Raw genomic sequence first — 72,089 nt, 5'->3', positions numbered from 1 at the left:
TCAAAATCCATGAGAAGTAATAGTGTATTAAGCAATCTACTCCACCAGACTTTGGAGCATGCCACTCTCTAATCTCCACGAGAATAAAACATCAGTATTTATCTGTCAACACTGCTTAACCCATAGTCAGCACCCTCAGAAATGGGCCCACATGAAATAAAGTCTGGCACAAGCACAGAGGTTGTTTTCCATCCCTCACAAAATGTCATGGAGTGACTTATGGTTGTATTTTGCAGCAGAAACCACTGCTGTCCAAGCACTGAGATTTAAACAGACATATTTATGTGGTATTCCTCATCTGGCCCATCAGCTAATTAATTTCCTTGTTTTAAATTTTATTTATTTTCTGTTTCAGAAGAGTGTTTTAAAACTCTGGAGAGTACTGATGGGTTTGTCGTGGTGTTTTTATTCACTGACTCCACTGTGCTTTAAGGAATATTTTGACTAACAGTGCAGGAGAATGGAGGTTTTGAACTTCCAATCCTCTCCATGTCAGGAGATTATGCACAAAGCACAGAAATTATTTTGGACTCAAACATTGTCTCTGAGTGTAAGAGAGGCAAAGCTGAGCTCTTTGGTGTTTCTGGCACATTGGGCTGGAGCCTGCAGATCCCCACACAACTCTGACAAACCTGATTACTAAAAACTGATCAAAACTTTCCCTGTCATGTGCAGAGCAGCAATCAAATGTGAGCCTACAACAGCTTATCAGGCAAATCCTATTTCTCACCCTTATTATCAAAGCATAAACTGCTAAAACAAAGCCAACCCACTTTTTACATGTTTTTGCTTGCTCTGGGTTTTTAGGCTGTGCAGTTTCTCTATATTATCTTTATTATACAGTCATTTAGAGAGACAATTTCTGGGAGCCTGGAGTTCATCGGACAAAGGAGAACGGCTTCAAACTGAGAGAGAGGAGGTTTAGATGGGATATTAGGAAGAAGTTCCTCTCTGTGAGGGTGGGCAGGCCCTGGCACAGGTGCCCAGAGAAGCTGTGGCTGCCCCTGGATCCCTGGGAATGTCCCAGGCCAGGCTGGATGGAGCTTGGATCACCCTGGGACAGTGGGAGGTGTCCCTGCCATGGCAGGGGTGGCACTGGGTGATCTTTAAGGTCCCTCCCAACCCAAACCATTCCATAATTTTCTGAAACAAGCATGACTGGGGAGAAGAAGGGAAAGGAGCAATTTTAAACATGAGATTTAAAGAAACTACTTAGCAAAACCCAGAGCTACCTAAATGAAAGTTCAGCGTCTGCTGTTTCCACCTTAGGGCCCTTCCTCCTCCTCCATCTCCAGCCCCATCTGTGCCTCCTCTTGGATCTGTGCATTTGATGAAGGGCCCGTGTTTGCAGCAGAGCTCCAGCACCATTTGCTCTCATTAATCCCCTCAGGTGGTGATGATGAGCCAGGGCAGTGCCATGGAAGCAGGGCCCCTGCAGACAGTGTCCAACGGGTGGTGAATGTCCTGGGAGCTGCTGGAGTCACACAGGCTCGCTCTGCCCCAGCACTCATATTTTAGGAGTGGGGCTGGAGGTGTTTCAGCGAGGTTTTATTGAGACAAATGTGCACAGAAATAGTATTTAAATGACCGGTGTTCAGGAAACCTGCTGGGGGATAAAAAGAGGGATTGGCCAGGGATGAGATGCATTTGTGTACTCAGGCGAGTCAGGAAGAAGGACACAACTGCTAGAAAAAGGCAGAGATAAAGGCAAACAAACCCAAATAGTCGTTTTATCCAGGATCTTCCTTATAAACAGTCTTAGGTACATTTTTAAAGTTATTATGAGAAACACTGAGTTGTTGGACAGCAAAGACACAACACAGCTGCTCTTTTTCTTGTTACTAACCATCTACTAAAAACTACTAAAAAAACCCTGAATCTTCTTCTATTCTTTGTTTTCTGAAAGCAGGTAAAGGAAATGCTGGAAATTTCACCTCAGGAGAACATCTTCCATTCCCTAACCATGTTAGCTTTATCCCCAAACTCTTTTCTGTACACACAGATTGGTAAATCATATCCATTGCTGATGCAAGGCACAATATATCCCCCACATTGCGCTCAAAGGATCAACACTGCAGTGATTGTTTTATTAACATTAAAATCAAATTATTAATGAACAATATCAGCAGCTTCTTTATGTTAATAATGATTAATTGCACTTCTATTTTGGAAAACAGCCGACCTCCAGCAATGGATGAGAATAACATTTGGTGCTGGCGTCTCTCCTGAAAAGCTTACAAATGATTTGGTAGAGCAGCTAATTATCTGACAAAGCCAATCAGTCATTAATCTCTTTGGAGAATCCATGAGACCATCCTTTTATAGAAGTCAATCATTGTTAATTTTTTTTTTTGTTGTTGTTTTTTGCTGTTTTTCACTGGACAGGCTCTCTGATGTCACCACTCAAAATCTGGGTGTGCTAAATCAGGAGCTCTCATCTGTCTCCCTGATTAAATCCATTGGAGCTCTACCATTCCTATTAAACCCAAACATTTCTTGAGCTCTGAAGTTCTTAAAGGGAAGTGTGTGCAGAAATTCCTTCCAAAAATAATATATGTTATATGGAAATGTTTTGTCATAGGAATTCAATGCTTAGTACATAATCAAGTGGGTTTCAGCCCAAATACCGGAAATTTAGTTTGGATTCTGAGCTACACAAAGAGATTCAAAATAAGAATTATTAAACCCTTACAACAGAATTGGTCCATAAAATAGTGGAGAAAACTTCACAAAAACTGCTCCTATTCTCAGAAGAATACTTCCATATTAATTTTCCTTCCAAAATAGGTCGCTTTTTGTTATTAAATAACTATTGCTTGCTTGATTTCTTTTTTTAGAGGAAAACTACAAGGCTGACATGAAACTTGGGAGGTATTTTTGACTGGAGTGTGCTTTTAAATGAGACCTACTTCTACTCCTTCTATTTCTTTTCTATTTCTTGCACCAGTTCCTCTTGTTGAACTTTCAGATTCAGGAGGAGATTATGCCCTCATTTATTCCCTCCTGCTCTGGGCTGCTTGCAGAACCTTATTTTCCCCACTCTTCATTCCCATCACTTTTTCAAAAGGAGGTGGGATGAAAGGGGTGTATTTATGGAATCCTTTGTGATTTATTATATATTTCTTTAAACGTGTGGAATGCTGGATCAGATCCATAGGTGAGCACCTGCAGGCAAACTGAGGGGCAGGAGAAGGAAAACAAGGCTGGCAAGTGGGCAACTGCAAGGTTTTACAGCATCTCGAGGGCAGGGTTGTTTATTACCCAATAAAGATGCAAAAAAATGACCAAAACATTGAGTTGAATGCAATGAAACATAAAAAACTCACTGATTTTTTATGTGACTACATCAAAAGAGGCTTGGATGGAGGTTATCCATGCTGGGGTGCTCTCAAAGGGACCTGCAGGAGATGCTCAGCCTCCAGGCCACATGCAGATCCCAAATTTCAGCTCTTCCCATGGCCATGGGCACCGTGACCAACTGGAAACATCCCTTTGTTCCTCTCCCCACCACCTGCACCCCACAGATGATGTTCCTGCTCCATCACAAGGGTTTGGAGATGGGGAATTGATTCCCATGGGCAGCTTGTCCCTCTCCTGCACCCCCAGAGCCCAAGAACATCCCTGCAAAGATGGTACCCATGGAAACCACGGACCTGCAGAGTTTTATAGCCCACATTTCTGACAAAGTGGTGGCAAAGCTTTTCCCATATCTCTTTGAAAAGTAGCAATTATGGCATCTCCTGCACTCCAGATTGCAGTAAAACACCTGATTGTAGAAGTTTTTGGGAAATGTCTACACACAGCCGTTGCCACTCGGTGTTTTTGGCCTCATAAAACCTGCTACTGTTCACTTTGCTTTGCATAACTGCAGGCCAATTAATTTTCCTTTACATTAACCTGCCTGAGCAGGAGCACACAGTCCCCAGGGGAGTAATGAATTGCTTGCCCTCCTCATTTGCTTCCCCAAACGAGCTGTGGGCACTTCAGGTACCCAACAGAGCTGTAAATCGCCCAGGCTGTTTAGGAGAGGTGGGCTGCAGGTAGGATGCAATCCAAAATTTCTCCTAAATGCACTGGGATTGAGCCATGAGGGAGAATCCTGGCAAAGAACTTGAGAAAGGGAAGCTCAAGCACATTCCCTGCCTGTGTCAGGGGGTTGGAACGAGGTGATTTTTAAAGTCCCTTCCAACCCAAACCACTCTGTGATTTTTTTGATGTGTCCTTTAGCAGAATCCTCCAGGATTTGTATTAAGTCCAAGTGTTGTCAGGTCCCCTTTATAAATAGGGGGCATATCAAGATATGAAGAAGAAGTTATTTTCTTGTGCCTCAGCCATGCAGAGGATGATTGCAGAGCATCCATATGGCTCCTCTTCTGCACTTGGTACAACTACACCTGGCCCAAAACATTTATTGGATGTAGTATCCCAGGAATTATACGGCCCCTGAGACAGCAGAGCTGGTGTTTCTGCCAGGGTAAGTTATGTTACAGCTAAATAATGTTACAACCCAAAGTTCATTGTGCTACAGGAAGTGTGGGAAAAGGTTTAAAGGGATCTTTGCTTTCCCAAAGGATCTATGTTTCTTCACCTTCCATCCTTGCAGTCTAAAAATGTTATCTCTATTACCTCAACAATCTTTTTTTTAAAGGCTTTGCTGGTTATTTCTGTGTGCTTGTAGGTTTTGGTGGCTTTTTTCCTCTTTGTTGTCTTTTATGCGTGCATGAAAAATGAATAAAAGCTGTGCAATAAAAGATATTTCATTAATAAAAGCTTTTCAGATCTTTATTAACCACTAGTGCCATTAGTCAGGGAGAGGAGAAAATTCCTCACAGTCAGAATTCCCGAGCTGATTCTCTGAGACAGCAAAAAAGGGCAAAAAACCCTTTTGCAATAAAAAAAAAAAAGAAAAAAAGTGGAATATTCCAAGCTCCTGCCTTCACTGCTTCATGGTTGTGTTACTTACATTTGTCTGATGAAAACAAACGCTGGCTGCAAATGGAAAACAACAGGATCTGAAGCCGAAGTGCTGGTGCCTGGCCCACAGTGGAACCATTTCCACCACACAGATTGCAGTTATTGCCAGCACACCCTGCTTTCCCCTCATATTTTGTATTTTTGTGACTAACCACACTTCACACAAATTGTTCATTAAGGAACTTTTGATTAGTCATGAATGATCTGCAGTCACCAAGAGATTTGCTGAATATTAAAAACTTTTCCTGTTCCACCTTTTCATGAAGACTGACAGATTTAATAGGAACAAAGAGTCACGTCTTTTTCACAGTCATCATTTTAGGATCTAAAATCCAATGTCACACTAAGAAATATTTTAATTTCCTAATTGATTTCCCCAATTTCCTTTTTTTTTCATCCTCATTATTTACTTAAACATGATATTTGTTTCTTAAACACAGGGTGACACAAAGCCATCTCTTCACTTGTGATCCCTGCACCAAAGTCTATTTTTGGGCAATTCCTGAAGCCCTGCTGGGGCTGTGCAGCAAAACATTCTCATAAACACTTTGCAACTGCCCTGCAAATCAATTTTTCTCTTCACTCTTTTAGGGTGCAGAGGAATTCCCAAAAATATTGTGTTCTTTAAAGGAAGAGAGATCCCAAAGGCTGGATGTTCCATGAGTTAAAGAAAATGTTTTTTTATGACCTGGTTAACATGGCAAAGTTAACCACAGTTCATCAAACACAGGCATGAATGACCATGGCATTTTGGGGATAATAATTTTAAAGAAAATGAGCTCCAAGTTGTCAAATATTTGGACTTGGACTTCAACCTCTGGCACAGGATTTGGTTTTAGATAGACTGAGAGTTTTATGATTCTTTTCATGATAGTCGAAGTCTTAAGTGAAGAGTCATAGGAAAAACACTGTGAGGAAAATATCCTGCTGCTCCAAAAATGAGGATTATATTGAGGTTCCTCTGGATGAAGAGAAGAGCTTTTGACCAATTATTCTAAATACTTCAAATAAGTATTCTTAATTGTACCTGCTTCGTAGACACTGATTAAATTATAATAAGGAAAGGAACCAAATATTTAATTTCTCATGGTAGTTTTCCTCACTAGAGGACTTTAGACATCTCTGGGGGTGCTCTCTGACCCTTTGAACCCAACGGGAAGGAGAAAACCAATGTTGTGTTGTGCTTCAATGGAGTTGCTGGAGCTCAACACACACATTGGAGACTTCCCATTCCTGCAAAAACAGGAGCTGATTTCCCACTAATAAAAAAACTAATAAAATAAACTGGGATCATTTTCTAGGGTTCAGTGAAGACACTCCTTATTCATGTGCTCGAGACAAAGGAAGGCCCACGGTGCTTGCAATAAACTTTGTTTTTTGCCTGAAGATAAAGCAGCCGGTATTAGATCTGCAGCAGGAGCAGCCACAGCCTCTATCCTATTGATTTTCCATGCTGCTGCAGATTGGGAATATTGTCTGCTCCTGCCCAGCTGGAGGTGTTCGGTGAATTTCCAAGATTTAAATATTTATTGCTCTTTCAGTAATTTCTCAAAGTTTCCCTGAGTTTTTTCGACTTGTCTGATCTCCACCTATGGGGAGGAAAACTTTTAAAGCTGCCAAAAGCCAAAGTATTTTTAGAGAGGGCATCATGTATTGATTATTGCCAAATCTCCGTGGACTAAGACACTATGTTATTGTCAGCATTTTTATTGCTGCCACTGCTTTTTCTCTTTTTCCCTTTAATGGTTACAAGTGAGTCTAATATATTTTAGGCCAAACTCTTCTGCCAGCTAGAAGCCACTGAGAACTTTTCCTAAGGATCATATCCAGCTTCAAGAGGCAGGAAAATGAATATATTTTCTGTGTTTCTGTTTCTATCAGCCATTGCAGAGAAGAAGAAATGCTATTTCAGTTTGTTTTGACAAGCAAAGAGAATAATCTCGTTCTTCTCTTGATCTCGCTATCCCTTCACAGATTACAGCTATCTCATATGTAATGTAAAAATCTTATAGAAATTGAAATGCGTGAAGGGGAGACAGGAACAGATCTCTCAGGGTGCATGGGAACAGGAATTTTCCAGGGGAATTGGGCCCAGAAAACACAGGGATAATTTGTGAACTATGAAGAATCTGCCCATCTGGAAAATGTTACGGAAAGTTCAAGTCGATGAACATCTGAAAGGCAGAGCCCTCCTTGCTCTGCTCCCCTCTCTCTGCAGCTTGGGCAATATTTACCCTCTCAAAACCAGCCCTGCACAGAGCACAGGGCCAAGGGAGACATCAGGTCCTGGGTCCAGACCATTCCTGGTGCTGTGGGGAGTGGTGGAGGGAGCTGGGAGAGGGGCTCAGCCTGGAGAAAAGGGGGATCAGGGGGACATTCCCAGGGAATAAGGGGATAGGCTGGGCCAGGGGGGGCTCAGGGTGGACAGCAGCAGGAATTTCCCCATGGAAATTCTGGTCAGGCCTTGGCAGGGGCTGCCCAGGGAGGTTTGCAGTGCCCATCCTTGGAGGTGTCCAAGGAATTCCTGGAGGTGGCACTCAGAGCTCTGGGCTGGGGTCAAGGTGGGGATCAGGCACTGCATGGGCTGGGAGAGCTTTTCTACCCTTCATGATTCTGTTATTCTGTGATCTTCATGCCCAGAAAAAAATTATTTCTGCATTTGTCTTCATGAAACAGATTTTAACTCTCCTGCTTTAGTTTATTCAAAAAAAAGAAAATCATATCAGAAATGCTCTCCTTTTCTCATGCCATAATTTGGCATAGACCCTGACATTAAGCAGACCTTTTTTTTTAGATCCTGATAGCAAATTTCTGTTCCCGAACAGACCCAGATAAGCAAGGCCACTGCTGATGAGAGGCTTATCTGTGGTGTTTCTGTCAGAGAAAGTGCAGTGTAATACAGGTCAAGTAAGCCAGGGTTTGTGTGAGAAGAAGGGAAAATTAATTGCAAAGCTCAGCTTACAACATCTCCAGTAATGAACTCTGTTGTCTCTGATGCTGCAATTCAGGAGGCTGGGGCTGAACCTGCTGTGCTCCAGCTGCGTGCACAGCATTCCTCCCCGCAGGAATAAATGGGATTTTTATTCCTTCCGCTCCTCCCTGTGGGTCAGAGCAGGGGGATGGCAGTGGGGATGGTGTGACAGATCAAACAGGAGCCTCAGCACGCCCAGATTTCCTGCTGCAGCTTGGACGTGCCATTCCTGTGCCTCAGTGTCCCTCTGGGACACGCTGGGACACGGGGAGGGCACTGGGGAGTCCCTGGGAGAGGAGCAGGAATGCTGCAGCTGCTTCCAGGGGCACATGGAGGGAGCAGGAACCTCTCCAGAAATGAGCTGTAAGGAGAACTGAGCTCCACTTGAAAGGACTTGGAGGAAACTCCCGAGTGCTCGAGTTACTGCATCGGTGGTGACGGAGGGGAGAGCGGCTCCTCTGCTCCATGCCAAGGCAAATCCTTGGGAAAAGGGATGGGAATTACCCAGGTACACACATTACCAGCCCTGGAAAATATTTCTTGTCCTCTTCTCTGGTGTTTCCTGCTGCTTAAGTAAGGGGAGGCGTGGGTTGAGAGCTGGAGCTGCAAGAACTGCAGGGATTTTAAAGCCCTTTTGCTGTCCTGCTCTGGGAGCACCTTCCCAACATCTCTGCAATGGCCAAACCTGACACACTGAAAATAACCCAGATTATTGTGACCAACTTCTGGGCAAAATCTAAACTCCTCCATAGATTTTACACAGCTAGTGAACATTTACAGGGCCAATACCATGGAGTGAGTGTCCTCACTAAACTCTGCCTAATGCACAGCACAGACCAGCAGGAGAATTCTGAATTTACTCAGCAGAGTTCTCCTTTCTGCATTTGTTACACACAAACTGTACAAATAACGTTATTTTATTTTCTTTTTTTTTTTTTTTTTGCCTCTGCTTGTTATTCCCAGCAGCTTTTTTTAATGCTATTTTGCCATTTCTCACAAGTTTCTCTGTGCTGTAATTATGCCAGTCTGCTTTCCAAACATACTTTTTTTTTTGGTACTGAAATAGAAAGGTTGGGACTGCACAGAGGAAAGGGGAATAATTTTCACAGAATTATTTCGGCGACTTCAGGGACTGCACGCAATGTTTTTACATCTTTCCATAGATTTTTTCCTTCTCCCTCCACTTGCACATGTTTGGAAATCACTCAGGCAACATGACATCCTGAATATCCCAGCCTAGGAAAAGCAACTGCTGTGCCTACAGGAGTGGATATTTTACATGAGACAAGTGGTTATTGTCAACGGGGCTGGGAATAACTTGCCTGAACATTTCCAAGCTGGCTCCAGCTCTGTATATTCAACACGAGCAGTGATGGAGTAGTTACAATATTTCTCCAGCAGCACAGCTCCCTGCAGACATCAGCAGGTTTTATCAGGCTCACAGGGAATGTTCCCACTGTTTATTGCACTGGGGAAATTCTGCCTCCAACAGCTCAGGCCAGATTAGGCTTTTCAAAAGCCCTGATTCTTGAATTTTATATTCTAATGCTTTTTGACTGGTGGGGCTGAAGGGTTTTCTGGCAGATTTTTATCAGAAGCAAACAAAGAGGCAAAATATTTCCCGGAGACTGCTCGAACATCCATAATTTTATATCATTTTGGAGCTGAAATGTGCAAACAACTCGATTAGGCAACACAAGAAATGCCATATAAGATAAAACCCCCAAGAACTAAGTTCTGAGCAGACTTTGGGGCTGGTGATATTTAAAGCTATGAACTCCAGCTCCCTTAAGATAACCAAGAGAAATCCACTGCAGCTGCCTGCACCAAGGTGGAGATTGAGGGATATCTCCTTTAAAATCTCTGTTCATCAGTATGGGAGGCCAGCTCTCCTGCCTCAGCTCGGAACTCTCCCTCCAGCAAGGTTAGAGAGTAGCATTATAATTTCATTATAAGGCATAGCATGAGCCCAGCATTCCTGATATGTGCAGGACTGTTTGGAGCTGAAGGCACGAGGAGGTGCCTCCAATTAAACGATGGCAAATTGCACAGCTCGGTTAAAAAATACTGACTCAGAACTTGCTGCAGAAAAGGGCTCCAGCTGAAGCCCAGCCTTTCCCAGCAAAGCACTTATTTCTGAGGGGAGCTCTCAGTTGATTTTAAGAGGGCTCTGCTGCTTAGATGTTTGTTGAAACTAAAACCAGGAGGAGAGTTTAGTGAGGCCACCCAGTTGTCCTGGCAGAGGCATCAGCTCTCACATTGGCAGAGATGAGATTCTGCTCCCTGCCAGCACAGCACCTCTGCCTCTCTCTGAGTCCTCAGCTCCCTTGCTGGCCAGGGGACAGCTCTGTCACTGTGCCAGCCTGGGGAGGGGACATTTCTGCCACAGAAATCCTGTGGAACGTGACCCGGGCATGGCATTTCTGCCGTTCCCTCCCATTTCCCGCTCAGCCCCGTCCCAGGATAACTCTGTCATCACTTCTCGGAGCACAGCAGGGACAGAAACCAGATCTCTGACTCCATTTCCTTCCAGGCACCTGCTGGAAGCAGGATTAGAAGGATAACAAGCTAAACCTTCCCCTGCCAGGTCTGTGAGAGGAATTTGCAGGCCAAGAATTCTGCTCCACACTCGATCCAGGATTGCAGTGATCCTGCTGATGGCAATTTACTCACACACGTAAGAAAATGAAGAAATGACTAAACAAAAATGCATATTTTGAAGCTGTAGCCCAGCAGGTGATCTCCACAGGCTCCCCAGCTGGCACCCTGGGCTTGGCAGTGTCACACGTCCCTGTTTGTCAGATGGGGACAAGTCTGGGTTGTCCCACCATGGGGCTTTTACCATCCACCACTCCTGACACGAATCCTCAGGAGGAGGATGGAGCTGCTGAGGTCTCTCTGGTTTGTGTGACCCTTCTGCAGCATCCCATAATGCATTTTTGATATCACAGAATGATTTGGGTTGGAAGGGGCCTTAAAGCTGATCTCATTCCACCCCTGCCATGGGCACCTTCCACTAGACCAGGTTGCTCCAAGCCCCTTCCAGCCTGGCCTTGGACACCTCCAGGGATGGGACAGGAAGAATTTGGTGTGTCCCTGAAAGCAGAGGACTCACCCTGTCTAATAAACTGCTCCAAAATAAGTGAAACCAATTAGCAATAAAAGGCAGATCACAAGAGTGTAAAATCCAGATTATCCACCCCAGATGAGGACTGGAGGCAGCTGATGGCAAAAGATTTTGGTCTCTAAGTTCTGAGTTGGAATACTCTGGCTGAGTTGGTGGCTGCATTATAACACCATTTACAGACACTGTGTGGAGTCACAGGCACAATAAATCCAGGGAAAGAGCTCCCGAAATCGAGAGGGAAATTCGCACTTCACTGAATTCAGTGTCAGCTTCCATTAAATTCGAAGGGACAGGAGACTCTTCACGGGGTTACTGAGCATCTGTAAACACTTCCAAGCATGCCCCAAGTTACAGGTTTATTTTTCAGTTCAAAAAAAATTGGCCAGGCGAAGAAATGTTTATTTCTTATTACAGGAATAGGAGAGCAGAGAAGAATGAGCCAAGAGACTCCATAAGTGAGCAAAGATATAAAAAAAAATATAAAGATATTCCGGGTGCTATTCAGTTTAGGAACCTCATTGGATGTGGGGAACCTAATCTAATCTGAATTCTTTTATTTTTTTTAACTGCTCCTGGCAGTGCATTTTCATTCCAGGGTGGCCTCAGAGGCTCTGGACTCTTCACATTTCATGTCTGATGTGCTTCACGCTGAGGCTGTGGATTAATGGACACATGCACAGAATCTCAGGATGAATCAGGTTGGAAGGAACCTCCCCAGATCACCTGATCCAGCCCTTCTGCTCGAGCAGGAGCACCCAGAGCCAGCTGCCAAGGTCAGCTTGGGTGGGACTTAAGGAAACTGAGTCAAGTGAGTGCCCAGGGCAGTGGGGCTGCAATGAGATGATGTTTAAGGCGCTTGCCAACCCAAAAAATTCCATAATTCTATGCCTGTGTCCAAGCACCTTTTGAATAATTTCAGGAATGAAGACTCCAGAACCTCCCTGGGCAGCTGGTTTGGTCACCCTCACAGTAAATGTGTGTTTGGTCACCCTCAGAGTAAATTTGTGTTTCCAGGTTTCAGTTTCTGCCCAGGGACTCCACCAGAATGAGCCTGGCTCTGTCACCTTTGCACCCTCCCTTCTGTGATTTACAAACTGATCACACCCCAGCCTTCCCTCCTCCAGCCTGAGCAGCCCCAGCTCTGCTCTCTCCTCTCCAAAAGGCAAACTGTCATCTCCTCTCCAGGCAGGGGCAGCAGGATTATTATTTGTATTAATTAATCACAGCTTTGAAATGAGAATATAAAAACCCCTCCCTGTGATGAGGTTAAAGAGCTCTTGTTCAAATAAAGCTTCTTGCTTAAATATCACAGGGAGAGAAGAGGAGAGGAAAGATAGGTAAATATTTGTGATAAATCAGGTTTAAAGGCTGTGCCTCTCCCAGCAGAAACAGGAGAGGCAACTGCTGCAAAAGTGAGGCTGGCACCTCACTCCTTTCTAAATCTTCCTGGGGAATGTTATGGTCAACAAAGCACTGCCGTTCCTGAGCATGTGTGACTTACTCATACACTCAACTCCAGCTATAAATAAATGCTTAATTGTCCTGGAGTTTGTGTGTGCCTGAGCCCAGGCACACCCCGTGGATCCGCTGCTGAAGGGGCTGGGGCTGGCTCAGCTGGTAAATCAGGGCTCCCTTTAAAGCCCACAAACCCCAACTGCAAGGCTTGAAGGCTCCAGTCACCTTTAGATGAGGTTTTTAGTGCAAAATATTGAAGCTGTTGGCAGCAAAAAAATCTTAAGGATTTTAGATCTTAGAAATCAGAAGATGAGTGAAAATAAAATTATAAAGTTTTCTTAAATCTTGGGGTTTAGTTGCTTTTGGGAGCTCAAAGGACGAACATGAGCTGGGGAAAGGGGAAGCTGAAGCTTTAAGAGTTATGAACTGCTTGGAGTGGTGGGAAAGGCAGAATGAAGAAAGAATGAAGAAATGATTGGAGCCCTGTTTGGCAAACTCTATAGAAAATCACCTTGTCTCTTTTTCATCATAATGCAAAAGGATAGAGGGGAATTTCCAGAATTCCATAATGCTGAATAACAGTCCAGGCAACATAGAGGAAAAAAGCCAGAAACAGAAAGGAAAAGGTAAAAAATACATGAGTAACTGAGGCCTACATGATGCAATTTACTACAGGGATTCAAAAGAAAAATAGAGAGATTAGTTAGTGGTTAGTGAGAGATATTAATTAATGGCAAAATAAAATTACCTAAGTGTTTCTTTTATGTGAATTTGGATTGAAACTGGAGATTAAAAAGTGCCACAATCAGCTGAACTCCAGATTCTGATGCAGAAAAAATTGTATGTGTTCATATATACAAAATCCAGCTTTCTGGGTTTTAATAATTTAAATATTGATCAGGATAATTTTTATACAAACACACACACAAAAGAAAGGCTGTTTGATTCGAGGGAATGGTACTCCTCTCTGAAGATTTTCTTGATAAACTAGTTTTTTTCCTTTCCTATTGCACATTTCAGGTTAGTCACAAATGCAGGTCTGGATTTCAGGAGGGCTTTGCTGTGGTTGCTGGAGATGGTGAATCTCAGGCTGGAATGGAACCAGCAAAGTGTGGCCCTGAGAATCAGGCCTTTTGATATTGTTTTCATAATTTCTATCCCTTTTCCCAGGAAAGTAACTATAAACATAGATGTTTATATATTCCATTAACGATTTGCCTTTTGATGGACGTCTCTCATGGCCAGTGTGGTTGGGAAGGTGGTGACCCAACTATCCAATCCCTGGTCATTATCAAAAACACCTATAAATACTGAAAGGACAAAATAAACTTTCTTCTTTCATCACACTTCAAGCTGTTCCTGTGTGAATCATTTTGTGTCTGACAGTGACGAGCAAAGGAAGCAGCAAAAGGTTTTCCTCCACCAAGGAGGTGGAAGAGAAGGAGAACCCTGGTGTCAGCAGCTCTGCACCCCTGGAGGGTCTGAGAGGCTCCATCAGTCAGGAGTGAGCTCCTCCCGTGGCTTTGGATTGTGAAAAACGAGGTTCACATATTTTTTTTTATAGAATTTAAAAGTTTAATAGAAAAGAAAATTAGAAGATAAAGTAAATTATACAGATATGGCTGGGTGTCTGCATTCAGCCAAGAGAGCACACCTCACTAACAAAGGATTGTCCCTTAAAAACAGAACCCTGCTACATATCCATAAATTCTCACACATATTCAAACATTCTTCTTAAGATCTTTGGTGTTCTTCTGTTTAATTTTCCCTTGCCCCCTTCCCAATAGATCAATCCTCTTGGTGCCATCGAGATTTACATTCCCTGACCACAGAAATGCAATAAATTCCTCCCCCAGAGCTCTGCTCACTGCTGTCTTCATCTGGATAAGATAATCTAAGAATGCAAGGGGGTCTCTAATTATCTTTTCCAGTCTTTGGGTTATACAAACAAAAGTAGTTTTTGTTTTAATACTATGCCATAGCTCAACATGTATGTATTATACCACAAAGTTCCATCAATAACAGAAATAAAGGAAACTGTATTAATACAGCTAAATTTTCTAATCTTATACATACAACACTCATTATAACATTTGCAAGAGGCCAATAATATGAAATGCATTTACAAGAGGATCACTGCAGCTCTCAGGAGCAGCTGAGACCTGGCTGGGGCACCAGGAAGGGAAGCCAAGCAGAGCAGTCCTGATCCCCAAACAGCACCTGGGAAATGCCATCACTCAAACAGAAACACCCTCGGAGCAGCACACCTATTTATGGCCAACCACAACTCATTTCTTTGTGTTTTATTTTACAAATTCTCCATTACTTGCTTCAGCTGCGCTGAAATGGCCTCCTGTATTTCAAAGTATCTCAGGCTGATCCTGTACTTGGCTTTTCTGTGTCGAGAAATCTTCAGACAATTGAACAATCAGATTACTGAGAAGCTGTTAAGTGCCTCGTGATGCAAGGAAGTGTGAGCTATTTAAGAACTAATGTGAAAAATGGCAAATTATATGCTACCAGCTAGATCTGAAAGGGAAAAAAGGAGGAATAAGTCAATATGATTAGACAGGACTATATTCAATAAGTACAATTTTGGTTTGAAATTGTGCAAGAAGAATTTTATTCCTTCGCAGATTTTCCTTTGGATTATAGAAGATACCTCTGCCCTGCAAGACACAGTTTGCTTTTGCAATCCTCATATTTATAAAAATAATCTGATTGAAAAGAATTGGTTGCACAGAAATGAGAATTTCTTGGTTTTTACGATGTAGATATTAAAATGGATTCTCTATATTAAAAACTGCAAAGATTATTTATACAAGAAGTGCCCAATCAATCATTTTCCAAGCAGAGAAGCTGTCAAAAAGAAAAATCTTGCATTAATGATCATTCTTTGGCAAATCTGGGCAGGTTTCTCTGGAATGAGAAGTTGTTGAGTTTATTTGAGTGGACACAGCACAAAGCCATTACTTTAAGCAGCTGGTAACTTTGGCCAAAGGACTAAGTGAGCATTTGCACAGAAAAACTGAATAAAATTAACAGCAATGCCTGTGTTTGGCTGCATTTTGTTGATGGGGATTTACCAAGCCCTCAGTTCTGAACTAAATCTGAGGTTAAAAATGTAAATATTAAGAGAAGAATTCCCACAGCACAGCAGAGGCACTGCAGGTTTTTGTGAGCGTGTCCCTCTTTTGCACAAAATCTGGAGAAACCCAGCAGTGTCAGAGACTTCCTGGTAGAATAAGAGACTGTTTGGAATTTTTATGGGGTATCCTGGTCACAATAAATTCATTAAATCCAGCTTTGAAACACCGAGGTTCTGTTCCAGCTGCCATTTCGCTCCCCAGTCCCAAAAATGCCTCTTCCATAGCACCAACACTTCTGGGTTGGACAAGTAAAAAGTTCAGGTTTATCTCCCAAAAATTCTTCCACTCTAGAACCTGTTTAGGTTGCACTGAAAGTCTGAATCTGGCTTAGAAGGGAGTGGGAAATTGGCAATGCAGAATATTCAGTAATTTGTGGGTCATGTGCTCATAAAATGAGAAAAACTCTATATCAGAAAATAACTTTTATAACATTTACACAAAATATAGCAGAAACTGTGATTTTAATGGAATTTCCAGCATGGAAATACAATCAGTGTTTAATATTGGGGAAAAAAAAAATCCAAGTGTTTATGGTATTAAAGATGGAGTCAAAAGAATTTACCAGACTGCCCATTTCCATCGAAATTTAAGTCAATGACAAACTATTAAGATGTTTTCATGTAGCCCAAAGGACTGCAAGGAAAATGTAAAAATACTTTTAATTACAGCATTTTGTACCATTATCTATATATTTACAGAAGTAGCTATACCCTAGGGAAAGATGGCAAGTGTTTGTATGAAGAAAGGTGAAGGAGGTCAGAAAAGCTGCACATTCTGTGGAAAATGGGGAACGTGGACACTGTAATTAATGGATCAAATTGCCAGGGAATTGTAGAGAGGATCAGAGGGTAAAAAGATAATTAGCAGATCAAAGGGTAAGAAGGCAAGTGTTGAAATAAAGTGGTGGTAATAGAAGCAGCTAAAGAGGAATTATTGACCAATAATTGTATTGCTTTGGGCGATGTCTGCTTTGATAGAGCTGTTATTAAGGAGGTTTTTCATGCACTAATCTGCTTTTATGAAAGTGGAGCTATGAGTGTCAAATGCCATGAATTCACTGCAGAGCTCGGACTGTAACCTGGTTTTTAGGAGTTTGTAACCAATGCCAGTGGGAAAGAGAAGGAATTCAGGCTGCAGGGGCTGGACATGTGGTCAAGGGATCTTCCTTTAAATGGAGAAATAACACACAGCAGGCTTTTCAGGGATTTTGGCAGTTTTCTTGAATCAACAGAAATTTCAGAGTTTATTCTGCAGCGGGAGAAATGTTGGGTTAAAGCCTCCACTGCTCTAAGCTTTATTCCCTTCCCTGCAGGCTGAGTTTTGTCTGAGATCTCTCTTTGCTCTCTGGACTAACAAGTCCCAGCCTTGGGAGCTCCTGGGGAGATTTGTTGTCAAGACCCCTCTCTAGAAAGGAATTTTTGGAGGTGTTTGTCTTAATATTTGAAATAATACCTCCTCTGAGAGTGGATAGGGATGGGAAATGCCACAGTGGGTCAGATTTATGGGACAATGGCAAAAATCTGTCCAGAGCCTTGGTGAACAGGGGATCCTCAGGTGGGCTGCAGAAAATGCCAGTTTTTCCAGGGATTAGAAGAGGATAATTTTGGTTTCTCCTTCTGTTTTTCAGAGTCTGTTTACTCACAAATAACAGTGGCATGGAATACGTGAAGGAAATGGCATTTGTAGTTAGCACCTAATGGATTTTCCTCTGCAAAGATAAACACAATTTGTTCCCATCTTTACTCTCCCATTTAGCTCATCATTAAGAGAAAGCTGCGGGAAAGATACACGTTCTGAGGTGTGGAAATGTTTTTTTGTTAAATAGTAAATACCTCCCAGATTATTAAGTGATAGGGAAGATTGAAAATGTCACTCAAAGGAACTCTTGTGCTTCTGCTGAAGGCAATGACAAAATTTTAATTAACTGAAAGCCACCCAATGATGAAGAAGTGGGAGTGCTGTGTCATTCCCAGAGACAGATGGATCTAGAAGTTTTGTGGAATGGAGGCAGTAGTGAGTGTTTGTGGATAAAATTGTGATTTTGGTTCGTAATAATCATTTTATCAACCAGAATTTTACCTGCAGTGAGAGCTCCAGCGTTAACATCTTTTTAAGAGCAGAGAAGGGGAAAATTCTAACTGTGCTCATCACTGTGGCACTGAAAATGAGACATGAAATGGGATGAAAGGTCTAGATAAAAACACGCTGAAAAATAAAACAGGAGCTGTTTCTTTTCTTCTGCAGTTATAACCCTTAATTAAAAAATAAAATAATTTAAACATATTTGATTTAGGTCATGAAAAATGAGGCATGGTTAGGGTTATTTAACGACTGATGTAACTTCTGCTAAAAGTACCTGTAAAATTTATATCTCTGTAATTAGTGAGTGAGAAAAGTTTAATATTTCAGAAGTATCCCTTTGGATGCGTAATTTCAGCTGGTTCTCACAGTCCTGAATAAGGTCTTTTGAATCACTTTCTAAACAATTCAAGATAAATGATCAGTCACATCTTCTGTTGCTTTTTCTGGGTTAAAACCTTAATTTTCTCACGCGTGAGATGATAAAATCGGATCAGTATTAAAATGCAGTTGAAATGTAACTATTTTGTAAGAAAAGGTGCTGCACAGGCTGTGCCAGAGAGAGGCTGATGAGGTGATTAAACAGCCTGCAAGGAGGAATTTCATTTGGAAGATTGAGAGCTGTGGTGAGAACTCCTCTCTGCCTACACACTTTTACCATTTCTCACTCTAACTGAGGACTTATGAATAGTTTATAAATTAAAAAATAATTAACCCCAGCACTCCCAGACTTACACCTTCCACACGTGGTTCTATTGATAGGGGATAAAACATTAACTCCTGCATTCAGGGCATATATTAAGATGGAGAAGAGTTAGAAAGATCAGGAGCTGGTGTTCTTTTCCAGGCAAATATAGGGATTTGGAAGGAATAGATGGATAATTTGCAATACAACAGTGATTTAGTACAATAACAATTTCCTGGCTAGCTCCAGATCCCTGAAAAGAATGCCAGGGTTTTTAAAAAGTGATGCATGTAATGACCAAATCCAGTAAATCCCAAAAAACAGAGCCCATAGCCTCTGGAAGTGTCCTCGAGCTTTCAGGGAGGGAACTTTTATCATCGCTCACTTTGTGTAGAAGACCCTGTGCAGGAATTAAACTTCATCTTTTCTCCTGCTTCTCCCCAAACCATCACATGTCTAAAACCTCCCCAGCCCTGCACTCCTCACATGCCTGGAAGCCTTAGTTAATCTCACCTGCAATCCAATTAAAAGCCTCTGGAAGCTTTGCACCTGCACTAATTGTAGATTCACATCACTGCTTTGCAGTCATTAAGTCCTCGAGTTAAAGTTTTGATGAGTGCAGCTAATCTGGTTTATCAACAAAGTGCTGCAAGGTTCCCGTGCTAAACCAGGATAATCAGCAGGGGTCAGGCAGGAATTATCTTGTCTCGCCAAGCATTTCAAAATGGCTAATTATGTTTGTTCATAAAAGTTGGACCCAAAACAGCTGAAATCCGAGGGAAAAGCTCTGGAACTTTTAACTGCGAATAACTCGTTTGGCCGAGGTGTTGATTTATATCAGAAAGTGATATAAATCAACACTGTGATTTCATTCTTCAGCAAAAAACAAGATATTGGGGCTGTGTTTTCAAGGTACAGCAGATAAAATCCCATCTCCATGTTTCTGACAAAAGCTGGGGGACAGCTGCTGCTGGACCTGGATTTCTGTGGATGTCTGGGTGCATGGATGAATATTCCCTAGGAAACACACCATGTGCTCCTCCCACCTCACCCAGTCAAGGTTGTTAAATATTAATTAACCCTGTGGCCAAATCCCTGTTGTAGATCCCAAAGCTGCAGCATCCAAACTAAATTCTATATTTTACCAGAGATTATTTTTTAAGAAGTTTCTTTATGCTCATCCAGCAGCAATGGAAAACCCACCTAGAGCTGTAGATGAGGATAAATAAAAACGGAGCACGGAGAAAGAGAGAAATACTTGTCATTCAGCCAGGAACTTTTGTTTTTTTCTCCTAAAGGATTCTTGCTCCCGGTTCACCTGGAGTAAATCAGCACACCTGTGGCATTTGGAGCAGATGGAGCAGCCATGGCAAACACCTGCAACTGCACAGATCTGGTACCCAGGTGCTGGGTTCAGCCTCTGCCTGGCCAAGGACAGCGGGGCTTTGAAAAATGCCCAGAATTGCAGGGCTGGAAGAGAAAAGCCAGGGAGAAAGGAGTCAGCTGGCAGCAGCATCATCCAGAGCAGCCCCCAAGCCTGAGCCAAACCTGCCCAGCTCATTCCTCACCCCGTGCTCTGAATCACTGTCAGATTCCTAAACTTATTTGGCAGTTCAGGGGGAGGAATTTTTGGCTGGAGTTATTGGGCCAGAGACACTGGGATACTTATGGCCTCAGGGGAAGGTGTTAAACCCTGCCGTGGTTGATCATTCTGGGGCAGATGCTCTTGTGTGAGCTCTTCTTTTAATTCCTTCCCCCCTATTCATTTGGGTTCTCTTCACACCTTATCTTTCATCACTCCCATTTTCTGCCACACTTGCTTCCCCTCCTTGGTTGTGGGTTTCTTTTCATTTCTCCTCTTTAATCATTCCTCCCTTCCTTCCTTTTTTTTCTATATATTTTTTTTTCCTCCTTGTTTGTTTCTAGGCTTTTTCTTGGGGTTTTTTTTTTGTTTGTTTTTTGTTTTGTTTTTTATTTTAATTCTCCTCCTCTGTGGTTTTTTTTGGGGAGGGTGGATTGGATGTTTTTGCTCATTTTGTTGCTTTCCTTGGTGGAGGGGATTTGGTTGTGTTTTGCTCAGTTTTCTGATTTTTATTTTACCTGTATTTTTTTCCTTTTCTTTTTCTTTTTTTTTCCCCTTATTTATTTTCCTCTCTTTGTTCCTCGTTTTTTTTGGGGTGCATTCATTTTCTCAGTTGTGAATTTTTCCCCTGGAGCTGAGGAGGGCAGTGGCAGAGCTGGGGGCAGTGCCAGCCCAGGCTGCTCTCCACTCTCTGGACACGCTGCAGGTGGAACTCCAGCACGGTGACGTTTGTTATGTCCCTCCAAAAAGCTCTGCTGATGGTGCAGAACTGGTGCTGAGCCAGGAGAAATGATAAAACATAATCAAGCCCCAGAACACGACGTTGTGATGTTGATGGAGACAAATTTATATCCCTCCTCTGTCCATGTAATGTTCAGATTAATCCATTTGGTATCTGTGTGTTACAGAAGCCAAACCACTTGGTAATGATCTGCTGGGACAGGAACATTACAAGGGCCTATTCTTTCATAAACTAATTTTCTCTCCAAAACTAATTCAAATAAGAATTTTTCTGTTTTTTTTTTAAAAAAAACCAACAAACTTAAATTCTTTCTGTTGAAAAGAATCCTTCCCAGCTCTGAGCTGCTGGGGATGAGCTGTCTCCTCACGAAGATTTAACTGGGTACATCCATCCATGTGTTTATAGAGCAGAAATCCCTGCTGTATAAATAGACTGAGCCTCTACTGACCAGAGAAGGCCAAACCCCAGCCTCCCACTTCAGCAGAAATTTGCCTTTTTTAGTGTGAAAACATCAGAGTGATCCCAAGGCTTGGGATGGCCAGGCCTGAACTTCCATTCCAAAAATCCAGGAGGATAATCCATGAGAATAAATCCAAGCAATAAGGGGGTAATAATTTATTTTATATATATATAAATATATATATAATATTATATGTATAGTTACATATATTATTGTATAATATATAAATAATTATATTTTATATATATATATAATATAATAATTTATGAGGATAATATCTGCAGCTGAGGGGAAACCTGGAAATTTTGGGAGGGTCTAAGTTGTGTTAGAGACAATTTTGGACTCTGTTGAAAGCCAGAAATCCTCAAGATTGGTTGGTGCAGCTTTGCAGAGCAGGTCTGGGTCAGGAACTGTGAACATCCCAACTCCTGAGTTTGCTACTCCAGCAGGAAACAGATTGGATTTCACACAAATAATGCTTAACTAACTACTGCAAGCTTATCTAACAAAAATTTCTTCAGGTATATAAACATTTAAAATGTGTAAAAAAAATAAAAAATTAAAATGGTGGGTTTCATTGCTGAAAAATGTCTGACTTCAGCCCTGCAATGCCAATATTGGAAATAAGTGTGAAATATCTGTCATTAAACCTGAGAGATTGTAAACCCAATGACAACTGGTTCAATGCCAACGTTTTTGTTGGCACTTCATTTTGTCCTGATCTTTCATCAACTCTGTGACTAAATTCAGAATTCTTGCTTTGGGTATCAAGGATGGTAAGATGGAATCAACACATTTTCTCAGGTTTCACAGAGAAACCTGTGTTTCTTGGCTCTCAGGAGCGAAAATAAAACATCAATTAACAACATTCCATCTTCAGGAAGGTCTGGGTGAGATACCCCTCTAATATATAATCATCATTTTCAGCAATCACAGCCTTTTTTCACTCTTCATTACCTTAACCATTTACATTCAAATACTTCAGGCTTTCCTTGTTCTTTGGTTGTTTTTTTTTTGCAGATATGAGGCATGAATGACTACATGATGTATTGATTTCATTTGAATGATAAATGGAGATATTATTTCCCAGCAGGTGAATAAATACAAAGCTAGCAAGTCACACCAAGAAAAATCAGTAAAACCTGCAAAAAGTGCTTTAACCTTTGTTTTACTCAAACAAAAAAACACCTTTGCAACCAAACATTTTATAAACTTCACCACCTTTCCGAAGGTTATTTTTCATTTTAATTGGCTCAGATATTTTCCCCACCTTGATTAGGCTGATCAGAGAGGTGGATAAGGAAATATTGCTGTGAAGAGGATGGCTAAAGAAATAAATACTGCTTTGATGGTGCTGTCAAGGGTCACTGTGACAGAGCAGCACCCAAAAACCCCTGAAGAACAGCACAGAAATAAAATGGGGAATGCTAGAACTGCTCAGGGATGGATGAAAAGTTCACCCTTCTGTGTTTATTTTCAGTATCCCATCGTTGCTCTGAAGAATATTTGATAAATACTCTGCTAATCTATGTAATGGGCTGATTACCCGTGGTATAAACATGCAGTGCTACATAAAAAGGGCTTTTGGATCCCAGATCATTTCAGGTTTTGATCAGCACATTCAAAACTGATCAGATTTTTTTTTTTCCTCTGTTCAGGTTTGTCTGCAGCCTTTGAAAATCCTGTGCTAAAAGGTGGTTTTCTATGATGTAGTCAGGGAAATAATTGTGTTCTCTTAGAAATAACAGGAAAGATGATAAGCCATCCTCTCTTGCAGAATTTGGCCTTCCTGTATAAATAAATCCTTTCAGTGCAGGGATCCTGTGTGGTCAAACTGATTGGCAGGAAGAGAACACTCTCAGTTCATTATCCGGAGTTCTTCAGCTCAATCCAAGGAGGCATTTTGCAATCACTAGCACAGAAAATAGATGCACTGAGATGCTATTGCGTTTACAGAAAGCTTCAGGATAATTCATTTATGAGATGGCTTGTTGCTTTTACATACTACTTACATTCATCAAGCTCTTGGCATTTATTCTTCCCCGTTGGGCCAGTGGAAAGCAACCAATTACGGCGGTGTTCAGGCAGAAAAATTCCAGCCCCATCCAGAAGCAGGGAAGTGGGAAGAATTATCCATGGGTTTCTCCAGAAGATTTTAATAGGTTCAGCTCAAGCAGGTGGAAAGGAGAGTGGGAGATGGCAGCTCCCAGGGCAGGGAGCTCACCTGGCCGTGGCAAAAGCTCCTTTGGGTTCTTCCCACCAAGGTCACAACGTCCCTCTGCAGGGATTCCCTTCCCAGCCTTCCCTCCAGCAGATTTCTGGCCAGGCCCCACTCTCCTGGCAGTTTTTGGGGCTGGGAATCTGCTGTCACAGAGGCTGAGGCTCTTCTGCAGGTGTAAAGCCCTGCCCCTCGTGCTCCAGGAAATGTGGGGTGTCCCTCAACCAGGAGGCAGCCGAGGGGACAAAATAAAATCGTAATTGGAGCTTCCTCCGTAGGAGGGACTTGTCCCAGGGTGCCTGAGCTGGAAAGGTGTGAATTCATTATTTGTGAATCCATAACTCTTCTCTCCTTGAAAAATGAGGACTGTGGGAAGGACGCTGGGTTTTCCAGCTCATTTCAGTGTAGCTCCTGATTTAGGCTTTCCATACACAGCTCAAATCATCTCCTACCATGGCTTTGTCCCACAGGTTTGGCCAGAAAGAAGCACAGATTCACACTTTTACAGCAGCCTTAAAACTTTTTGGTCTAACAAGCAAATATTGTGTGTCCAGCAGAGTTATTGTATCTTTATGTTTATGACAGTGAAATTATGTCTGAAACAAGGCTGGAGCACGGTGGTGTTTAAAGATTAAATCTGATTGTGTTCTGCATGGCAATGCTGTAAAACTGCTATTTCTGTTTAAAATAAAAATCCATTTCCCTCTAACAGATTGCATTGTTTCTCTGAAGGGTGAATTTCAGCAGCAAGTATTTATAATAATATGTACATCATTAATCTCCAGCCTTTAATCTCACAGTCCTACTTAACCCAGGGAAGCTTCAAAGGGTGCGGATGCCGTGTGGGTTTTATTTTTTTTTTATTGAGAGAGGAGGTAAAATATAAATGAAAGATCTGAAATCAAAATTGTATCTGTAACATTTCCTTTTAATCTGCATAACACATTTAATGCTCGACACGTTGGGAAGCTACCTGGGTGTTTGCCTGATGAACAGTTCTAGGGACAAACTGGAAAGAGTAAACATATTAATTAGAGACTGCACAGCTCCTTCTTGCTGGTGTAATCATTAAATTGATTTTTCCAGTCTGACATGTAATTGTTCCAGCGATGGAATCCTGCTTTCCACTCTCGTTCTGCTTCATCAATATTTCCTGTAAAACATGAAATGGGTTACATTAATCTAAATTTGAATCTCTTTGTATGCTAATTGAAAAATAATTTTGATTATCAATGTCATCTGCTCCAAATACATTATGGGATGGTCTTTTGCTTCTTTTCTCAAACCTGGAATGACTGAAAATTCAGTGATTAGCTTTTTGTCTACATAAGAAAGGAAGGAGGGCAAAGATATCATTCTGGCAGGATAATAAATATACTTTAGATTTTTTAAAAAAATATATATATTTTTAATATACATTTTGGATAATTCTTCTGTTCATCAAAATACATAATTTTAAAGCATTTTTTTTTCTTTTTTTATCCTCAAAATATTCCTTTGGTTCAGTACACCCTGCATGGAAACCCACACACCCTGAAGACTAAATAAGGCAAAACGAGAGAGATGTTTGTACAGATAAGGTGAAATCACAGCTTTGTTTAAGGCAACAAGAGGATTTCCATAATTTCAATGGATTTCAATGGGTGTCCAGGATCTCGACATCCCACGGAATAAATCCCCAAGTTCACAGCATAAAGGGCACAGGTTTGGAGTAGGATACTCTCAGATGTGCACTATGTCAACATGAAACCATCTTCTCTTTTTCATCCCCACCTTTAAAGCATTTTCCAAGTAATCCTGAGTCCCAAGGAAATATTTCTAGCTAAGTCTGTTATAAGGATGGGAGCAGAGGGTGAAGATGAGAAGAGCCATAAAAATACTGCTTTTCACTGGGTTCCAGAGTATTTTTTGGGCAGGGATCCCTTCCTGCAGCCCCAAGAGGTGATTAACACACGGAGAAAGGCAGTGGCCTTGCAGGAACATCCCAGACACCACCAAACACCAGGTGCAGGCTGTCTCAGTCACTGATGCTCATAATTTTGTTCCAGCTGTAGACTTTAGGATAAAGTTCAGAAGCCATTGATGATCTGTGAATGTTTTATTGGTTCTGGACCCAGCTCTGGTGGTGTCCCACCAGAAAAACCTGGTGGTGGTGTTCCTGAGGCGACAGCTCCGTGGTTCCTTTCTGCTCCTTTGGCTTTTATGTTCTTCTGCTGCAGCAGATCCTCAGCCCTCTCCCTCCATAAATACACCCCTTCCCCCTTTTTTATGACCTGCCAGTGCTGCAAGCATAGCTGGTGATGTGAAAATGAAATACTTCTGTGTTTTACACCTCGCTAGAGAAAATATCCGGGAGAGAGAGTTCACTGATTCCGAGATTTAGCTTGGAGAAGCATCCAGTAATTTGGTCGCTTATCTGCAGTTTAGCTCAACGTTTCCAAACCTTTTTGGTCTGGAAATCCAGATGGCAATTTAATGAGACTTTGAAATGAGATTTACTTCTTGGTTCCAGTGAGACCAGAAATAAAACCGAGATACTTTTTCTCCGGGAAGTCCTGTACTTTTACATGCAGTCAAAAAGCAAAGTGTGAAGAACAAATATGGGAGAAAATGTCAATAAGTTAACCACATCCTTCTCCCTCAGCTCAAAGTTGCAAATAAACTTGGTTACAACAGAGATCAAAGGAAAGTTCATACACTTTTAAATTTATTTTTTTTTCTGCAGACCACGACTGCCATTAACTCAGAGATGATTTGGAAGTGCTGGTAACAATAAAATCTCATTTTCATTGCTAAACTATGCAGAGAGAACTCAGAAACGTGGGGACAAAACATGCACAACATTCTGCTTTCCTGACTCTAAGAACTCTCCTTTGCACATATTTAATTTAAAGATGTAGTCAGGGTCTCAGGCAAAGCCAAATTTTTCACATTAAGTCAAATGGATTGGTAATTTAGTGTAAGAAGCAGTAGCAGTATTATTTGGAAAAAACTGCCTGAACTGTGTTTCTCATTTTATTCCTGATCTTGGGTGTCCAGTTTTATTTATTTAGGCAAAACCTCCACTTATAAATTAAAAAGGAAACTCAAAAACCACTCTTTTATTCAGGTGTAGCAGTGTTTAAAGTCTGCCTAAAGACACTGGGATATCTCTACCATAGACACATCTTGAATTAAAAGTCACCGTTCTGGGGTGTAAATTATGGGGCTTTTCAGTCCTTTTTAAAGATAATGGTGAACAAGTGAGCTAGCCAGAGAAAGAAGACATCAAAAAATTCAGAGGAGCCACCATTATGAATCTAAAAGACAAAAGGGGGACGGAAAACACTGAAATAAGAACTTGGATTCCCATTTGTTTGCTTTTTTTCCCCCCAGTGATAAGATCCAAATTGAAGTCACAAGTCAATGCATCCCATTATCACCAACATCATCAATCTCTGGGAGGCAACCACCCGTGACTTAGATGAGCTGACAGCTGGAGGCAGGAAAGAGAAAGATTAGAGAGTCCAAGCTGACCAATAATTACAGCTCAGAGCTCTGGGTGCCTGCAGAGCCACGGAGCCAGCTAGGAGTGGAAACAGGGAATTTTCTATCAGCCACTGGGGCAAGCACAAACTTTACCTTAATTCCCGTTAGCCCCGTGCCAAGCCCAGTGAGACTGACAAGGAGAAAAGGGGAGATTCTGTAGGTAATGAAAAGTTCCACTTCAACAGATCAAAGTTTAAAAAAGGCTTTGGTTTTTGGGGGTTTTTTTTTGACTCTTCAGCAGTGCCAGCGCAATCAGCTGGAATTTCCTCTCATTCCATCTATCCTTTACTTTAATGGTGTTACAGCAAAGTTAAATTTATCACCAACCCATCATTTGAACTGCTGGATGTGCCAGTGAAGTGCTAATCTTAATGTTAACACATAAAAATACACCTAGGATTGGGATAAAGGCCGTAGAGCTGATAATTAACAAGGGATGACAAGTTAGAATTAATTTTTCCATCCTCAACAGCTCATGATTGCAGGTACCTGCAAGTTTCTGTGTTCAATAGTATGATAAATGCCACAGGTTTATGCTGTAGATTCTCATGGTGAGAGTTTCTTCACAAATGTCCAGATAGGAGGAAACAAATAATATCCATATTGAATATTCTTTAATCACACTCTCTGGACATCAAAGCTTTGCTAGCCACAGCAGTATATTCATTTTCACATGTGTTTTTAAGGACTACAAAATCCTTCCTTTTATTTTTTTTTTAGTTCCAGAAGTCAGCAAAGCTCTCTGGGAGATTAATTATTCTAAGGGCTGTTATCTTTTCAATGACATGGAAATGTTGGAAAAAGTCAGATGGTTTAGGTACAGAAACTTATTTCTCATAGGTGCACTGAGTAAAGTCTTTGTAAGGAGATGTGGTAGTATTGGTGAGGTTACTTGTGATTAATTCACACTTCTTCATGTATCCAACTCTGTGGAAATTTAATTTAATTCTGATGGTGAATTTTTTATTTAGTCAATTTTTTTAACACTCTTCCCACCCTGAGTATTTATCTCTGTAGAATCCAGATACTGGTTGGAGGATCACAGCAAACACAATAATTTTTGTTGCTCATTGGTCAAGAGGTTGAACATTTCTCTGCCTCCATATAAAAAAAAATCTTTTTAGGGTGGTTTTAAAATATAATGTATTTATATGACCAAGCTTGATTTCTTCATAGATGATATATGATGCAGTAATATCAAATAAAATAGAAAAATATGTATTAGGCACACTAAAATAGTAATGGAAAGGTAAATGGAAAGTTTGGCTGCCTGCAGCATTCTACAATCAAGAGGAAACGGGCTCATATAAATAGGAAGGGCTTTAGATGCATTAAAGGTGGTGTTGAGGAGGTAAAGCCTAACACAGATGCTTTTATAATTAACATATGATTGCTCTAAAAGCTACTTAGAAGTCACTTTGTGTTTACTGTCCCTCCAGTGTGATTCTCTCAGCAGAAACCCTTCTGTTTTCAGAAGGAAATGGGGAATGCTGAGTGCTCCCAGCTTGTCCTGGGCTGGGCTGGGTGTGCTCAGGGCCTTGGAAATTGGGTTAAAATCCGTGTGGGAATTGTGGCTGCTTGGGACTGAGAGCCCAGCTCTGCTCGTCCAGTGCTTGTTATAAAGCTGGACACAAACTACAGGTTCTGACTTGTGTCTCTATTGATGGATTTATGAATTGAAACTGCAGGAGAAGACACTGAGAAACTTTCCAAAATCATACAAATTACTCTAGAGGTATCAAGGCCATATTTTATATATCTTATATATGGCTGCTACTCATGCAACTGTGAGAACCTTATTTTTTTCTTTATTATTTCCCTACCCCACAACCATAATAATTTTTTTAAAAAAATATCTGATATGATTGCTTGAGGAAAATGTGAATGATCTAACAGTAAAGATATATATTTCTCATCTATTTACCTGCCTCAGGGAACTTGTCTTACCCAGCCTGTGATGGGAACAGGCTGGTTCAGATCCAGGACACATTTGGATCTGTCCTTTAAAGGCTTTAAAATCCCTCAGTGGGTGGCAAGGCTTGGGCCAGGAGTGGGTCAGGAATTAAGAAGGGGTTACCAAGCACATCTGTGGCAAATCCTGATCACTTGATGCTGAAAAATCATAATTTCTGCAAAATAAGTTGTTTTGATTATCCTCTTTGGTTTCTACCTGACAGAATTCTACTCTGCCTACCTGAACCCTACTTGAACTCGTAACAATGAGAACATAAAAATTCCTTACTTGTTCCCTGTCATCTTCTATCACCTCATGTTAAAGCAACCTCCTTTTCCTAAGGACATTTCAGTGAAAGGAGTAATAGGAGCGAGAGACCCTCAGAACAAGAGGAAACCTCTGCACTAATGACATGCACTGTCCTTGGGGCATAAAAGGAGAGCAAAAATGCAAAATAATACTTCAGTGAAGAGAATGATTGCGATATCAGCTATTATATCACATTTGTACACAGGATTTCAAAGGGTTTTCTGTCAGAATTGGATAATATTGTATGGGGAACGTAATGGAAATACTCTGGTTTTATTATTGCAATGTTTCAAGGACTGACAGATGATACCAGACAAGGCAGTGCCACTTGTTGACAGCATTCTTGCCTCAGCTCTATATTTGGGTCCAGACACAGCAATTCTTCTCTTTTTGCTAAGAATACACTCGTGAATTTCTTTTAATTAAATTATGCAAATTTATGTTGTGAATTACCAAATGTGGCACAGTGATGCATTTATGTCTGCTGGCAGATCCTGAGTGTTGCTTCATCATCCCTCACCCCACAGGGCCAGGCAGAGCACATCTCTCCTCTCCTCTCTCCTCTCCTCTCCTCTCCTCTCCTCTCCTCTCCTCTCCTCTCCTCTCCTCTCCTCTCCTCTCCTCTCCTCTCCTCTCCTCTCCTCTCCTCTCCTCTCCTCTCCTCTCCTCTCCTCTCCTCTCCTCTCCTCTCCTCTCCTCTCCTCTCCTCTCCTCTCCTCTCCTCTCCTCTCCTCTCCTCTCCTCTCCTCTCCTCTCCTCTCCTCTCCTCTCCTCTCCTCTCCTCTCCTCTCCTCTCCTCTCCTCTCCTCTCCTCTCCTCTCCTCTCCTCTCCTCTCCTCTCCTCTCCTCTCCTCTCCTCTCCTCTCCTCTCCTCTCCTCTCCTCTCCTCTCCTCTCCTCTCCTCTCCTCTCCTCTCCTCTCCTCTCCTCTCCTCTCCTCTCCTCTCCTCTCCTCTCCTCTCCTCTCCTCTCCTCTCCTCTCCTCTCCTCTCCTCTCCTCTCCTCTCCTCTCCTCTCCTCTCCTCTCCTCTCCTCTCCTCTCCTCTCCTCTCCTCTCCTCTCCTCTCCTCTCCTCTCCTCTCCTCTCCTCTCCCTTAGTTAAGCTCAGCCCATTTGTAGTTTCCACATTTTTCCCTGGGGTTTCCCAGCCAGGTTAAAGGAATATGTAAAAGAGCTCAGTTCTCCTGGCTCAGCACAAAGTTGTCAGAATCTTTGAAACCTCCCTGAAATCCACCCGTAATTGGGAACGCTGTGATTTTAAAATCACACTGTAGGCTTCATAAATTATTCATTTTACCTACTGATTTCGTGTCTCTTGATTTAATTGAAAAACATCTGTTGAATTGAGAGGGGATAAAAGTTGAGCCATAATACAGTCACAGACTCAAATGAGGAAGGAATAAATTATTTCAGAAGGAATCATCTGTGCACCATGACAGTTTACATATTTTTAAGGCTTACGAGTTTTTTAGGATGAGCATTCAAACTGAGTCTTAGAGAAAGATTTCAAATTACTAATTAACATCTTAAAAGTGTATCTCATTTTTGAAATGAGACTTTCCTTCAGTCAAGCTTCAGAATGTGATTCTAGAGGTGCAAAATCGCTCTATAAAATCAATTCCTTTTGAAATCCAGAGCACAGAGGCTTTAGTAAAACAGTGCCATTGTTCTTCGAAAAATTTGGGTCTTCTGTGTTCAGCTGACCTTAAAGTTTCAAACAATTGTACTTTCCTTGGCAGTGAAACCTCATAAATCCATTGTATACATGGCCAGGCACAAATCAGTTCTGTTTTCTATAGGCAAATCCTGCAGCCTCTGGGTTGTCAGCAATGACACTCCAGAAATAAAACACAGGGCTCTCACGTGAGCTGGAAACCAGAATCCCCTCCTGGCAGTGGCACTTCATCTCCTCAGGGGATCAGTTGCATAAAATAGAATCCCATAAATAACAGGTAATATAAGCCAAATATAACATCCTGTAACAGTTTATACAGAACATCTAAAGCCTCCAGAATTCCCAGTGCAAACTCTCCTTTAGCTGATTTTCCTGCTCTCTCCAGCACCCAGGAGCGCTGGTGGCACCAAGACTCTTTTGGGGGTACCAAAGAACAGAGGTTTCGGTGCTCACATTGTGGCAGCCTCTGAATTTTGGGACAGAAAATCTCCATATCACAAAGCCCTGGCCCTTTTTGTGCCCCTAGGTTTTGTCCTGGTGCAAAATAGGGTGGTGACCCCAAAGCCAGAAGCACAGGGCACGTTCTGGGGCCCACCCTCAGTTTTATCCAACACCAGCTCAGTTTTACCCAGCTGAACATCCCAGTCACAAACAGGAACATAAAGATGGGAACCCAATTATCACATCAACATCCAGCAAACGATCCTTGCAGAAAAGTTTTATGTAAAAGCATCTAGAAGAGACTTGTTACCTGTCATTTCCACAACTTTGGGGAAAAAGTGTTTCCAGAATCGACACTGCTGAGCTCGTAGTTTTGTCAGTACCTCGGAAGTGTTGGTGTTCAGTGTCAAATATTTTTGGTCAGTACTAGTGAAGACTGGCCATCTTATTCCATTAGTCAGGGTCCCGTTTGGAGCTCTAAATGAGAGAAGAAACACTTCATTTACAATGAGAAACCACCTCAGCGCACAATAAAGCATGGTTTGGGTTTATTTAATCGTTGTTCAACTTAAGTGTGTTAGTTTGGAATGACTGATGTGTCCTGTGGGAAGTAACAGGGGAAAAAAGCCAGATAAATTTAATTTACCCTCATTTGAAGAAAATAATTCCCCTTTTGAGGTGTTCTGGGTTCATCAAAGGGGAAAACTTAATAAAAGATCATATTCAAGCAACTTTTTGAATCTGGATATTCTCACAGAGGCTGTGAATGATTAGGGATGACTCTAGAAGTAACCAGCCTGCCAGTCTGAGAGGCTGAGTGGTTTGTGTTTTAGTTTGAATGCTTTGATCCCTTCAGATGGACAAACAGATTGGAATAAATGACTGGGATGAACAAATAATGTCTGAACTGGGGTAAGATCCGTGTTGGGAGAGAGAACAATTATTCCTCACTAAGAAGGAACTCCCCTCCTGGAGGAGTGTTGGGTCTGGTTAGTGAAGGGCCAAATGGGAACAATCTGAAATCTTGTGGGAACTGGGAAGAAGCACAGAGGGCTTGACCCTTTATAAAACAGCTCTGCCTGTGAAAGGAGCACAGCTGTTGGCATTAAAAGAGTTGTGATAAATATTTATAATACAACAGAATTCATAAGCCTCTAAGGACAGGCATCCAGATTTCACCTCCAGAAATGGCAGTGTCTGTATGAGGGGGAAAAATGGTCTAAATGTGTAGGAGACAACAAAATGGGCAGCGTTACATTAGGGAACAAACAAAACAGAGCATGAATTTTAGGAAAATAAGTAGATTTGTTTTTCAAACAGTCACAGATCACCATTAGCCCAGAAGAAGTTAAAAATAGAAATGAACCATTTTATATCAGGGCAAGCACAAGGAGCCATTTTCTTTCCTAGAAGCTGATCTCAAGGAATTTGGGATTTAGGGCAGAGCAGCAGTAATTGATGATTCTCGGTGGGATAAATTAACTCTGAGCTCAGTTCATTTTTTTTGAACCTCTCTTTTACTTTTCACCAGGACTCTTCCTGGAGGCAAAGAGGAGTCCAGGGAGTGGAGCCCATTTGGGTTCTGCTTCCCAAGAGAGGGAACAAGGCAAGAGGTGTGGATGGGAGCACTCAGGGCACAAAATGCTGAAGCAATATCGATATCTCCCAGTTAATTCCGAATTAATCAAGTTTTCAGCCCATGTTTTTGCGTTCTGGGGTCTTTGGCATTGGCTGCTTCAAGAACCAGTGCTGGAATAAGAGCTCCAGGCTGTCATTTCCTGAACTGCTCCTTTCTTCACCGATTTTTCTTGACTAATTCAGATCTGATTAACCCATGGCACTTTTTTAAAGTGCACATTTATTTGTGGCTCCTGAGAATGATGACTTAAGCAGAGCTGACTTGCACTTCAGTTCAAGATCAGGACGCTAATGGTGCTGTCAGTATTCATTTAACAGCTTTTATGCTATGAAATAAATCATGACATCCCACATTATAATTTACAGGTGTGTGGGGGGATTACACAATGCCTCGATGGCTACAGATGTATTTTACTAAAAAATGATTGAAAGAACTGTCAGGTGAATGCAGCACTTTGAAGCCCATGAACCTGCTGATTATGACAATCTCTGCATTTCTAGGAAGTTTACTGTTCAAAGAAATGCCCAGTAATTTCCTTCTTGGCTTTATTATTGAAATTTTCCCGAGTTGAAAAGCAGCTCCCAGTCAGAGCAAAAGTGGAGATCACAGGAGTATAATTTGGAACAAGTTATGATTATAACCTTGTTGTTCCCTCACAATTACCGTTCATCCCTTCTTATTAATAACTTCATGATGAGAATTGCAGTGCCCAGAATAGGCTGTAAAATTCCCTGTTCTTTGCACCAAATTCAAAGTCTAATAATATTCATACAGAACAGTGAAATTATGGTGGGGATATCTTCAGTGAGCAGACAGGAATCCAATACCCTGCACAAACGTGTCGCTGCCCATTTAGGTTTGGATGGACAACCTTTGGTGATCGATTACAGAAACTTGAAAAAAAAATAAAAAAAGTTCCATTTGCACAGAAATCTCCATTCTATCATCTTTTATCAATTCCTTAAAGCTCTGCTCTTTTATCTTCTGGTACTGATGAATCATCTGTGCCTCAGTAATTCCAGTTTTGCCACTTCAGTGCTGGCACTGGGGCCTGATGTTGTGTCCTGTAAAGGGTTTGGGTTGTGCATCTTCAAGACAGGTTTCTGTTTTGTGTTTTTATCTTGTCAAAACACCTTTCTTGGACAAGATTTATTCAGAGAAGGCCTGAATTTTGTTTGGAGAAAATCATCAAATATAATGTCTTGGAAGGGACCTTTGGAATATCCAACCTTCTGAAATGAGCAGGGACATCTTCAGTTAGACCAGGAATATGAGTTTCAGTGAAGATCTTAGAAAGATTCTTTTTCTTTTTCCATTTTTACCATTTGCAGGAGCAGTTCTTAAGGCAATGAAGAAATACAATTCTTTGAATTGGTCCCAGAAAAGAAATGCAAGACAGAAAAACCAAACCAAACCAAACCAAACCAAACCAAACCAAACCAAACCAAACCAAACAAAAAACAAACCCAAACCACCTGTGTTTAAACTCTGGTGTAAACAGAATTTGTCTCATTCCTGCAGTTATGTTTCCTCTTTGCATATGCCCTGGAATTATGGGCTGGATTCTCCCTACTCTGGTAGTGGCACAGCAGCTCATTTATAATAAATGGTTTTGTTAAATATGTCTTCAAGTAGAAGTTTCTTGGTTGTACTTGTTACTTAGATCATGTTCTTCCCCCTTTGGGTTTTTACATCCACAATTGCCAATAACTTTAAGTTTTCAAGATTAATTTACAGCAGTGTAGTAAATTGGATATAGGCGTGAAGAAGGTTTTGGAAGAGCTTATTAACCAATTATTTCTCTGTATTTAATATTCGTCTTCAGCAATTTTAGAAAGAGAAAGTTAATTTCATTGAAATGGAAAAAGCAACATGAACAGAGCTCTGTTAATCATAATAAACATACATACATTACCATTCTCATTAATATGATCAATATAGCCTGAGAAACAATACCAGCTCACTGCATTTGTATTAATATTCACACAGCGTTACCTCTACAAATGGTTTATCATACAGATGCACAAAAAAAAAATGTAATTCATCATCTGACTGGTTTTGGTAAACATTCAGGATATAAAGTACCTGGAAAATATTCCCTTTATTTTTGTGAGCAAGCTCTGAACAGCAGAGTGAAAACTCATAGAGTGAATTCCATCGTTAACACAGAGGTTATTCTTTTGTAGTGTTCAGCTGTATTTTGAAGAAGTCCAGAATGGAAAACATTCTCTGCTAACCCTCCTGAAAAGGGTTTAGGGTGTTTTGGGATTTACCTTTGTAAAACAAGTGTCCTACAGTCCAGCTTAGACCATCCCAAGCTTTCACCGTGTCCCTGTTTAGCTGCTCTGCTTGTGCATGTTGTGCATTTCTCCAGAGGACAAGAAAAACAATCCCACATCTCAGTGCCCACTAAGATGAAGGAAAATGAATGATAATTCTGCTGCACCCTCTGCTTCCCCTGAGCAGGAGGAGCAGAAACCCAAGGGAGAGCTGTCCCTCTCAGTGTGAGCGGATTGGCTTCGCCCTGGTTGGGAATGACGATGCTCGTTTCCAATTTGGCCCCTTTTCTTTTAAAAGCTGGTTTCAAGGCAGGAGGGAGGGAGTGTCAATCCCTTTTGCTGGCTTTTGTGATCCCTGGTGGCTGCTGGCCAGCACTGGCAATCAGCTGGTGTCCATGGAATAGGATTTTATGGAATGTTATCACAAGAAAACTGGGAAGGGGGATGGCCTTGGAGGGAATGCAACTGCAAAAATAACCCCAACTCTTGCAGATTTCCTGCAGCTGCACTACAGAACCTCTGAGAATTATGGAAACAGTCAGCTCAGCATCAAACTAGAGGGAAAACCTAAAACTTTCACCCCAAGGGTAGCTCTGGGACTGAGGGGTGCTTCTACACCTGTCAGGTGGCTGGATGATCTCAAAGGTCCAAACCAAACAGATGAACCTTTTCTTTTGTTTTTATCCCCTCACATTTTGGGAGAAAACATTTTGTTGTTCTTCCTCTTTCCCTCTTGGACAGGAGGACACTCCTAATTAGCAGGAATGCTGATGAGCAGCTCCAGGCCCTCCTGGAGGGACGGGAAGTGTTTGTGGCATGAGTCAGGCCAGCACAGCCAGATGTCTCACATGATTCCTCAAGGCCAGGATGGGTGATATTTATACCTCTGCTCATTTTCTCATTGCAGCCCACTGGCTGCCAGGTTAATCTCAATTTGGGGGGCTGGTGTTGTCCCCAGGGGGATGATGGGGTAGCGACAGCAGGAGGTTTTGTGAGGCTTTGCTTGGATGGCACCGTGGATGTGAGGAAATAGTGACTGGTTTCTGAAAATATAAGTAATTAAACATTTCTCATATAATTGATTTAAATTATTATATAAGTGAAATTAAAAAAAAAAAATCTCATATGATTGTTCCTTAATAGAGTGCAAAAATCCTGATTTTGTGACATTTGAGCCTTACTGAGATTCCCAGAGTAAGGAAAGAAAGGGCTCCTCTGATGAGCACTACGAGTCCCAGGGATGTGCAGACTCGAATCCTTCAAAGTCCCTCTTTAATCAGCTGGTTCTGGGAAGTTCATTATACCCTGCTGTGCTCAGCTCTCACTCCCAGATCACACACAAGAGTCCATAATCCAGTGACTGCAGAGTGTCCCCGAGCCAGAGCGAAGGGAAACTGCTTTGCACGTTCTAGCCTGGGTAAATATTATTCCTTCTGCTGATCCCTGAAGAAAGCAGCGGGATCCAGCTGGCAAAGTCCTTAACTGAGAGAAACTGGAGAAGAACCTTCACAGCCAGGCTTCCTTACACCTTCACAGGCTAAATAAAGCTCAGGATATTCCTTCCAGATTCCAGCCTGGACACAGCAGCTGCCTGTTTAAATGCCTTTAACTATAAATTATCGTGGGATGTGCTATTATGACCAATATCAGTTTCAGGAAATGAAGCAACATGCTGTTATTCTTTTTTCCTTTTCTTTTTTTTTTCTGTTATTTGTGCTATTTTTTATTATGTTTTTTGTCTTGTGCTCTGCTCCAGAGCCTCTTGGAGCACCCATTGAGTTGAAACAATTCTTGCTCGTGCATGTCTCAAATTCCTGCTGTATCCAAGGTATTGGCCATAAATAATGGAGTGTTTGAGACATTTAAATGCAGGATGTCCTGCCCCAGCTCTTTGCTGAGCATTTAGGAGCTGGGTGCTTCCAACCCCTGGCTCCTGGACGGGAGCCTGCCCTGGTGTCAGGGGAAATAACGAGTTTGAGCCAGAGCTAACGAGCCCTTCAGCCCCTGCCTGCATTTCTGACCCTCTGGGCCGTGCTGCACGTGGGTCTCCTTCACTCTGAAATGCTCCAGCCAAGTTTGGGGCTGCTTCAGGAACCCCAAACTCCACACAAAACATGGGTGGGATGGGATTTTATCATGCAAGGTCCAGACCTGTCCCTCTGTTCTGTGGCAGTGATGATTTCACACCTTCTCCAGGACTCAGGAGGTTCTGGTGTGAATATTCACATTTCATATTTACATCGCTTTTGGGTAGACATGAGAGAGGCAGCACGGCAGCTTAGTCCTTCTTCGTGCTGAAGGAACAATTTTACCTTTTTTTTCCCCCCAATGTTCCTGTAAAGTATTTTGTGAGATCCTCCTGCCCTTTTGTGTGGTATCAATTTCAGCTTTCAAGGGCCACTTTTCAAAGCTGTTATTTCTTAACAGTCTTGGCTGCAGGAAGAACTCAAATGGAACTATAGCTTTTAGTCTTAACTTGTAGGGGTTGAAGAGGGATATTTGGAAATGGAAGAAGGTCCTGAACCCCGCTGAGACCTTGAAGGAGGAAGAACCTTCCATAACAGGTAAGTAAAAGAATAAGTAGACAGGAAGGCACGTGGCACTTGCCCTTTTACTCATCCTCTGAGGCTGTTTTATCTCCTCTGCAACCCTTCTTCCTCCTCATGACCTGGAAGACCACAAACTTACACAATATCTTACCCAGAATTACTCCCTGGAACAAAGCAGGGCTTAATCAGAAAAGAGAGGGTGTGAAGGGAGAGAAAAATGTTTTTTATAGCCATAAAACTATTAATACTGTGTTTTAAACTCCCAGTCTCTTTGGTAAAATTTGTCAGCCCAGCTGGTTCTGAGAAAGAGTAAATACTGTGCTCATGGATATTATTGCTGGTTCCATTCCTTCCTTTCTCTGCCATTAATAAAGTTCATCCCAGGCACTCAGAAATTGTTGGATAAATGTGTTCAGTGCTTTTCTTATCTCTAGAGACTAAATTTGCAATTGAGACTGTGCAGTTGATACTATGCCAGGATATGATAGTTGAGATTTGTTTTCAATGGAAATTGCCCTAATCACGATTTATTTTCAGGATGGATGCTCCACAGAGCCCTGCACCAACCAAAATCCTCTGGATTTCGTCGTGTCCTGATGGATTTCATCACAGTGGCATTTTTCTTTATATTTTCTACTACTGTTTTATTTCTGTGAGTGGGAGGAAGTGCATGAGTCACAAACTTTCACGACCATGTAATCAAGGCCAAATTGAGCACTCCTAAAAATGAAACTATTGGGTAGCTTTCAGGAGGGGGCAATTTGTGTTACTGCTTCATCAGAAACAGAACCACTGCAGCTTCGTGCTGGGAAATGTAAACAAGAAGATGGAGTGCTCTCAACCCCCTCCCCAAATATATAATAGTAATAGTAATAGTAATAGTAATAGTAATAGTAATAGTAATAGTAATAGTAATAGTAATAGTAATAATAATAATAATAATAATAATAATATCTTATGGTGTCAATTCATTGTAGGTTTGACATTTACAAGGGGAAGTTCCATATGACTTCCTTTGATAAAGAAATTTGAATTATGCCCCGTTCTTGTAACTTCTTCTGAGTCTCTGTTTTGAACTGCAGCAAGAGGGACATCTCCAAATTCCAGCAGGTGGACTGGGAGCCATGGAAGGGTTGATCTTAAGAAGAAACAATATGAAAAGAAAGGAGAAACGTCTTTAAAGTTCCTCTCTTTCAAAATTGAGAGGGTTTTGTGGAAATTACAGTATGCAGACTACTTCATTACTAGGAAGAAGCCATCTGTTAAACTTCTGAGCATTTCCAGTTGTACAGAAAATTCACTTGGAGATTGCACCATGAATAAGATCCATGAGAGGCACATATTTAAAAGTTCATTAAAACGAAGAACTTTGTTAGAATTTAAAAAATCACTGTATTTTAGCAGCTGTTCCAGTAGGAGGAGGTGTAAATTTGAGGTAATGCTCTTTAGGACTTGTATTTTATGAAATTAAGAAGTTCTCTAATGTTCCTGCAAGGAAGGGTAGAAGGCACAGATGGTGGCCAGAAGTGTCTGGGAAAGCAGAGGATGGCAGCTTTCAATTTTATATTTTTTATAGAATTGTGTAACATCACCAACTGTGAGCACAAAATGCCCAGTTTCTACCAACACGGCTTCATATTCTTGGGGACAGAATCTCCCAAATCCCAACACTGAATTTCTAACTACATTTCCCCATCACTGCCTTCCCCTGCAGCTGATTGAAAACAGAATTAAACACCAAATTGAGCTCCCTTCAAAAAGGTGGTGTTGGGTAACCTCTGCTGCTCCTCATTTCCTCTCCTCTCGCCTTTGCCACTTCCCTGGAACAGCCAATCTCTGGCGTTGGGGAGTAAATTAAAATGTGCACTGAGAGGTTTCCATTCCTTCTGCAACACTCCTCAGCATCACTCCAGATTAGTGTTCCAGAACCACCTGGAAAAATGAGGTTTGCAGACCTTTCCAGCTTCCATTTCTGCTTCCTGATGATGGAACAAGGACTGAGCTGCAGAAAAGCAGCATGGAAGAAGAGTGGCCCTTGAAAAGGGGATTAACTGTGGGTGAACATAAATTAGGATTTCTCAGTGCCTTTTGGAACCATGTATTTACATGCCTGTAAAATACATTCTCTCTGAAGTGCCTGGTTTATATGTGAACCTGCCCCAGATACAACCCATGATAAGTCCATGTGTGCCCTTCCTTCATTTCTCTGCTCTCAGATTTGTTCTCCCCCTCAAATAGTTTGTGAGTCTTTCAGATATTTGCTGCTCTCATATTTCAATCTCGTTTTTGTTCTTTCTCCTTTGTGCATTTCTTGCTCACCTGATGTCTTGCAGCAGTTACGTTTCCCCTCTTGCTTTTCTATTTTCCTTCCCACCAAACACTAAATTATTTCCACCCAGGCTTCCTAGGGCTACTCCCAGATTTGAGGTGGCAATCACACCATGGTTTTATTTCACTCTTGAAATGTTTATTTCTCCTCATGCCTCTCCTTTCCCCAGACTGTGTCAGTGTAGAGGCTTTGGCCCTTGGGACAGCAGGGAACCCTGTCCAGTGCAGGCTCTTCAACCTGTCCCAGCTATGAGGAAAGGTAGAGCCACATCCAACATTTGAATCCATAGAATCGCTGAATTGGGTTGGAAAGAACCTCCAGGATCTTTAAGTCCAACTGCTGACCCAGCACTGCCAAGGCCACCGCTGTCCCATGTCCCCAAGTGCCACATCCAGGCGGATTTTAGATCCCTCAAGGGACGGGGACTGCACCACAGTCCTGGGCAGGTTTTACCAGGGCAGGACATCCCTTTACACAAGAAATTTTCCACATATCCAACCTAATCCTCCCTTGGGGCAGCTTGAGGCCATTTCCACTTGTCCTGTTCCCTGGGAGCAGAGCCTGACCCCACCTCACTGCCCCTCCTGAGAGGGAGATGTGCAGAGCCAGAAGGTCCCTCCTGGTCCCCCTTTTCTCCAGGCTGAGCCCCTTCCCAGCTCCATTTCTTTCTCCAGACTCCCCCCAGCCCCTCAGACCTCCCTGTCCTCCAGGGCTCCACCTTGCTCAGCCCCAGTGGATCACCACTGATGGTTTTGATCCCTCAGCCTCTGAATTCCAGCTTGCCCTGCTCCACAAAGCACTGCCATCCTCTGCATTTCCACCCTGGCTTTTAGCTTTATTCTCACTCCAAGACTCCTACAATATTTGGACATTTCCTTAATAGATGTTCTCATCTCCTGTTTGAAAATAATGGTTTGACTCATCTGTTGGAGGGAGGAAAATCCGCGTGGACAGAATTGCTTTTGCTGCACATATGGAAAGGAAAGAGACATCTTCTTGGAATCTGCAATATTTGTAATAAAATTAAACCAATCTCAGCAATTTGTACTTGTTTTCAAAAGACATCTGAATCAAATACTCCTGTTTTCAGTTTTGGAATTCAATGACAGCTTGTCAGCTTGCAAGCTGGAGAGAGAGAGATGCCTGCTGAGGTGAGTCTCTGCTTACTGATATTTTCCATGATCCGCTGTTTCCTACTAGTTTGCTAAAAAGGCTTTTCCATTACTGTTTCTGAATGTAACAATGGATGGAAACTCTGGTAAAGATGATGAGTCACTTTTAAGAACTCAGAACTGAAGGTGGGAAAATAGGAGTAAATTTTCTTTAAAATTAAACTTTTTTTTTACTTTTTTTTTTTTTTCAAGACTGTAATTTCTGCAATTTCTTTGCCTAGAAATTACTCACATGAAAGACAGTGAATGAGAGAGTAAATGTGTCTTTTTTTGGGTCAAAGTGAAAGCTTTGATTTTCCCTAACATGGGGAAGAAAGTCTTTCCTTATACATTTTTGTATTTTTGGGAAACTGTCTCCTGCTTTGTTCATACTCTTTTTTTTTTTTTTTTAAATCCAGAAATCTGGTCTTCTGGATTCTTAACCTGATCGGGAAAAATCACTTGTTAAGGTGAAACATTAATTTTTCTGGAAGGGTGTGAGATGTCAGGAGCAGCTGCCTCAGGGAAAGGCTCCTCTTGGTCACCCTGAGCTCTGGCTCTGGAGTGTTTGAAGACCCTGTGAAGATCAAAGTGACTCCAATCCAAAAACTTTCCTCTCTCCCTGTGAACACGAGCGAATCCCTGTCAGAAATACAGCCCACAGTAAATTTCTTCCCTTGAAATGGCTCAGAGGGACATAAAACTCCCAACTTCCTGAGCTATAAGGAAATTAAAAGTGGTTGGAGTTTTTTATTTTTATTTTTTCCCAGTATATTCTGTCCTTCCCATACCCAGAGTATATAGGTCCCCAGTTCAAGTGCTGCCTGGACTCTATATGAGGCTGTTGGTTTTGTTCTCACTGCTCTGAAACTACTCTCTATAAACAGCTTGTGATAAGTTGGTAACAAAAGCTCTGAAATTTATTATGTGTCTACCAGCAGAACATCAGGGAAAGGCAATAATAACCAGACAAAGTGCTTCACAGCTTTAGTGGGACAATCAAAGCCTCACAAATTCCCCTAAAACATAGGAGGAAATATTTCAAAGGCTTCACTTTATAGAAAAAGCTGCAAAGATTTGTTTCAGCAGTTGTAAAACTGGCAGGGAGACAAGTTTTGCCCGTTTCCTTTTATCCGAAACATTTTTCAAAAAGCCTTAAAAAATATTATCATTGCGTGCCCCGTTATATTCTTGCTCGGGTTTTCAGCTCATCTGATTTGTCTGGCTCTTGTCACTGTGCACCTCTCATGACTAAAGAACACAATTACCAAATCTAATGGATGAAACAATGGAAAAGGCACCCACAGGTCTGGGATCCCATCTTGTTTTTTTCAGGATAAATCAAATTTTCCCTTTCCTGGGGCTTGGGGTTTGTAGGAGCTGTTAGTGTCACCTGCCTGCTTTCAAAAGCTTTCTGAAGAATAACAAAAGTGTGGCCGAAAAATAAACTTTAAAGTTGTTTAAAAAGAAAGATTGATATTTTTTTCACTAGCCTGGCTTAAAATCCAGTGTGCTGGGAAGAATTTAGGAGAAGGCCGCTGAAAATTAGCAATATTGTTAAAATGAATGCTGTTTCCACACAAACACAATCATAGCAGAGCTGATCCAGCACTTTTCATGACACCACACTACGGTTTCCTGCTGAATCCAATCTGCCCATCTCTCTTTGTCTAACTGGGATGATATCTGCTGTTTTATCAAATGATTTTGAGGCTATGAATTGATATTCAGCTGCCAATACTTTTAAATGCAAGAATAAGCTGAGGCACCCCAGGTCAAGGTGAAGGGAGGAATTTAACCTCAAAGTGTGAATCAAGAACTTTGATTTTGGAATCTGTTCTTTCTTATAACCCAAATATTTTATTAGGCTTGATTTATTCAGACAGCAGGAGTAATAAGTCTCTTTGTTTCCTTGCTGGCAGAGCAAGGATTTTTCAGGGCATGATGAAAATGTTGCTCTTTCAAGGCTCAAATGTCTGAAAAATAAAAGTATTTTATGGAATTTCTTAACAACACTTGGAAAGGCTGGGATATTGGGTCAAACTTACTTGATACCCAAAATCAGGCCTGAAAAAGCAAGATTTTCATAGACTATGTAAATATATGTCAGATTCCTAGAAATGACACTATTCCCTGGGATCCAGAAGAGAGTAATTGCAATCTAACATCAGCACCATCTCCAAGGCTCACAGGAGAATTGTGTGTTCCTGTCTCCTACAGAAGCCTCTCCATCTCCATTCCCTGTTTATGTTCAAAAATAGGAATTTTCCTGTATTTTTCCAGGAAAAATCAGTAATCACTAATGTCTATTTTTAGCCAGGATGTGAAATAGGAAGTTCACAGAGATTTGGAAGATTGCATCCACTCCTGATGGGGATGGTGGTGGACTGGGGAGGCCCTGGGCTGGCTGGCAGTGTTCTTTCAGTTCCTGAGAAATGCAGAAATCAAGGATTACCCACTCTTGGGACCCTCTAAAGGAGTCACTTTCTGTCCCCAATATATTTTCTTTTGTCCTTACATGGCATTAAGGATTTCTCACAAGTTTTCTTTGCTTTTACCCCTCCAATTCTCTCTCCCATCCCTCTGTGGGGGAAAAGGGCAGCAGTTTTGTGGGTTTTAGCTGCTGGCTGGGGTTAAACCATGACAGAAACAGAAATTGCTCCTAATGGCATGTTTTCAATTTTCCTATCAGTATTTTTATTCCTCACATGATAATAAAACCCAGAGATCACTAAAGTCAAAGTTTGGGCTTGAAGGTCCCCTCATGAGGAGCAGCCCTGGCACCTTTCAGTCCCTCCCAGCCAGAAAACACCGGGAAAAACAAGATTTCTTCCAGTTTTGTTGACTTCACTTCTCCTTTCCTCTGCAGGCTGCTCTCCCCTCCCTTGTGCTTTTGTACTTCAGCACATTAGAATATTAGGTCAAACACCCTCACTAAAAAATGTGCTGTACAATATTTCTCATTTTTTCTTGATTTTTCTCTTCATCTGCTGGAGACATCAGTGGTAATTTTCCCCTCAGAGGTTTGCCCTTTGATCATGCCAGAGTTTCCTATAAACATTATGTCAAAACAGGGCTTCCCCAGCTCCTTATAAATGTTTGCTGTGCTCAAATGTGCTGGGGAAAAAAAATGGATCCCTTATTAATCTTGAAATTATTAGGAATTTTTATTACTTCCCTACTCCTTGAACCCTCTGAAGATTGGGATACGGAGCTTTAGGCATCTCTGATCTGAATAATGAGTCAAGGGTCACACTGAGGGTTAATCCTGATCTGATTTTTCTTAATGCAGAAATTGCTGGATTGTATTGTTTTTCCCAATAATGATGGTTTGGATCCCCGTGGCAGGAGCAGAGGGAGGGATTATTTGCTGTTTGCTGTGGAAACCACTTGAAATTCAGTCTGTGGGGTAATCTACTTATAGTGTGAATGATGATCAGAGTAGGTGACAGCGCTGTCTTCCACAAACTTAAACCTGAATGTACCTTGTATTTCATTTTAGGAGCTGCAGTGCCAGGAACTGTGTTTTGCAGAGCAAGTTATTGAGATTTTTATATATATATACATAAAAGCTATATACATGAAAATTAAATATATACATAATCCAGTGGAAGCCAATAGTTCAAAGAAATGTAAATATCAACCTGCAAAATCAAATATAGATCTGAATTTCTCTTTTTCCAGGAAGAGATTGTTCTGTTTGGTGGCAGGGTGTGCTGTTTCTGGTGGGAGATCCTGGCTGCGAGTTCCTTTAGGGCAGGATGGGGAGCTGCAGCTTGGAATGAGGAACTTTTCACTCACTTTGCTCTCCACCGAGGGCCTGATGACACCAGCCCCAAAGGAACGGTGCCACAGCACTCCTTCATGCTGCAGGAAGGGTTCCCAAGCCTTTCCCAACGTCAGAATTCATCTTGGGAACCCATCAGATGCATTTTTGGCATTGATAATCAAGCTCACAGCTCAGTTCCAGACTCTGAGCCCCACTGGAAGCTTTGCTCTGCATCACAGCACTCCCCACCACACTCACACAGAGGGGTGTGCTCGGGCTCTGAGCAGAGAGGGAGGCAGGAAGAGCTCGTGGATTCAATTTTAAATTCAATTTTGCAGTAATTAAAGCTGTGTGAAAGCACTAGGCAGTGATGAGTACAGCTATTGGTACAGTTATTTTCTGAGCTGTGATATGCTCATCTCTTCTGGTAAGAGAAATATTACGAGCCCCAGCATATAATGGGGATGGGAGTTGTTAAGGTAATTAATCCTCCTACAAATCAAGGCAATCAATCAATCAATCAATCAATCAATCAATCAATCAATCACACCCATTGATAAGTAAATCTGCTAAAAAAGGGATGCACATAAAAATAACCAGTGAGTTCACCCTGGAGGATGAGGTGAAGGGGAAGCACAGGGCTGGGAGTGTGGGTTTGGGATGGATGGTGGAGCCTTTGACAAATGACAAAGGTAACACCACGGAGCACAAGGAGAGCTTGTCTTGGATGGATAAAAGAGGAAAATCAGGCTGAGCTGGAAGGGAGAGGTGACACCTGGAATTACAACTCCGTGGGGATGACAGTGTTTAATTCTGTCAGGGAAAGTTCCAACAAGGTGTGGATGAATCACAGCTTTAAAGGTGGAGAGTTGTTATTTGAGAAAGAGCACATTAGTGCAAGTCTCAAGGGCATGATCTGTTTGTTCAACAAACAATTAAAAAAGAAAACATTAAGGATTATTTTAATAGATCCTTAATAATCAACCTTTATATGGAACAAAAACCATAAAGTGAATCTTAAAAATTGTCAAACAAAATGTGAAACCTGGAGAATGTAGAGTTAGAATAGGCAAATTCGGTCTAGAAAGTCTTACTTTTATAATGTAACATTTCAAGCAGCATTAAGATTTAAAACAACCTAATAATGTTTGTTCTGGATTTTTAATCAGTGGAAACATTTTTAATCAGTGGGAGCACTTCACTCCTACCTGTGTTTTGTGTTATGTACAAGGTTGGGCGGACTAAATGAGCACAGTGGTCCCCTCTGGTTTCTAATCTATTAAAAAAATTAATTAGATCCTGTTCCAATGTTGATTTCATCCTTTACAAATCTATATATCCTTGACAAATCAAACAACAGGTCCACCTTAGAAACAGAATTAACGCAGGATTTTGACATTAAAGTTAAATAAATGTTTTTAGAGTGTGAAATGACTGTTTGGTTGTATGTTCTCCAAGGCACTAAGTTTTGTATATATAATTTTCTCAGTAGAGAGCACAAGCTAAACTTCTGGAAAAAGATTCCTCCTCTTCCCATCAGGCTTGGGACTGATCCTACATGATTATTGTGGTGGGGGCTGTTTTTGTTATTGCCCTGAAATATTTTCATTTCAAACTGAGTATCTCCTTGAGAGCCCCCAGCCCTGCTGAGAGGAGCAAGGGCTGCCTCACTTCCCCCGACTCCAGCTGGAGAGGGGTTGGATTCAATCCATTCCAAACACCCACATGGAATACTCCTATTTTCTCCCTGTTCAGGCTGGGCCATATTTCACTTCAAGATGAGTGGATTGGGATTGGAGAGTGATTTGTCATGGGCTTGCACTCACAGCACACAGGGAGGAGAGGCTTTCTGAAATCCCAGCCTCTTCATCATGTGAACATAACACACCTCCCTGTTATACACCTGAATGTTCCGAGAAAATCACATCCTCCAGGAAACTGGTTTTTTTTTCCTCCTGTTTCTACTGCTGGAAGTCTTTTCTAGTGTTTGAAATATTTTGTTTCTAACACTCAAAACCATTACCTGCCTTTGGAACAGCCGCTGCCCTGGCAAAGAAATGTTTTGTGTTTGCTTTTATGGGTGGATAAACATTGTTGCCTTGAGCTTGTCGAGTACAGGGAGCAACACCTCAACAGCTTATTGTATTAAAACAGTGCTTTTGTCAGAACTAAATCAGGAATTCTGGATAACTGAACAATTAATCTGTTTCCATCATTCCAGTCAGGCTCCAAAGCAGCACTCAACCTTTTACCCTGGTGAAACAACATCCAACCAACCAACCAACCTACCAAGCAACCAACCAACCAACTAACCAACCAACCAACCAACCAACTAACCAGCCAACCAACCAGCCAACCAACCAGCCAACCCACCAACCAACCAACCAACCAACTAACCAACCAACCAACCAACTAACCAGCCAACCAACCAGCCAACCAACCAACCCACCAACCAACCCACCAACCAACCCAACCAACCAACCAACCAACCAGCCAACCAAACAGCCAACCAACCAACCAACCAACCAACCAACTAACCAACCAACCAACCAACTAACCAGCCAACCAACCAACCAACCAACCAACCAACCAACCAACCAACTAACCAACCAACCAACCAACTAACCAGCCAACCAACCAACCAACCAACCAACCAACCAACCAACCAACCAACCCAACCAACCAACCAACTAACCAGCCAACCAACCAACCAACCAACCAACCAACCAACTAACCAGCCAACCAACCAACAAACCAACCAACCCACCAACCAACCAACCAACCAATCAACCAACCAACCAAACCAATCAACCAACCAACCAACCAACCAACCAACCAACTAACCAACTAACCAACTAACCAGCCTACCAACCAACCAACCAACCAGCCAACAAACCAACCAACCAACCAACCAACCAACCAACCAACCAACCAACCAACCAACCAACCAACCAACCTTCCAGAGCAAACTTACCCAGTTTTGGCAAAACTTGCCCAGTATCTCATCATGGAGCGGCTCAGGAGCTCCTCAGCCTTGGTGTAATTCGCTCTCCTCTCCAGGGGCAGCCCGAACACAAACTCGATCTCGTAGCCGTGCAGGACCCCCATCCACTCCGGCCAGGGCAGCTTGGAGGAGCGATGCTCAAAGAAATAAAAGAAGGTGTGGTGGCCCAGCTGGGCGAAGCTGGTGGCGAATTCCACCACGGGACAGATGATGTGGTAATCCCCGACAACGTCATCGATGGCATCCCGGTAGTGCTCCGGCTTTCCCACGTTTTCCCAGTCCGTGTAGTGGAAGCTGATGGATTCTATGGCAAGTTTGCTCACCCCTGGGAAGGCCAGACTTAAAGCTGCTTCAAACTGGGTTTTATTGATCAAGCCATCGCTATCCTTGTCGAGGCCAGGTACTCCGTATGCCAGAAACCATAACCCTTCATCTTTATTGACACCCACCAAGATCTGGGTCTGTTTGAAATGACCATTCTCCATCAGTGCTTCTGGCATGTCGGCCAGAAAATCGCCATCCACGCTCGGACAGAAATATAGTTGTAAAAGAGAACGATTTGGAATGACAACATTTTCATTTTCCAGTATTTCCTTCGGGTCCTTGTCTTGGAGGCAGAGAATGAGCTCTGACTCGTTGCTGGTGGGACACTGGAGCTGTTTGGCCAAAGCCACTGCTCTGTTCCTGGCCTCAGAGGATGTAATTGCAGCCCAGGGGGCATTTGCAGACCCACTCTGCAGGATGGCCCTGGTGAATAAAGGGTGGCTTTCAGGAGAAAGGAGGTGATAGCTGACAGAGGCCGAGCCGGCGCTCTCTCCAAACAGAGTCACGCTCTTGGGATTGCCTCCGAAGGCTGCTATGTTCTCCTGGACCCACTGAAGTGCCAGCCTTTGATCAAACAAGCCTGCATTTCCAGGAGCTTTCTGGTTTCCTGGCAAGGACAGAAACCCCAGAGCACCAGTCCTGTAGTTCATGGAAACCACGACCACTCTTTCCACCCTGGCCAGAAACTTCCCGTCGTAGACAGGCAGGGAAGTGGAGCCAGACTCGAATCCACCGCCATAAATCCACACCATGACAGTGGCGTTCTTGGGCTTGGGAGAAGGAATCCATACATTCAGGTACAAACAGTCCTCACTCAGGCTGGTTTTTGGGTTCCACATCTCTGACCCAGCAAACCCCGGGTAAGCTGTGTCTATGGGCTGGAAACAGGAGCTGGCGTGTTTGGTGGCATCCCAAACACCTTCCCACTTCTCCCGAGGTTCTGGCTTTTGGAAGCGCAGCCTCCCGATGGGGGGCTGCCCGTAAGGGATTCCCAGGAAAGCCGTGACTGTCCCCCCCAGCACCTGCAGGCTGGTCCCTCTGACTTTGCCATTCTTGGTTGCAATGATCTCTTCAGGCACCACCTTCCTGGTGAACATGGACAGGAGAAGGAACCCCATCAGGAATCTGGCAGAGAGACTTGGACCATTTGTCCAAATCATGATGCCTGAAACACAGGATGAAAAAGTAAATTCAGAATTAGTGTTGCAATGTACTGGTACCACAATGGTCTGCTAAATAAGAGTGTTGGACATCCCAGGGGCACGGAAAAGAAGAAGGTGCTGCTACACAAAGCACAGAAGTTTTCAACTGTAAGTTCCTGTTGTTTATTTGTGCTGCAAAGATTGTGTTCAGTATTTAGTATTTGGTCAGCACTTCAGAAAAATTCTCTTGCAAAATACTGCAGAGCTGAGGAAGACAAACCAGGAGAGATGAAATCATACAAGCAGGCTCTGACTACTGCAGATGATTTACCCACCAACCAAAACCTAAATGAATAATTTCTTCCAAGATATTGTTTTTCTAGAGCATCTTGCAACCAGCAGAGTCCTGAAGCAGTCATACTTCTACTATTTAGAATTAATATTAAAATTCTAAAATGTCAAGGATTTTTGAATATATGAAGATAATGTTTAATAATAAAAGTTCTTCCTGAGGACTTTTCCAAGTGATAATCAGTATTACCTTAAAGCTAAGTGTATAAATGTTGATTATGTATCACATTTAAGCCCCCTAATAATCTTATTTACCCCAACCTTTTCAAATAAAACCTCAGCACTATCCCCTTGAAACCGAAAATTCACAAAAAGCCTATTTGCATAAATCCATTTGTATGGTTTACATATCCAAAAATGCTCAACAAAGCTTCTTTCTTTTTTTTTTTTTTTTTTTTTTTGCCTGTTTCCCTGTCACACATCGAGGGCTCTGTCCTGTCCCTTTAAACAGGCCATTCTTTGTTAATGAGGAGCACTCATGTCCTTAAAAGGAATGAGGATAATTTCTCTGGAAAATACAGCTGTGGCCTAATTTGAGCTCTTCTTGCTTGTTTGCCTGTTCTTGGAAAGAAAATGCAGCAGAGGGGAGCAAGGGAAGATTTTGTGCAAAGGGATTCCTAACCTTGAGACAGCATCAAAGGAGCAGGGAGGAATCTTCAGGGACAATATTTTTAGCATTCGTCTAAACAGACAGAAAATGGAAAAATTTTAGAAAATATAAACATTTAGGCTCTGGTTGTTTTGTTGAAATAAAATAGATGAGGTGGCGAATGGGGACGATAGATTTCAGAGCTGGCCTTGCATTCCACCAAGTCTTCAGCTGGATGGACAGAAACCTGCAATTGTCCCTTTTTCGTTAAATATTAGAGATGGGATTTGTCAGTTCCCAGGGAGTTTGGGTCAGCACAACTCACCCTGGCACTGGCAGGAGGCTCAGTCACACATTCACTAGTTTTTGGCTCCCCTCTCCCTGTGCCAGACGTAGAATCACGGAATATTCTGATTTTAAAAGGTCATCCAGTCCAAGCCCTGGCCCTGCACACACACCCCAACAATCCCAGCCTGTGCATCCCTAGGAATTCTGTCCAAACACTCCTGGGAGCTCTGGCAGCCTCGGTGCCATTCCCTGGGGAGCCTGGGCAGGGCCAGCACCTCTGGGGGAAGAACCTTTCCTCATATCCCACCCAAACCTCCACAGAGCCCAAAACCAGAGCCTGCATTTACCCCAGTAACCTGAAACATGCCCAAACCCCACTCTCTTTGAGAGAAATGGGCATAACTTACCCAGTTTGCTGAATATTTCCAGCCTGCTAAACCAACACAGACTTGGGATTATATTTTTAACAAAGCACGTTTCATTTTAAAACTTTCTCAAGAAGATTTAAGAGACGCGATGGAAGGAGAGGTGAGAAGAATGATTTGGTTTGCTCTGTAAATCTGTGCTTAAAAAAATCATTTGTTTTGAGCATTCCAGGGCTTTTCTCAGCCCCTCTGCAAAACCAAACGCAAAATCCTGAAAAGCCACTGGAGCTGGGAGAAGGATAATGATGGAGAAGGGGTGGAGGAGGGTTTTGGAGCACCCAGTAATGCTATGAGATGGGAGAAGTTATTTCTCTAAGTCTGTGGTTGTGACACTCTTCCCTCACTGAATTTGATCATGACCAAACCACAACAAGCTAGAAATAATAAGATATTTACAATATTGTCATTATGAAAAGAAAACGATGCTAAGAAAAACAAGAGACTTTAAAGTTCCTCAAGATTAATCCATCTTAATATTAATTAAAATTAATTATTCTCATGCACTTTCCTGTTAATTAAAAAGAGACAGGAGGAGTACAGTGTAGCATTGCAAAATGTAGAGGCAATAGCTTTAGACCATAATATTGGTGAGAAAAAAAAACAAAAAAATTCAGTTCCATACCTTTTAAATTAGCTTTGGCTTTTCAGAGAAAAAAGTTGGATCAAGCTTGAAAAACACAGAACTTTTGTGCTGAATGAGAGGACTCATCTACTCTCAGGTCACTCTGCTAATATTAACAAAAGTAACAAGTGACAGAGGATGATTATTACACCTTGAATGCCTGGCAAATATTACATTTAATAAGGATTTTAATGCCGCTTGAAACCCAGCTCAGCAGCGTAAAGCACACCGAGCAAAACAAACATTACTCGATGATTACAACGCGAGTAAAAGGGTCAGAAGATTGCTTTAGCTCATCAACACCAACCCAGCAGAGTTCTATCACTCAGTGTGTTTGCACATTTTAAAAAGCTGCTGCTGTAGTAGTTTCCCCCAGCAAAAGTTAAACAGACTCTACTTTTGCATTCTTATTCAGCGAGGGAACACTATTTATTTCAATGCCTGTTTCCTTCCCCTTGCAAATCTTTACCCAGCCAAAAGAAAATCTATACACCGGACTACATAATCGCTATTTAAATAGGAAAGATGGTTGAATTAATAAGTGATTTCTAGCTCAGCTTAATTTACTTAGCCCAGGATCCCTTGAATAATGCCAGGCTCTGCTACACACGCTGCTCACTCGTTCCATTTGCAGAGCTTCCCCCGGAGAGCAACAAATGGGCAGAGCAGAGCATTCCCAGAGATCCCAATCCCCGCGCAAATCAAGCTGAACCGCAAATTATCCTGGCAGGCAGAGACGTGCAAAGAGAGAATCACTTACCCCGCTTCTATTACAAGAAACTACAAAGTTTTTAAGAGTGGGGATCTTGGGATCCCTGGGGGGAAATGCAGTGATGCAGCTGCTGCTTTAAGCCTGTAAATTGGCCAGTGCTGACATTATAATCAACTCTTTCTGACATGGAGCTCGCGAGAGTTGGCAGCAGCCACTTGATCTGCAGGCAGCCTCTGCCTCCCATCCCACATCTGCTCCCAGAGCAGCCCTGGAAATGCTCCAGGGACTACCCCAGGCTGGGCAAAACCAGCCACAGGGCTGGGGGAACGCAGGGACTTCTTCCGTGCCTGGGGCACCTATTTTATAAGAGTAAATAGAAATGTAAATATAATAATTCATGCCTCTCTTTCGTCCTGCTTAGAGCACTCTCTCACCTGTAACTTTTTTTTTTTTTTTTTTTTTTGCTGTACTCAAATCTCAGATTTTCATTGTAAATAAGTATTTATTTTTGGTTTTAGCAGCTGTGGCAGATAAAACAGGAATGTGCCCTGCCTGGACATGCCAACAACTGGCACCAGCTGCATCACTTGGCTCCTGCCCATCCAGGCCATGGCACAGATCTGCATTGTGCCCTTCTGATTTTAGGGTTAAAAATGGGACCCATGTGGTGCCACATGCTGCTTGCTCCCTATTCTGAAGCTCCAAACAGGGAATCACACCTGATATCCTCCTTTTTCCCGAGGCTCCTGTGCATTGTTCCCACCAGAATTCCTCGCTGCAGGTGCAAAGCCAGGCTGAACCACAGCTGTCCTACAACATTGCATTAAAATGCAAAAATTCTGTGGGGTACAGATGAAAACAGAGGGGTGGAGAAAAGAAAAAAATTTCCATGCACCATCCTTACAAACTTATCAATCCCCCTTCCCTGAGGCACCCCATGGAACCAGAGAGACGCACCTTGGAGCTGGGATTGCTGTCCCCCAGCAGCATCTGCTCTCTAGCTCTGCTCCAAAAAAAAACCAAACCAAAAAAACCCCAATTTTTCCATAATTTAAGCTTTTTTTTATTGCTGTCCACATTTGCTTCCCCCTTTAGAGCCAAACACAATTACCTTCCCTGTTTAATACTCAAACTACAGCTCTGTTTCAATTACACAAAAGCAATATTTGGCAACACACAGAACAGGAATAAAGCAGAAATAAAAAGTTAAGGATGAAGTTTATAGACCTTAATATGGAGATTACAAGTGGGGTTTTTAAAGCCAGCATGGGAATTAGTGTTTTAACAGAGGAAAGTTCAAGAAAGCAGGATTATTTCATTTCTCCTGGTAATTTTACTGCATCCTTTAGGATCAGACCTTCCACAGGTATTTTGTATGGATATGATCACTGGAGAGAATATGTCCCACCCAAAACCTAAACCACTGTGGCAGGGGTTGGAACTGGCTGATTTTTAGGATCCTTTCAACCCAGGTTTTTTGAGGATTCCATAATTCTATGAAAAATCCCTAAACTTGAAGTGCAGAACTGTCCAGTACAGTGGGATTTCAGAATTCTTAACCCAGATTGTTAACTCAGCAGTGCAACAGAAATATTTAGTAACAAAATAGGATTAATTCAGAATTATTTCTGATGGCAACTCTTGCTGATCAGAAGCTTTCAAGTGCAGGAAACACTAAATTGTGCTACCCAGACTGAGGCAGTTCTCAGTGTTCTTCACTGCTTCCTTGGTCCATTTGGGGATGTGGCCAGGTGATACCTTCCTTCATTCCTGTGACATCAGAGGGGTGAATCAGAACCCCCAAATCTTGTTAGAGACCACTTTAAAGCAAATTTCAGATGCTTATGACCATGCTTGTGCTCTCAACCTCTTTGCCTTGAGCGGTGGAGAGGCAGCAGGAGACTCAAACACTAAAAATGCCGCTTCTGGCTTCATCTGTTTTCAAACTTTGTCCATTTTTTTCCTTCATTTGCTCCCAGGGCTGTGCCTTCCCCTCCCTGCTCCTCTTCAGAGAGCCCAGGGCACCCGGAGCAGCCTCCTGCTCCGAGGCACTAAATGCAAAATGTGGAGTTTTCTGACAAGGTGACCCTGGGATAAGTGAATCCATTGTCTCAGGCTGTTTCCAAGGCACCAAAAAACTCCAACTTCAGCCTTGGGCTTACCTTGATGTCTTCAGGTAACTGTCAGACCCTCCACTGTTGTCCTTCAGATTAATGTTAGACTATTATGTTGTACTTTTCAAGAAAACTAAGCTAAATTCTATATTTTTTTTCCCCTTTAATTAAAAAAATTAACATATAAATTAAAGTTTCACAACTGTGTGCTGTGAGAGGAAACACTTCTTTTAGTTATTACTTGGCTTGCTAAAAATACCTGTGCGAAAATTAGAGATTAAATACATTTTATGCCCTCAGTGATTGTGTGGAGAGTTGTCATTTTCTCAGTGATCCTGTGGGAGAGTGGAAGAAAAGGAGGTGAAATATTATATATATATGTATTTATATATATATATATATTTATATATATGTGCTGTACACCTACATACGTGTATGTATTTATACCCTTTCTTTTATGGCTTTTGCTTTTCTTTTTTTAAATATCTATATCTATCTACCTCATGAGGTTTTATAAGGTTATGTCATTTTTTTTATTCAGGGCAAGGTTCTTAAAAATGGCCACAAAATATAAAAGTGTCTTTTTTGTTATTTCATGTGTAGATGTGAAATCATTGCCACATTGATATAGGGAATTTGATCAAAGAAATGTCCAAGTGTCTGAAGAAATGAAAGCAAAGTTCAGCTCTAGGGAAAATTGCTATTTGTTAGTCTAAGAAGCATAGAAAACAATAGGTATCATATGAAAATATCTATGGAAATACATAAAAATATGTACTATAAAAATAGAATATTTTGTTAGGATTTAGTTCACTATTGACTGCCCTTCAGGATGTTACCTAAGTATTATCAATATCCTAAGTCACGCACGTTCTATATTATCACAGAATCATGGAATCATGGAATCATGGAACCTTAGAGCCCATCCAGTGCCACCCCTGCCCTGGCAGGGACACCTCCCACTGTCCCAGGCTGCTCCAAACCCCATCCAGCCGGGCCTTGGACATTCCCAGGGATCCAGGGGCAGACACAGCTGAAAAATTCCTCCCCTTTATCCCATCTAAACCTCCCCTCTCTTGGTTTAAAGCCATTCCCCCTTCTCCTGTCCCTCCGTGCTCTTGTGAATTCTCTCTCTCTATTTATCTCCAGGACTTAGCAGAGCTGAGAAATCTTTGAGGGAGAAAAATATTTGGAAAAATACATATCTCAGATGTTTCTGGTGGAAAACATGAGCCTCTCTCCCAGGGTGTTCTCTGTGCATGGAGAGTCCAGTTCACCAGTTTTGGTCCTGCCCTTCCAAGTCATCCACAGCTCAAAACCAGCACCTGGGATCCAGGATAACCGGAATAACTGGGTAACTTGGCTGAAAATCTTCGCAGGTGTCACCTCAAGGTAAAGGATGTCACACACCAAGAGTGGGAATGTCAGAGGAAATATTTACATGCTCACAGTAAAAGCAGGAAACATCCTGATTTTCTTAACAGCTGAGAAGGAATCAATAAGCAAATTCTATCCAAACTATAATTGATGTCACTTCTGTGAAGATGTGAGGAGGCTGTTTTAAACTTCAGCCTTGGCAAACCCCCCTGGGAGGGCTCAGCTCTGTCTCTGATCCCTGGCTGGATTTCCACACCGAGCATCTGCCTGACCTTGGCTCCAACCTCTGAGCAAACCACCACGCTGCGAGGGAAACAAGTAAACTCGAGCTCTACAAGCTCCAAAAGGTCAAACTGCAGACAGGGGGAAGATTGCTGGGAAGGGGGGAGTTAGCAGCTCAAGGACTCGCAGGGAAACACATCAAAGCTGCGAGCTGTGAAATCTTCAGGTTAAAAAAAAGCCCACAGAAGGTGGGAGCTCAGCAGCAGCAAGGAATTACTGATGCTCGGCTCTGGGGCTTGCAGCCACGTTATTCTACTGTGAATATTAGGAAATAAATCATTGCCTTGTCCTTGGAGCATATCCTGCTTGCAGAGCATCTTCTCATGCCCAAACACAGTGACCCCGAGGGGTTGCACCTCTCAAGCATTTCTGTATTTCTGTCCCCAGATCTCACCCTTGCTATGAGACCACCCACCTGTGCACCCACGGATTCAAACCAGGGACACCCTAAATAAACCTGGACAGGGAGGAAGTGTTAGAGATGACTGCAGCTGATGGTCAAAGCCATCTGAAATTCTGCTAATATTCTGATTATTCCAAAAGGCTTCACCCCACAGGGGCTTCCAGGACCAGCAGAAGCGCCCAACAATAGATCTGAAGGGTAATTTGATAATATCAGGAAACTTGTTTCAGATACACACCATGAAAATGGGTGCCAATTTATTAAGTATACAGAAGACACTAACACTCATGTAAGCCATTAAACATGATTATATTTTCCCCTTATTGGTTCAATTATGATCTGCTGTACCTTTCTCCTTATTACTCTAATTATAGATCGGTATAATTTCCTCTTTATTAGCACAATTATGGTCTGTACTTGTATAAATGTCTTGGAGAAATCAAAGCCACTGAGAAAATAGAGCCAGTGAAAAGATAAAGGCATTATTATTATTATTATTATCATTAGTAGTAGTCGTAGTAGTATTTTGAATGTTCACATATTCTTAGCTCCTTGTGATATTACATAATTCTGTATTTTGTCTCATATAGGGATCAGGTTCAATGAAGAAAATAAAAAATGATTAATATCTAGTCAATATGACTCACACACCATTATTGCAGCCTGGTGTTTAGCTTGCAAGGAAAAAACAAATTAAATTTTAAGTTAGGTTGCACAGACTTCTGCAGTAACCTATGGATTTTGAGGGTGCAAATCAAAATATTGAGGCCGCGCTGATTCCAAAGCTTATCCATGTGGAACTATTAGGAAATTATTTATTTTAGAGGAGCTAGAATTATCTTTCATCACTTTAATAACAGTAGATTCTGCTCATGATCATCCTGCCCTACACAGATCCCTGATGGTTCATTCACCCCATAAACTTCTCCTTCCTTCCTCCCACCTTTCCTCACACGATGGAAACCGTACAAGGCTGAAATTCCAACTTTTCCAATCCCTTGCCCTCTATCACACCATTTTAACTCCAAAAGTGACCCTGGAGTGCACTTTCCCTTAGCAGGAGTTGCAAGAGGTCGGAACAGGAGAGGAAAACTTCAGAGCAGTGCTGGAGAACCTGGCAGAGCTCGCGGACCTTGGCTGGGGAGAGGAGTTTTAGTGTCTGCAGGAAAGTTCTGATTCTTTGCTCATTTTCTCCCTTTTGCCTGGAGGCAGGTTCAGTACAAAATGCATGGAGAGAGTGCAGGGCCTGAAAGGCTTTCTGTTTAAGTTGTCAGACCAAAGAGTCTGGGAAATTGAAAGATGTGCCCAAGACCACAAGAAAAGCCTGGATTGCGTTCAGACACCCAGAGGTTCAGGACAGCACCATCCTTTTTGGTTTGTTTTAAATACCCCACTTTTTTACAGCTGCAGTTTTCTAGATTTTCTCTCAATATATCACCAAAAATAAGGGCCTTTTGATGGAAATCTTGAATAAAAGCATCGTTTCCATCTGTTCTCCACAGTAAGCAGAAGTCAACCCTTGGGATTCAGAGGTTGCATTTTTTAGAAGTCACTACAGGCAATAAGCACAGAGATGTTCTGCAGAATATTCCTGGGCTCCTTAGCTGGCAGCCACCCCCTGGGGAAGGAAAACCACTTGGGATCAGCCCACCCAGGAGCTGCCAGAGCTGCTGCTTGGAGCCACCAGCACAGCTGTGCATCTTGTGTGCACAATAATCAATCCCAGCCAAGGATGCAGGGAGGATTCTGCCTGGAAAGGGATTCAGAAAGCACAGATGGAACCTCATGGCACAAACCCCCGTGCCTTCATTTTTGCCAAGGCAACGACCTGCTCCTGCTGGAGGAAGCCCACAGGTGGTGGGTGCTGCTGAGCTCCACAGGGATTGCCTTCCCTCGCCTCTCCTGCGGGAACACAGCTCCCATAAAGCAGAATCACGGCGTCATTAAGGCTGGCAAAGGCTCTCAGTCTATTTCCCAGTGCCCCTGGAGGAATGAAGCACGATGGCGAGGACTTGCTCGGTGAAAGCGTTCAAGTGATTTTAATTTCTGTGTTCACGCAAAAGGAAAGGAAAAAGAAAAAAAAGAAAAAAAGAGTAAATCCCATCAGCAGCTGCTGAAAACATTGGAGGTTTTCAGTGTCACACTAAGAATTGGAAGTGCCTGTGGGGTTGCTTCTCTGATTGAGCCCATTTGTACCTGTATCACAAATGAGCTGCCCTCCCCACAAAAAGGGCATCTACCAGTGCTTAGGATTGAACCAAAAGGGAAAAGTAATTTACTCACTCTCCTATGCTGCCTTTCCTCTCCTCCTCCTCCTCCTTTTATTCCACACCTCCCTCCCCAAATTTTAGTCACTATTCATGTTGCCAAAATATCTGCAGTGATGTCCTTCCATGCAGAGCGTAAAATAATTCCTCCAGTAAATGTTAACAGCAGCCGTAAAACAGCAAAATAAAATAACCAAGAAAAGCAATCAATAAAAACCTGTACAAAAATTAACTATTGGCGCATGAGATAGGAAAAGGCCTGAATCTGAGTGTTTTATAGAGAAACCTGGAAGCTATTCCAGAGAAGATGGGCATGGAGTAAAATTTATCAAATGTTGCTGGGATAATTAAACCAGAACAGACAGGAAACAAGATGTTTGACTAAAGGGAATGTAAGTAAATGGATCCAGCTCTTTCTCTGCTTCCCAAATCATTGTTCTCCTGGGCTTAGGTGATCCCAGGGTGTCACCATGTGAATGATTTTCAGCTAATGCTGAGACAGGTGTTACCATGATGGGTGCCTGGGCAGGGGGAACTTAGTTTTTGCTGAGCAGCTGGTGCATGAGAAATGGGGATTCAGTCTTTGGGATCAGCACAGAGGCTCTCCAGAGTGGGAGAAAAAATACAAAATACAAAAAAAATACAACTTTAAAAATATATAAATAAATAAAAAAAAGAAAGCAGAAGGCCTGCAGTGCTAACAGCACCAGAAACCTTTTCCTTGGAAAGCTGTGCTGGGCCCCTCCACGGCTGGATTCATGCAAGAGGGGTCTGCTACGAGCAGCCTCAGTGGCAAAAACCTTCCCATTTCTGACAAGGTGGCATCTGGTGGGAGCAGAAAGGTGGGAGCCACCCAGGGAAACCCACGGAGCAGCTTTTGTCAGCACACACAGGCTCTCCCCACGGGGATGTCAGGCAGCAGGAGCAGGCAGGGCTGTGAGGAAATGTTTCACTGAGGAGCAGGGAGGTGTTTGCCTGGGCCAGAGCCAGCCAGAAATGGGGGCTGGAGCTTTTGGCAGGAGCTGGAATCTCGTCAGCAGTGAAAAGGAGAGGTGGGATGAGGGCAGGCCGTGAGGAGGAGCCATTCCCAAGGCACAGGAAGGGCTCTGGCACCATCAGGATGGAATAAATCCATCCTAACCCAGTTATTAGCATTGTGTCCCTTTGACACGATGCCTGGAGTGTTTCTCCATGGGGCAGCTGCTGAATTGCATCATGTCACAGCCCAGCATGGAGCTATTAATGGCTTTTAGTGTCATGCCCTGCATCCTGACAATACCTGCCACCAGGCAGGCCTTAGCCACAGGGTCACAGATACAGAAACGCTTAAACCATTAAGCAAAGATTCAAAATGCAATTCATTCACAGGAAAATTATGAAACTTCAAACCAGAGCATCCACAGATCCAGTGCATGCTGGGAGAAACCTGAATTTTTATTCACCACGTGTCCACCTATTCTTGGGTTAATGACTGAGAGTTACAACCAGCTTTTCAAAAAACATAACCAAAAAATATCGCCGCTCATTTCCCTGGCAGACTGCTTGCATCACTTTAATTTAGGAAGCAAACCGTGTTACAACAACCACAGACATGTAAATGAGGCAAAAAATGGTGCTTGTTTTGTTGCTTTCCAAATTTAAGCTGACCTAAATAGTTTAATACAAAATTTACGGCAGCGAGAACACAATTTGGTGGACAAATATGGGAACACAGTGAATTTGTGCTACAGAATTTGTACTCCTCTGGGTAAAAGATGATTCACCATCTGTCTGTACTGCAAGCAGCTTTCACTTTGGGGGCAAACACAGTGCAGCCCCTCTCCATTATCCCTCAATTTAGCATGGAAAAAGGAGAATTTCCTTTTATCCCAGCAGGAAAACTGGGATTGTTTTCTGAGTGTGTGTTTGACACTCATTTGATCTCTACAAGTTCCTGAAAGGGGACCACACACAGGTGGGTCCTTGTCCTTCAGGTGAGAAGTGACAGGACCACAGGGAACGCCCCAGGGGAGGTTTGGCTGGATAACAGGGAAGATTTCATCACTGGAAGGCTGAAGGGACATGGAATCACCCCTGGGAATATTCAAAAAATGTGTGGGTGTGGCACCTGGGGCCATGGTGTAGTGGTGGCCTTGGCAGAGCTGAGGGAATGGTTGGACTGGAGGATCTTGAGGGGTTTTCCCAACCTTAGTGATTCCATGATAAGAAAGTGTCCCTGGTATTGCATGAAATGACTGCTGACAAATCCTCAGTGCTAAAGTGAAAACATGGAATAACTTTGTGAATCAGCAGGGGAAGGAGAGCAGAGAATTAACCCTGTCAGTGCTGCCCCAGGCATTGCCCCACACCCAGGGCAGATCTGAGCCTCTCCATCCAGGCATCCACACAAATCAGTGTCTGAACTGACGGGTGATAATTGCAGAGTGATCAAAGCACGCCAGGCAGGGAGACCTGACATCCCTGTGCTTGCCAAGGATTTTTAGAGGTCTGAAAACCACTCTGGTTTCTCCAGCCTGGAGCAGGATGTGTGGGAAGCTGGGACAGTTTCCATCTCAAGGGTTTGCTTTCTGTCCATGGTTATGGGTAGCTGAGGCACAACTCAACATCCTTCCCATGGCTGCTCCAGAGGGATTCAGGAACTCCATCACCTCCCTGTGCCTCAGTGGGACCAGGGAAAGGTTGTGAACAGCAGCTTTTGGTCATAAACCAAAGCAGAATTATAAGTATTTTCACGAATTTCAGCAGAATTCACATACACTGGGTCGCAATAAGATAAGTGAAGCTTAAGAGTCAGTTTGAATGCGTGAGTCACACCTCCACTGGACTCCAGTGCTTTCCTGAGAGTGATTGTGAGTCATTCCTCAACCATGGGCTGAGCTGAAGGACACGGAGGAAGCAGTGAGACAGCTCAGCACTCCTGTGGGGAGACAATCCTATGGGAATATTCACTGCATAAAAATAACCAGCCTTTTGCCCCAAAGCACTTCAGTCCTTCAGTCCTTTGAAAATCCCTTTGCTCTCAGCTCCAAAGCCACCCAGGTGAAATCAAAGGTTCTTTGTATCAAGTTAGGCAGGGCTGAGCAGTCTCTGGTTTAAATAACCCGGACAGGCTGTGGACTCCCAGTCCCTGGAAGTGTCCAAGGCCAGGCTGGATGGGGTTTGGAGCAAGCTGGGATGGTGGAAGGTGTCCCTGCCATGGCAGGGGTGGCCCTGGATGAAATCAAAGGTGCCTTCAAACCCAAACCATTCTATAAATTATTATTATTCCATGAAATTATTATTGTTATTCCATGAAAAAGCCTTGCCCAGTGTCAGGAGCAGCAGCAGCACTGGGCTGGAAACTCCTCTGTAGTCACAGTCTGTGGCTTTTGTCCCATCCTGCATGATCAGAAAATGAACTGAATATGTCGTTTGCAAGCTATTTTGTTCAGCATCCACATCTGCATCGCTGGCAATCACACAGCCTGTGCTTCACAACCAGGCAAAACAGAAAATGTAATTAATTTTATTTGAAAATTCTCTCTGAGCACATTTTCCACCTGTTTCATTTCACTTCCACCTCAGAAGCTGCACTCTGACCAACATCACTTACCCTGAAGACACACAAGAAAGGGAATAAATATTATTATTGGTGTCTGAATATTCAATCTATGCAAATGCATTATATACTTTCCTTGGCTTTGTCATAGTAGAAAAAGCAAGGCAAACTTCCAATTTTTTTCTGCTCACACTTTCTTTTTGTCCTTTGTTTTCCCCCCCCCCAAACTTTGAATAGTACATTTTACAAGATTTTATTTCAGTTATTATCTTGAAAGCAAAATTCAGACATTTCCAGCACCTTGAGGTTTCAGAATCAGGGATGTTGGGAAGGACCTGTTACTTCATCTTTTTGTTTTTTTGCATATGCCCTTGCAGCCTGCTGTTTTCTATTTATTCCGAAGACCTCGGGTAAAATGGAATCTTACAAATGAATTCATGAAAAGAGGCTTCAGTTCTGTGCGGGCAACGAGCTGGGTTCTGAGGAAGGGAAATTCCTGTACAGATTGGAATAAGCACAAACCACCAGGTTGTGCTGTTGCCCTTGAGCAATGCACATCAGCACAGAGCTGTGCCCGGCTCCTGGCTGCACTTTGTCTGGGAAGACCCTGAAATCCTGGAAAACCAATTCCCTCAGACTCATTTTCACTTGTGATTATACAGCTCAGAATTTTTCCCCCTGATTTTGGCTGGCTTTGAAAGCCACAGGCTGGGTTTGCTGGCCATGAAATTCAGGTAGGAAAAGCAATAGAAATAAACGGCAAAATTAAAAGCATAAAAATAATGAAAATAAAACAATATAAATAAAATAATTAAAAATAAATCAGCCATCAGCATAGCCTTCAGATATAAACACTGCACAGCTCACCCAAAACTGGCAGGTATTTTGGTAGTTTATACCCAACCTAATTATTTTTCTTGCAAACTTTTAAACAAAATCAATCTTTTCAGGTTTCCCATTGCACGTTTTCCAAGTAAACCACAGCTAAATGGAGCAGATTTGTTTCTAAAGGACTGAGCACCTCAGACACTGGAGTGACCCAGAGTTACTTTCCCACTCTGACTAAAGAGACATGCTAATTGCAGAGGAGTAATAACAGTTCTCACAAATGAGAGAATATTCAAGAATGACCATGCAGAATCTGAACAAAGGTAAATCAACAAATCATGGAATCCCAGGATGGTTTGTGTTGGAGGGGACATTAAATCCCATCCAGAGCCACCCCTGCCATGCCAAGGACACCTCCCACTGTCCCAGGCTGCTCCAAACCCCATCCAGCCTGGCCTTGGGCACTGCCAGGGACCCAGGGACAGCCAGAGCTGCTCTGGGCACCCTCACAGGGAGGAATTCCATCCCAATATCCCATCTAAACCTCCCCTCTCTTGGTTTAAAGCCATTCCCCCTTGTCCTGTCACTCCATGTCCTTACAAAAATTCCCTCTCCACCATTATTTTAGTCCCTCACTCAGACACTGAAAGGCCACAGAAAGTCTCCCCAGAGTCCTCTCATTTCCAGGCTGAACAATCCCAATTCTCCAGCCTTTCCTCCCAGCAGAGCTGCTCCATCCCTCTGCTCATCCTGGGGCCTCCTCTGGACTCGCTCCGAATGTTGGGGAAGTTTGCAGAGGTAGAGGAGCAGGCCAACCACAGGATTACACAAAAACCAACAAAAACCTGCATCTCAGTAAGAGGTGATGTTTTTGTCTCCTGTTGCCACCCAGAGATTTTTCTTCCTTGAATTCACCCAAACATTTTTTGCAACCCTGTAAACATTCGGTGTCCGGAACATCTGGTGCCAGCTCCGTTGCATTAGTGAAAAATGCCATGAGCCGTGAAAAACTTCCTTTTGGGCTGCTTTTGAACCCACCACCTGCCAGCCTCCCATGTGATAAAGGAAAAAGCAAACCTGGCAAAGATTCAAGGCTGGATCCTGTTTTTTTTCCCTCAGAAATGCAGAAAATTGGATAAAACCAGTTTTGTGGGTTTTTGACATGGCAGGTGAGACCATCCTACCACGCAAACCCAAACTGAGACCCCAAATCTTTAGAGCAAATAACCACATTTGGAGATGGTTCACTTGAATTTACATCACGAAGCATCTGACTGTTTATTCTCCTGTTAATATTCCCAAAGATTTTAGGATTCCTCCCTAACTACCCTGGGATTTTCCCCTGGTGCTGAGTAGCTTCTCCACATTGTGTGTTTTCCTCCTCAACTGATGCAACACCCACCGTCTCCTGCCTTCCCTCAAAGCACTCCAGGGAAAGAAAAGCTTTTAGCTCAGCTTGAAAAGAAGGAGGAGGAGGAAGAATCCCTTTCTTTCATGCTCCTGGGTGGGAATACAGCAGATCAGGAGCTGCTGGAACACAAGGAGCACACTTAGGTTATTCAGCTCCCAGGTGGGAGCTGGGGCTGTCCTGGCTTACAGAGCACAGCTTCAGTCACAGATTATGTGCTGCACTGTAGTTTTCTCTGCTAAAATAAGGGTACAACCAGATTTTTAGCTCCTGAAATCCACAGCAGCCCTTCCCAGCCTGCTCCTGCCCGTCTATTTTGCCGAGGTGTGAATCTGTCCTTTCACAAAGAGGGTAATTATATGTTGGACGTTCTCAGATTTCCTCCTGTCTAAATTATCGACAGGCAGCTCCTGCTATGTCGAGTTCAGAGTCTCAGCTGGGCTGATAAATGTGAGTATTAAACTCCAGAATATCTACATAGTGGGGAAAGAGAGGAAAATCTTCGCCCTCCCTTTGGACTGGTTCAAAATCTTGCCCCACAGATCTGTCAAGTGCTATCAGGAGGAATAAAAGCAATCTGAGGCAGATCATGCAGTGGTGGTTTTAGAAGGCTTTTGACCCAATCCATCCCCAAAGCCTATCAGGGAAATTTGAAAACTCAGGGTAAAAGGTAAATTTCTGCCACGGATTAAAACACATTGAGATAGGGAAAACAAAGGAGAAGAAAAAAGATCAAATTCTTGACATACAGAGGGGTTAATGTGGAGTGCCCCGAGATTTGCTGCTGGGACGGATTTTTTTTTGTCCCTTTAAATCCCTGGCATAACACAAGAAGTCCTGGCTTACTCAGCAAATATTCTGCACTTCCCTTCTGCAATAAATCCTTGTGCTTGCTTTAGCTCAGGCTCCCGAGCTGCTGTGCCTCAAATTGTGACAGCACCCACAAGACAGCCAGGGCACACGAGGAGCCAGCTCAATCTCACTGTGTTCCACTTCATTACAAATATCCCAAGGGGGGGAAATCTGTATTACTTGTGATTTCTCACAAATCAGAACAAAGACATTTTTTTCTTTTAAACATCCTGCCAGTCTGAAGCTCTGCAAGGTAGATAAAACATATTTTTCCCTTGTATATATATTAAAAAAAAAAATAAATTGAGAACCATGCTGGTGCTGTGGAAAATGGCGCTGTTATGTGTGAATGAATGGCATCAAAAAGATTCTTTAAATCCAAAGTAAACTTTGTCTTCAAGGTTTAAGTGATACCACGCACGTGTGCAGATGTTCAGCATGGAAATAAGTCAGCAAATGGAGCCAACTGGAAAAAAACAGTGGAGGAACTTTCATCCAGATGAAGATTTATGAGTCTACCCATAGAGATACTAATGGATTCAGAGGTGGATGTTTGACTGTTAAAAATAATTAACTCAATAGAAGTGTCTGCTTATTCCTCAAAACCTTTCTCAAAATGGTTAATGTGTTTCATGGCCAAAAAGATAAAGCCCAAATAAATGTTTGATGTTATTGCACATCCTCTTGGTTGCAGTTTTGCACAAGGTTCTGCTCCTTTTTGACCATTTCAGCTGCTCAGTGTCCCAAAAGCTGACAGACTGCCATGGGCACAGCGCTCAGAGAAACCTGACTCAAACATCCTGGGCACATAAAGCAAGATAAAAATCCTGGATACGATCAATGCTCACTGCTCAGAACATAAACTGATTAATGGTCAGCCAAAAAGTTCTCTTGGAGGTGTTATTTCATAGGCACCACTGCAGCAGGAACTGGCAGAAAACAAAGCTGAATATTTCATTTCCATTGCCAGCTGATGCAGTCATGATCTCAGAAAATCTCCTGCCCTAAACCAACCTATGTGGAACTCTGGAATGTTTTCATTTGCATTATAAATAATGCTGCCTGGTGGAGGACACCTAAAACACCTCATTTTCCTAAAATTGTGTTTGGGAGCTTTCCCAACCTACACAGTGCTTTCACCCTTGCGAGGATAACGGAGAGCTGAAGTCAATAATTGTGTTTTATTTCAGGTTTTGTGTAGCACATGCAAAGAATTCACCTTCTATTCAAGATTAGCAGCTGGGAAGTTTTGATGATCCCAAATGGAATAGCATTTGACAGTCACTCATGACTGGAAACTTCACTGCCCTTTCCAGGTAAACCTACACAAATCTCTTTTTATTATAAATTTTACAATTTCTTGCCTTTCTTTGTGTTACACTTATATGAAGGAAACACATTTCTAATGTTATGTAATCTTCTAACCTATTTCAGCTTTTGGGGGGGTAAGAAAAAATTCTGCTTTCCCCCCATCATCCAAGTAAACTTTGTCCACCCTGTCCTTATTTGAAAGATGTGGAAGGATCAAAAATATTTCATCGTTATTTCCATTTTATTTCTTTGAGGTCAGGCTGGTAGAGCACAGGTCATCAAAAATGATAGTGCCACCAAGACATAAAAATAGAAATAATTTGTGTAAAACACACACACGCAGTGGAAACTTCTCCAGATACAATTTCTTTTCAAAAAGCTGCTTTATGTAATTCCATATTGACTGAAAGGATTTGCAGGGGGAAAATACATCCAAATTAAAATCAGCCACTTTAAAAACATGGAAAGAAAATTGCTGTGTAACAGCCACACTTCTGGCAGAGAAAGCCGAGTGCAGAAAAGGGAAGAGAAGCCTTTCTGGGGCTTTTACAGCTGGGAAAGCCTGGGAACTTTATTTTTCAGAATTCTTAGAAATGCAGTGATTTGCTGCTATTGCTCAGTGAAACAAGAGTGCTGCTTATGGAAAAGTGTTTCTGCAGAGATTGAGAAGATGAGGAGCTCTGGCTTCTCCAGGATCCAAGGCCCAGAGCACAGATCTATAAAATGGGATTAATCCCAGGATTAATGCAAAGATTGAAGCAAGCAGCAGTGCAGGATCACAGGTGTTGATCAGCTGAGTTCCCCGCAGTGCAGCAGGTAATGATTAACTTAATGATTAACTTAATTGTGCCAGCCCTGCCTGCTGCAGCTGCCCTTGGGGTCAGCTGGGACAGAAAAGGGAAGGGAGAAGGGGGAAACTGAGCACAATTTCTGTGTCCTGAGGAAGCTGGAGGAGAGGAAAGAGCCACTCCTCAGGGCAGGTTACATTAATAATTGGAATTTTTAACTGCTAAAGCTCTGGGATATTGATACCTTCATCAGGACTACCTAAAAACAAAGGTCAGACAGAATTAAGGGAATACAAATCAGTTCTATTTCTATTTATTGAGGGGTCTCCAGGCACATTTAGGGCAGGTGAAGCCCCCCAGGGGCTGCACCCAAAATGTCCCAGGGCTCACGGGTTTCACACTTTTACAAGTTGGCTCCATTTGCACATTGGGGGTCAATCCTGCAATTCCAGCTGCAGCTGATGAAGGCATTTAGCCCAAGTTTGCTGCCCCAGCTCCCTTTTGTTGCCATTTCTGGGGCCTGGGGCAGTGAGGTGTCCTTGATTGCCAGGCCTGGGGAGGAATTGTTGTGTCTGCCCAGAATGGGAAAGCAGCAGCTGACGCTGGGTGTGGAGTTTGGAGTTCTGGAAAGAACTGCAGGGTTACAAATGCATGGAAAAGAGAAAACTGAATCCCAAGGCAGCAGTGTGAGCAGGGCCTTGCTGAGCTGTGACCAAGGATTATCTGCCAAGAGCCTCCAAAATCTCAGCCTTGGCATCTCAGAGCCTCTCCAGCAGAAGCAAGCAGCAGGTTGGAGGTGATGGGAAATCTCAGTGCCCGAGCTTTGCTGCTCTCATGGCACGACTGCAGCACAAAGGAAAACTTTTGGGAAAGTCCCAACCCTCTGTCCAGCGCTCCCGTGCCCTGGAGGGGCAGGAGATGGGCTCAGGAGGGAGTGCTCCATTTCTGGTGTTTGTAACACACAGATCATCAGAGAGGAGCTCCAAACTGCAGCACAGCTGTGAGAGCATTGATCATGGCTGGGTTTTTGCTGATTGGGAAACTCCCAGTGGGATCAGACAACAGGCATATAAAATATTTCAATTCCACCTTGATGTCCTGCTGACACTTTAAAGAGAAAAGTTTCATTACCCTGTTACTTTGCACCACACAATGCTAATGATCCCTCCAAAATTCCTGCGCGGTTCTAAGGTTGACACTGATTTTTTCTTTTTTGCCCACACTAGATTTGGATGATGTCTCTTCCTCCTCTGCAGCTCTGCTTCTTCCCACACTGTTCCCCTTGGCACAGGGGTGACCCCACATAAACTGGGTGAAAATCTGGCCTTTCCCTGTGCCTGTACATTATGTAGGGGCTTCTCAGCATCCCCCAGTATGACACAGAGGTGTTTGCATGTCCTTTTTGTGGCTGTCTAAGGTGATATTTCCCACCATTTGAACATGACTGAAGTACTGCAGTGCCTTTAAGTTATTATCCATCCTCCAGAGCATTCCCTGGGCCTCTGATCCAGTGGGTGTCACCCACAGCCGAGATGATCTTCAAGGTCCCTTCCAACCTAAAACTTTCCAGGACTCCTTTCTTTATTTTGCTTTTAGAAAGGGCCAACATCACAGCCTTTTTCCCCATCAGCAATCAGTTAATTGTTCTTTGTGGCTCCCACAGAGGAGGAGCCCCCCATTTTCCTGCTTAACACCTTTAATCCCTGCCCTGTGAGCAGCCCAAACCCAGGGCCAGCAGCTGCTCAGGGCGCAATTCCATGGTTTTCCCGGATTCCCAGGGCTGGCTGCAGCTCTGAGCTGCTCTGGTCTGGTGCCAGCCCCAATCCCCGTGGGAACAGCGAGGGGACAGTGCAGAGGTCAGGACTAAAGGGCACCAGGGAGCCCCTCCAGCAGCGCTGCTCTCATCCCACAGAAATGCCAGAGCTGTGGAGGTGGCACCAAATTAACCCAGAAATTCAGGGGGGACAGCAGGGCTTGGTTTATTCACTGTAACCTGCCTGTCTGATCACATCAGCACTTCCACCTCTCCCACTCTCAGCACTCTTGGATCTGAAAAGGAAGCAGAAAAACACCGACCTTGAGAGCTGGTTTTCCCGTCTGGCTGCTTCTCCCTTTGAATAAAAGAGTTTTCCTGGGTCAAGAGCTGTCTACCAAAGTAACCAGATTATATATGCCCAGAATTGCTGGTTAACCTGTCAGATAAGCAGGAGGTTAAGGAGCCAGCCACACCACATGACTGCAAGGATGTGCTATTTTCCATCTGCAAATAACGCCCTGAAGTAACGACCCTTTGGCAAACAGGTGAATGAGCCACACACACATTTCTGCTCAGCTGTGTTTGCACACCCATGCTTTTCCCACTTTGCTGAGAACTTTCCCTGCTGTTGCATATTTTTTGTAGTTACTGATAGGACCAGGCTTTTGTATTTGTTTTGAAATCTTTTCCAAGGCCCCAAAAAAGCACATACATGTAGATTTAATTGTTTCAGAAAACCATTTAGAGTTTTAATTCATGGGGTTGACTTGTCATTTGAGTGGAATTCAGATTCCACATTGCTTTTATTGGAAACAAAGAAGCATTAACATCTGGAATAACTCAGTTATTCAGTCGTCATGTCTGGTATTGCTTGGCTGTCCAAGTGTGGGACATCAGCTCGGTGAGAAAGGGCTGGTTCTGCTCAGGGAGCTGCTGGAGCATTGAAATACTTTCCTTTCCACTCCTCGTTTTCTGATGAAAAAGAAGACAGTTGTTTTAGGTTTGTTTTTTGTTTTTTTTTTTAAATACTATTTTCTGTGAGCAAATTAATTGAATCTAAATCCTCTGAAAAGAAAATGTCTGAAAAATAATTCCAGCTGAAGAAACACCACCCTTGGGTTCTCATCAGATCTGCAGTGTTGTCAGCTGATTGCATTCTCAGTCCTGTGTGTATTTACCATCTGCATTTCAAAACCTGGAGCCTGAGCCATTTATTTAGCCCTGAATTTTGTCCTGGCAGAAGAACCCAAGGAGGTTCAGCAGGAGATAACCCTGGGCTGGCTCTGGCTGCTCACACCACCGCTCCCAGCACAAGGAGATGGTTGTTGCATGCTCTTGATCCCATAAAATGAAACATTAAACATCTCAAAAGGCTCAAAGGTGACCATGGCCAGGGCTGAAGAGATGGGTGACCCTCAGGAAATGCTCAGAGCCAGGCTGGAGGAGATAAAAAAGCTAAAGGGACCCCAGAGAAATCTCCCCTGTGGAAATCCTGGGGGAAGGGGATGGGAGCAGGGTCTGAGCAGGCTCTGGGAGGAAAGCTGGGCCAGGAAAATGGGTTTGAGGTTGAAAAACTCATCAGGAAACCAGACTGGAGTCTCTCCATTGTGACTTCTGTTTATTTCTACAGCATATGAGAAAATGTGGTTTTCAGTAAGTGCTATGGCACCTAAGAAATGCTTCACTAATGCCAGCAGTGCATTATTTTATGTAAGTAACTACTGGCATTTTTATTTTGATTATTAGTGTGTGAAAAATGCTCCCTGAGCCCACGATATTTCACCTCTGGACATCTGACTTTTGCTGTGCACATTAAGACAGCTCTGCCTTTCAGTGTTGTAATTTGGAAATATAATCTACACACACTTCACAAGAATTTACTGTCTCTCTTGATCCTTGAACTGTTTATATTGTAATTATTAACCAGCTTAATTCTGAGAACTCTGCTTGTGTTATGTTTTTACACAAGATATCTTGGCATGATAAAATGATGCCTCATACAAGTCAAGGTTGTTTTTGCTCAACCAGAACAGCCACATTAATTCTAAATTCAGTGTAAACAAGAAGCAGAATAAATGTTTTCCAAGTAGAGGAACAAACCTGGCAAGGAATAAAACACATTCATGCTTTTAAGGTTCATAATACAAGTGTGTAGAAATACAGAATCTTGGTTTTCAAGAATGTCAGGGCATTTTACAGTCCATGGTTTATGCATTGTTTTCCTTTTAATTTTGAGCTAATTCTTTTCTTAACCAGCCTTAATCCTTAATCTGTTTCTTTCCAGGTATTTATAATTTGTGCATATATCCAAGGCTGAATTTAATTTCAGTCTGAATTGGGACTGATCCTGAGTGTCTTTTCAGGCAAGTGCAAGTCAGAGCAGTGATTGAATTTATTGAGGAGAAACCATCAGCACAGAAGCCCCCAGGAGCTTTGATTCCCCAAATTGTGGGGCTCCATGGATGCCAGCGCTGCTCTCAGAGTTCGTGTAAGGCTCAGAAGAGTTACTGCTTTTAATAACTTATTATTACATGGTTTCTCACATCAGTGCTTCCCTGGCTTCAAGGAAGTCATCCCCTAAACCTCGCTGGTTTAAACCAAATGCCTTCAGCTTTGTGACTTTGTCCCCATTAAATATCTTCTC

At 42.6% G+C, this 72,089-nt stretch overlaps 1 protein-coding gene across 2 annotated transcripts; it reads right to left on the bottom strand.

Annotated features, from left to right (window-relative positions):
• Positions 1 to 24,311: 24,311 nt before the first annotated feature.
• BCHE (butyrylcholinesterase) lies at positions 24,312 to 69,930 on the bottom strand. Of its 2 annotated transcripts, none has more exons than XM_058844473.1 (4): positions 69,766 to 69,930; positions 48,039 to 49,557; positions 31,659 to 31,825; positions 24,312 to 24,595 (listed from the first exon to the last, which is right to left on the bottom strand). In XM_058844473.1, the coding sequence occupies exons 2-4, from the start codon at positions 49,550 to 49,552 to the stop codon at positions 24,474 to 24,476; spliced, it is 1,803 nt and encodes a 600-aa protein (XP_058700456.1). In that variant the 5' UTR covers positions 49,553 to 49,557; positions 69,766 to 69,930; the 3' UTR covers positions 24,312 to 24,473. The 2 variants fall into 2 exon arrangements, with proteins under 2 accessions (XP_058700456.1, XP_058700455.1); XM_058844472.1 differs by lacking the exon at positions 69,766 to 69,930 and adding an exon at positions 52,377 to 52,468.
• Between the last annotated feature and the right edge of the window lie 2,159 nt (positions 69,931 to 72,089).

This window comes from Poecile atricapillus, chromosome 8, assembly GCF_030490865.1.
Source record: "Poecile atricapillus isolate bPoeAtr1 chromosome 8, bPoeAtr1.hap1, whole genome shotgun sequence".
Lineage (NCBI taxonomy): Eukaryota > Metazoa > Chordata > Aves > Passeriformes > Paridae > Poecile > Poecile atricapillus.
This window is presented reverse-complemented; position numbering and strand designations above follow the sequence as displayed.

Coding starts and splice junctions, on each gene's coding strand:
- BCHE (XM_058844472.1), bottom strand. CDS start 52,437: ATGGAACGAGTGAGCAGCGTGTGTAGCAGAGCCTGGCATTATTCAAGG. Junction 31,826..48,038: donor GCAAGTTTTGCCAAAACTGG/GTAAGTTTGCTC, acceptor TCTCTCATTTAG/AGCTCCAAACGGGACCCTGA. Junction 24,596..31,658: donor CAAAGTTGTGGAAATGACAG/GTAACAAGTCTC, acceptor CATGTTTTACAG/GAAATATTGATGAAGCAGAA.